Below are 72,089 nucleotides of genomic sequence, written 5' to 3'. Positions count from 1 at the left end.
CCTTCTTTCCACATCCAAGCTCTTGGAAATACCGGGGATTCCTGAGGCTGTTCAGATGTTAAGAGCAACCTTCCATGTCCTGGGCTCCCTCAGCCAGGCCGACCGGCTCTCTCCTTGTTCTGCCTCCTAGTGCTCTGTGTCTCCTTGGGGGTCTATTTCATTTTGTTCTGGGTTATAGGTTTGCCCCTTTTTCTTTAGCACAGGGAGCTCCCTCGCGGGTAGAGGCCTGCGCCGGCCTTCTCTGAAACCCGAGTGCCCAGCACGCTGCACTCACTGAAGAAACACTGGCTGGGGTAGAGTCTCCCAGCCTGGCGAGGGCGTTCGTGAGCCCATCCCTGTTGAAGCGCCCCAGCCTGATGCTGACCGCCTCTCCCGCGGGAGTCCTCTTTCTTAGGAGCACAGCGTAGTTGAGACAAACTCTCCCGAGAATGCTAATGGTTTTGGCTCAGTTAGCCTAGTGCAATCGATATTTTTGAAACCCATCAAACCCTGGAAAGTACAGAATGTTGAAATTAGGTGATTTAATTAGCCTTCCTAGGCTAATAAAATACATTCTGGTGACACGTAGTTTATCTTTTGGACAGGTGGCTGGGCCAGGAAATGGAAGGCGGTGAGAGGAGACTTATGCCGGAAGCCTAGGTGCTTGTAGGGCTGTATTATGTACATTAGAGGAGAAAACAGGGACCTATTTCATGCTGCCTTCTGCATCTGAGCCAGAATTGGGCTGAGAGCAGATATATTTGCCTTAAAATTAAGCCATGGGTGGCTGAAACCAGAGGCTTGATTTCCCTGAAATGTGTTGGAGCGGCACCCCTTATTTGTGGGGCTTTCAAGGGGATGGGGAGTGGCAGGCACGTGTCTCAGCCACCAGGGCTGTGCTGAGGGCTCCCTGCTCCCTACTGGAGACCACTCACACTCCCAACTATTCTAGACCTCTGCACACGGAGGCAGGCATTGTGAGCACACATCTCATCACTGCCAAAGGGAGTATCAGTGGGACACATTTCCTGGTCTACTGCACACATCTTTGTTACCTAGATGAAAGCTGGGCGCCAGAGTGTGAGAGACGCTCTGCACTCATATCCATCCCTCTTGCCTCCTTCCCCAAAGCCTACCCTATACCCTAATCAAGCCTCCTGTTCTCCAGGGGTGTTGGTTTGCAGGGGAGGAAAGAATCTGTGTTTTTTCTTCCCTTGTTGGGGCTCCTGACGGGTTCTGGCCCTGGAAAGAGAAGTAGACACATGGGGGAGGCAGGCATAGGGGTAAATAATGTCATCAGGGGCGGGGGGCGGGGGTGGTCAGTGAACCTGCAGGTGGGAAGAAAGAATGAAGAACTAGACTGCAGCGAGGACACACGCGAGAGGTTACCCGCTAGGTTGTTTCTAACTTGGCAAAGTCAAGGACCTGGAGCTTCAAGATGCCAGTGTTCCTGTTTTTCATAATTACACAGAAAAATTTCCACTTGAAATAAAATTTGCCAGGACATGAACCTCTTTTGGTCCTGCAAATGCCCCCTCCTTCTTGATGGTCAAGGAAATTCCACAAGGTCCCTTTGAGGATTGAGGGTTGAGTGGGATGGAAAAGGAAGTTTTCGATTTTTTCTTCCATAGAAGTACAATAGTTTAACTTTCTTAATTATTCCAGGTTTGCTCCAAAAGGGCACCTTCCCACCAGCTTTATTTCCTTTTATGACACAAACCTACTTCCAGCCTCTGCTCAGATGGGAACCCTGAAAATTGAAACTTGTAAATCATCATGTGGGAGCCCAGTCAGCTCCAACAACATGGGGGCTGTGTAATCTTGTTACCGGGCTCAAATGTGGAAGAATGAGCAATTTCCTCCCATTAAAGTTGAGGCAAGAGGGTTTATATTAGAGCAAGAAGGGTCCATGTAAGATATTTGGAATTTAAATTCAACCTGTTTTATAAAATAGTGTCCAGAAAACCCAATTAGAAACTCAGGAAACTGCTAATAGGCAAATCCAACCTTTTCTGTGTAAGGTTTATAACAAAAAGAGGCAGCTCCGTATCTCACTTGTTTCTTCATTAGTTCTCTACTGGTTTCACACCCCAGCTATTTTCATATTTCTAATTACCGTGCATATATACAATTATTTTTAATTTTTCAATGTTAGATATTATCAATTGACTTTCTACTAATGAAGATAGTGACTTTCTATCTTACCATGAGGTTTTCCCTCTACTTTGTTTCTCAGTAGTTACATTTTTTTTTTTTTTTGTTAATTCAGTATCCAGTGTTTTCCTTATTGTAAATATATGCGTTTAGTCCAAACTGGTAAGTCACATGTGCACACATACATGTGTACAGCTTCTGTGGTTCTGAAATCTCTTTTACCGTTTTAGTGATTTCCTTTTCCTGCCTTCCATATTGGATCCCCCATTTCTTAACTGCCATGTCTTTGCATTTGTTAATTTTTTTAAATCCTCACCCCAGGATATGGTTACTGATTTTAGAGAGAGATAAATATTGATCAGTTGCCTGTCACATGCGCCCTGACCAGAGATTGAACTCGCAACCTAAGTATGTGCCCCGATTTGGAATTGAACCCACAGACTTTTGGTGTACAGGACGACACTCCAACTAAGCCACATGGCCAGGTCCCCATTTGTTAATTTTTTTAGAAATCTGGATGAGGATCTTTTTCCTGTTGCTTAGTGACAAAGGGTGCATGGTAAATGTACCTTTGAGAAAAAATGTGTGACTAAAAGTATATTATTCTAGCCTCACATTTGGTCAATAACTTGACTTGGTATAGAATTGTGAGTAGTAAATAATTTCTTTCAGGATTCTGAAGACATTTCCTCTTTTCCTCCTTATCCCCTTCATTGCCACCATTGAGACATGATTCAATTCTAATTCCCAATCCTGTGATTGACCTGCATTTCCTCTCCGGAAGTACTCGATTCACAGTGTTGGAAAACATCATGATGATGTGCCTTGGTATGAGTCATTTTTTATCTTTGTATTGTACCTTGTGGGCTTTTTAAATCTGGAACTCAAACCTTTGGTTTTGAAACATATCTTTTATTAATTTTTTGGTAATTTCCTCTTCCCGTCTTGTTGCTTTCTGTTTCTGGTTTTCTTGGATCTATGTGCTGATTTTCTTATCTTTATTTTCTCTCTTATTTACCACCTCTTTAAGCCTCATTTTATGGGAGATTTTATTACCTTTATTTTCCAGTCCCTCACTGAGTTTTCATTTCTGTTAACATATTTTAAAATTTTCAATAATTTTTCATATCTGCAGGCTTCTTTTAAAAAAATAACATCATGTTCTTGTTTCATGGTTGCAAAGGCTTTTCTTATCACTCAGAATATTAACTGTAGCTTACGTTCTTTGGATTTTTTTTCTCTGCTCCCCAGACACTGTTTTCTCAGAGTTTCTTTTCCTGTTTACTATTTTGATTTCTATCTTTCACAGTACTTTTCTCAGATGTTGAGGGCCCTTGGCTCTCTAGAGCAACCAAAAGCTGTGTGCATTGGTAGGGCTTGCCAATGGTGGCCTTCACTTCGGGGGACCCTGGAAGTCTGTTTTAATGAGGAACTTCTAACTGTTCCAACATCCTTAGGTTGTTTTTCTTGGGCTTTTGATTTTTTTCCCCCCAGAGAAAAATTTCCCTATTTTTTGCATGGAGGTTGTAAAGTGGACTACGTATCTAGGGAGTGAATTGTGGACGAGAGGGCTGAGACAGTCACCTGTGCATGTAGACTTTCACCTAGGGCCCCTGTCTCCAGTATTGCACACAGTCAGCCACAGAGGGTGCCAGGGGTCCCTGAGTTTGGAGTCTCTTTGGTCCTAACCACCTAATTTCCCAGTCTTCTGCTGGAGTGGAGTAAAGGAATTTGCTTGCCAGAGTGGACTAGAGTGGGGTGGAGACTTGTGAGCCTAATTATTCCTTAGACCTTTCAGTCTCTCCAGTCCCACCTGTGTCCTCATGATCAGAGGAACTTTGGGTCTCCAATTGCGGAGCCTTCCTGATCATCTACAGAACAAACAGGCTTAGATTTTGGCCTCTTCCACCTCTTGATTAGCTTGTAGGGTTTTTGTTTTGTTTTTTTTTTTTTGTTTTGTTTTTTGTTTTTTTCCTGTCCACAAGTGTATTACCATAATTCCATTTTGTTGCTCTTCTCTTCTCTCCCATCTCTTTGTCTTAATTGGGTTATTGACCTCTCTTTTTGATGTATCCACTAAAACTTTAGAGGACTTTTTAAAAACAAAGCATGTGTTTGGTCTGCCATGTTTAACAGAAGCCTCCTACTCTCTTTCATTTTACAGCTGGGAAAAGATCCCCAGAGAGACTAGAGGGTTTGCTTAAGGTTATGTATTTATTTACAGGAAAAGTCCTCATTACAAGTCTTTTGGCTTAATTCAGGACTATTTTAACTTACCTCTTATGTTTGAGAACTTTTCCCTAAGTGGCATTGAAACTGAGTCCTGTTTTAAAAGCCTTAGTGGAGACATCACCAGAATTGCCATCAACAAAATGTTTCTTGATTTCTTCTATTTAACAAGGTTGTATTAAACACTATAATGGGCCAATGAAATGATACATAGTACAACATATGGACTCCCACAAAAGAAAGCCCAAAAGACACTCTTCTTTCCCTTATACAGGTTATTATGTAGTGGGAAGACAGATGTTTGTCAAATAATCCTTCTCAGTGAAATTTCACCTTGCAGCTATGTGGCCACATACATGTTACTAAATCTCTCCAAGTTCAAGTTCATTGTCTATGAAAAGAATGTGAGAATTAAATAAGATGATTCATGGAAGGGACTTAATATAATGAGTGAGCCACTGTTAAGTTTTTAAGTTTCACTGGTAGTATTCTCATTATTACTAGCTAGGAAGGAAAAAATGGATAGCGTCATTAGAGATTATAAAGAGCACCCATTTGTGCACAGGGGTGGGCATATGTGGGTCTATGCTCATGCGTGTGGTAAGATTGTTCTAGGCTAGGAATCATCCATTCTTTGTAGGGTTCTATTAGTTGCTGTAGGCACTTGGTCAAATGTTTACAAAACCCTTCAGTATAAAACTTCCCCCAAGAGAGTAAGTGCCTTTGATTTATTGTTTGTGTAAATTGATTTATCATGGAATATATTTGTTTCTATCTGTATTTGGAAGTTGAGCAAGTGCCTCTAATGACCACGAGAAATTTGGAATGTCAAAAGATATGTTGTCAAGAGAGATGTAGACCGATAAAATTCTGTTGGTTGGAGCAGTGAGGCTATTAGGAAAAACATATTGAGATGAAGGAAGAGGAAAAATGGAAGTTGTGGAGATGTTGTGTGTAGCATTTGACATTAGACTTCTATGTAAAATGTTATAAATTGATTTGGGGCAGGAGGAAAGGAGAAGTATTTGTTCTATAGAAGGGAAGGGTTTATCTGATTTCTGAGTCTGCTACAATGAAATAAAAAACTTGAGGCTCTTGAGGAAGATCATGAGAGAGTAGGCCAACCAAGGACACGAATAAAGAAAAGATCATAGAGAATCAGTCAGGATCTTGGGGAATGAGGACTTTGTGGGCCTCAGAAGAGTTGGGTCAGAGCCATCATGAAAAGGGAAGGGTGAGATAAAGGAAACATAAAGGATGCATGTATGACAATCATACACTTCACAACGTGCTTCCCCTGATAAGTCTAGTACCCACCTGGCACCCACTATATGTTGTTCTTACAATATTGACTATATTCCCTATGCTTTCTGACCAATGTGCTATATACCCAAAACTGATACAAAATAATATGGAATGTAAACTGTAATAAAAAATTGTTAATGAAAAAATAAAGCTCTTAGAACGTGGGAAAAAAAAAGAATGGACATCTGAACCCTGTTTCATCTGGAAGATATAAAGAATTTTAAATTTGTAGAAAGGTTTCTGGCTTGTTAGGGGAAGAATTGTAAATATGTAAACATGGAAAAGTTTTTTGAATATAAACAGGTAACCCTGAGAGATAGGTGTCTTGTCTTTGCATTTCCCTAGAAGGAGAAATACGTGAGGCAATAAAAGATCAGAAGGAACTTGCTAGAAGAGAAGCAAGAAGTGAGGCATCACCAATTCCCACTGTCCACCCTCCTCCTTGGTGTAACCGGAAAGTGTCTGGGTGATTATTTCATATATGGGGTAGGCAAAAGTCGGTTTACAGTTGTGAGCACATGAAACACAGAGTATATTCTTATATTATTATAATCATAACCTGCATGTCTCTTTCCATACGAACAGCTGTGCAGCTACTTTTGCCCACCCCTTTATATTTTAACCAGGTCTGTAGTGGTCACTCCTCTTAAACCATCTACCTGGGCCACAGATCCTTGTGCAGAAACTTTGCCAAGGCATCAATCTATGAGAAAAATGAATTTCTTGGCACCTAGAAGTGCTGAAACTTAAAAAGAAAAGCGCAGGAAAAATTTGCTCACAATTCAGGACCCGGGCTCCTTCTGAGGATGGAGGGAAGGCAGGAGGGAGAGAAAGGGGAGTAAGTTTCGGGCCAGGAGCAGACAGATCGGGCTCTACAGAGATCTCTTGGCACCCTCCTGGCAAAGCTTTATTCTTTGAGGAGCTATTTTCTACTTATTGTTGAAAATGCCTTGATTTCCTTCAAAACTCATACTGATGGACCACTGATGTGCTTTCCCAAGCAAGGCATTGTTTATTTATGTGTTGCCAATCTTGCCTCACATATAGTAATTAGAGCTATCAAAGCCCAGATCTGGACCTTAGGCCTCCAGCTCTAGATCTCATAGGTGATGCTCCAGTGCCTGGAATGTGTCTGGGGTGAAACTGGGAAGTCTCAGGTTCCAGTTCCCTTGTCTCCCAGCAACAAGGATGACCATAGGCAAGACCAGGGGCTTTGGAGTCAGAGAGTTTGGGGTTCAAATACCAGCTGAGCTACTTCCTGAATCGTCACTGGGACAACTAATCTCTCGGATTTTGATTTATCTCATCGATACAGTAGGCACATTAACGTCTAGCCTGGAGGGGTGTTCTGAGAATGAGAGATAGGTGGTGCCCAACTGTTGTTAAGAGTAAGAATCATAACTAGTTCTGATATCTGGCTTTGCTTGAGAAGCAGTAACTATCATAAAATAATCGATTCCTGATAAGACTCATCATGATTTAGTGAACAGAGCTGCTATTGTGCGAAGCAGCTCATTTATACAGCACCATCTGCAATTTCTACCAATTTCTACAGTTAGGGTATCCACCCATGTGACCTTTATTTCGGGTATTTCTCTTTCCACTGAAACCTAATACCTATGGCTTCTATTTCTTGATGAATGGTCTGCATCTCTATTTCAGCTGTGAAATTCAGAGTGAATTTCATTTATAGGTAATAGCCTGTGTTTTAAGTCAGATTGTTCCAAGCACATCCTACAAATTTGTGGAAAATTAGTCCAGTGATTTTTCATTTGATGCAATAACAGCTATAGATAGAAACCTGGTTTTATTCCTCTGGATGATATAGATTTTAACAATAACATCTGCATTCATCTGTGTCATTCTCAGGACTTGGAGAGTCCCTTAATGTCAGGGGATTCTGTCTTACACATTTTCGGTTTCCCCTGTCAGCATGGAGGTGCCCTGACTTGAATTATGTAGTCATTTTCCACAAGAAGTATTCAGGGATATTCAATGTGAGGTATGTACGGGTTGCTGGAATCTGGCCCCGAAAAAGACAGATGATCAAAGGAGAGACAGACATTAAACAATTGTACAAGTAATCAATTACTAATATAAAGTGATGGAAAAGGAAACATATACCTTGGAAAAGGAAATTACTAATATATTACTAATTACTAATATAAAGTGATGGAAAAGGAAACAATACCTTGGAAACATAGAATGAACACCTGAATATGGCAGGGTATGTCTGGACCAGGGGTTTGGAGGCTGGAAGTGCTGCCAGGTGAGCCTGACCACAGTGTGTCCCCTGCCCTGAGCTGGATTTACAGGGTCTCTTGTTACCTCCCTGGTCTAGACACCTGAAGACCTGAATTTTAGCAAATGTCCATATGCAACAGGGATGGCCAAACTTTTGACACCTCTGGGCCACACTGAAAGAAGAAGAGTTGTCTTGGACCACACATTACTTTGTGAGACATAATCACTAAAAAATCTCAATTTTTTTTCTGGCTGGTGTGGCTCAGTGGATTGAGTGCCGGTTTGCAAACCAGAGGGTTTCTGGTTCAATTCCCAGTCAGGGCACATGCCTGGATTGCAAGCCAGGCCCCAGCAGGGGGTGCATTAGAGGCAACCACACATTGATGTTTCTCTCCCTCCATATCTCCCTCCCTTCTCATCTCTAAAAGTAAATAAATAAAATCTTAAAAAAAAGAACTCAATGTTTTAAGTAAATTTATGATTTTGTGTCGGACTGCATTCATAGCCATCCTGGACTACATGTGGCCTGTGGGCTGCAGGTTTGACACCCTTGCAGAGATGATCATGAGCTTGCTCTTTGTCTCCTGTAATATATTTTAAGTACCTTCTCTATGCCTTGGGCTTTCATATGTGTTGTCTTGTTTAGTCTTCACAATAACCCAGTGGGTTTGGTGTAAGCCATATTTCTACCTCAAGGTTTGGAACAATTACAGAGCATTTAGTTTCTCACAGGCAATAACTGGCTGAGCCTGGAAAAGACCTTGTCTTCTGAGTCCAAGTCATCTTTTGTAGGCTCTTCTTTTCTTTTAAACGTATTTTTAGTAGCAGGACTCTTTTTTTCTCAGGCAAAGCCCAATATATAAAGCTTTCTGAAGAGAGCCGCCCTGGTTGATTTAGGAAGGGAGGATCATATCACCACTTGCTAGCCTACCCTTTGTCCCCCAGGCAGCCTCCAAACTGCCTCAAGAGGACCTAAGAATTGTATGAGGCTTGGTTTGGAAACCATTACTCTACATTGTATTGCACTTGTCAGTGCACACAACTGTGCAGCTTAGTTACTACTGGATGAGCACAATTAAATGCCAGCAGTTATTAGAGTTCTGTGATTGCAAGGGAGACCTTGCTAAAGCCAGTGGATGAGCCCTCCCTGCTAAATATTCATGAGTATTAATATTGGCCAAGTCTTCCTAATCTCAGGCTCATTTGGATTTTCACCTGTGATGCTTTTATGTAAATGAGGAGACTGAGAAGGTCAGGGAGCAGGGCTTTGCCTCCAAGCAGGTGCACAGTAAGTATTTATTGATTGGATTTCCTAGGTTAGCACTGGAGGAGGAAATATTTGAGTGCCTACGATGTGGACCAGGCTCTTCCCTCTGGGACTGGCAAAGATGTAAACTACCTGGGCGATAGCCCTGAAGCCTTCACAGTCCACTTGCAGATGGAACATATGTGCTGAAGCAATTAGACAGCCCTGTACATTGGCAAGTCATCAAGCGCTAAATCATGTATCATATTAGCTGCTGGTGCTATGAGAGGTCAGAGAAGAAAGAGATTAATGAGAGGAAAATGGGATAATGAAGGTTCACTGTAGAGCCAAGTGGTCCTTTTGCTGGGTCTTGATAAATTGGTAGAAATTAGACAGAGTGAAAGGAGAGGGCATTTAAGGCAAGGACAGTTGCAGAAGTCAAGACACAGGGGCAGGGATTGGCATGGCTGCACAGAGGAGAAAGGAAAGGGATTTGAGTGATCGGAGAACATGCTGGGAGCGGGGTAATGGGAAATGACATTGGGGTGTCAGTTGGGGAAATGGTAAATAAGATATATCCCTTAATGTAGGACACAGTTACAGGAACACAAAAGAACAAATGGAATCAGAGCTCTAGTGACTTGGCCCTCGCTCCTGTAAGTATTCATAGTGGATGGGGTAGAACCAAGGTATATAAAAAGGAGCTGTTTCTTGGGCTTATGGACAATAGGGAGCCATTGTAGGCTTCTGTGAGAAGGAGTCGTATTTTGGAAACATCGTTCTTCCAGAATTCTTTTGAAAGATCTGCTACCCCCCATTTGCAAACATTCCAGTCTCGAGTTTTGTAATGCTTGCGAGCTCCCAATGATGACCCAGCTTGGGGTTGGTTTTGTAAGATTCTTGATAATTGCTTCTAGTTTCACATAAACTATAAATGTTAATCAATCCAAATGCTCTTGTGAACAATAATTTGGTAAACAGATACAGTTAATTAAGAGCTAACGATGAAACCTGAAGGGCTTTACTTGGGTAAACTATAAGATAATGTAATGTCCCTCTGACAATATTGCTGCATTGACATTTTGCAAACACAGAAAATGCAGTCGATAGATAAGACTGTTATATCATACAAGTGCCAAGACTAATCTTTATAATGATGATGTCATTTGTGTGTTGATTTCTGTGAGTCAAGTACTAAAGTACTGCCTCTCTCTTTAAACTTACTTTATGACCTGAATACTGGGTCTCCACAATTCAGCTGGAAGACAAGATTGGGTCTCTTAAAGTGCAGAGAATGATTGATTGGAAACTAGACAGTTATTTAGTGCTTCAGTGTTAACCAATCGCTGTGTTTTAGTGATGATGATATATACACACCATTTATCAAATACGCAGATTTCAATGAATGAAAACATGTTATATTATTTATTAAATCTTCAAAATTCTTCATTCATGTATGCCTTTTGGTCACCTCTATTTTCTAGGAGTGACAACCATGCCTTAGAAATTAAGCAACTCACTAGTACACAGAGAGGCAATGGTGGAGCTTGGGATATGAATATACATCTTCCTGACTAGATTCAACTTTTTTAAACTACCTCATTATTCTCTTTTTCTGTGATGATGATGAAGATGGAGATTATAATTAGATTATAATTTTTGTGGAAGACATTTTAGTTGCCTTCCCAACAATTAATTTCATTTTCTTCATTACCCATAGATGTTTGAGTAGGCAATTTACCCAGATAAAAGACTTACTGAGGCTCCCTTGTACCTAAGAGTTGCCATGTGATATAATTCTGACCAATGAGAGATGACTTGAAGGTTCTTGCTGATTTCCCAAAATAGGCACAGATCCTTAGGTAACTCCCTTACTTGGATACCTGTCTTGAAAGTGGACACAGTAACTTGAGCTGTAACAGCTATCTCACAACCACCTGGGCAAAAGCCAGATGCTAAGGTAGTCAAGCAGGAATATAGAGACAACTGAGTCTTTGATGAGTCTCTTGAGCAGCTGCATGGCTGGAAGCACCTGCTTACATCCTAACTACTTATTGTGTGATAAAAACAAATGTTTTATTATTTAATCTGCTACTATTACTTGCAGCTTAATGCAACCCTAACCAATAAAATCATTATGTCTTTATAGCCCTTGACCTACATCAGGGTTTTTCAATTGTGATACCTATTGACATTTTGGGGCTGAATAATTCTTCATGGTTGGGTCTGTTCTGTGCCTTGTAGGATGTTTAGCAGCATTCTTGACCTCTCCATCCACCAGTAGTGACAACCGGAACTGCCTCCAGATATTGCTTAATGTCCCCTGATGGACGAAGTAGCCAAGTTGAGAAATTTTTTCATATATCACTTTATTTGACCTTGTCAATGTTTTTTGACATATATAGAAATATTTAAGTAATTTAAAAGATGAGGCAACTAGACTCTAAGACATTAAGTGACCTGTCAAAGGTTACAACATCAATCAGTGGAATGGAACTCAGGACTTTTGGCTCCAGGTATTGTGAATTTTCCATTGCAGTGTTTTGAGTTATTTATTTTGTTTAAGGCCACTGATCTAATGAGTTGAATGGACTTTAGATGTGGCCTGATTGTTGTAAAGAAGTATTGCAGCTGGATAAGGCAGAATGTTCCAAGAGAAGAGGACAATAAGTATAGTTTCCCCTCTTGATCTCTTGAACAGAAATGTGTTACTTAGTGTTTCAAAAGGGAACCCAGAAATCCAGGGCTTCCTAAGAATGCTAATATCATTGTCCTGGCTGCATTGATTTGCCTTCTCTTATTCCTCCCCACCTCCACCCCAAATACTAGTATGAGCAAACAGATTCTAAAATTTTCCCTATCCTTTTTAATACCCCAGAAATACCTTGTTTTCAGCCAACTTTTTGGGAAGTGAAAAAAAAAGTTGAAAAGATTTTTTTTTTATATGAATCTGTCTGTGGTCTCCTTCATTTGCTATGAAAGCCATCTGTAGTGAACACCAGCCACGCACATACTCAGGCCTGTCTTTGACTCAGAAGCCTCATCTGGCTTCTCTAATGTTTCCGGATTTCTCATCTGGGATTGCCCACAGGGGTGTGATCTGAGTAGCATCATCATGAGTTCCAGTTCTGGGCCCATAAGCAAAGGAACACAGACTCTCTAAATCCATTAATAACTGCCAAGTCATCTGTTCTTTCGTGGAAAATAAGGAACAGAGTGCCTCTTGAGGGAAGAGAGTATCTGCAAGGGAACAGAGCTTTAATCGACCCATGCAGCTTTGACCTTTGGCTTCTCCTCCTTCTCTTCTTCTTCTCCTTCTCCTTCTTCTTCTTCTTTAATGCTTTCAGACTAAAAGCTGGTTTATTTTTAAGTACATGTCTGGCTGGTGTCTTCAGAGAATCCCTGTGAAGTCTGCTAGACTTGTTAATAGCTACCAAGGCTGAATCATGTTACCTTACTTACTACCAGCCTCTGCCAACATTGTCTGAGCTTATTATGAGAAGTTATTGGGTTGTTTATGAATAAATTGTGAAGTGTTCTTCTTGAAAAGTTGTTTGCCATGCTATCTTGATACTGAAGTAGAGAGATGAGCACTACCCATAAGAATATTAAGCAAAGTAAAAAAAAAAAAATTATTGGTGGCTTTGCCTCTTTTTTCTTACTTAATTTTAATAGGTTTTTATTTTACTATATGGTACGCTCTCTTAAATTCTTTTTCTCTTTTGAGGGAGAGCATAATTAAATAAATAGCAAATGTATGAACCCAGTTTTGTGAAACAGGAACACATCACATCAATTGGGAATTAAAAAATGACTTAAGGAGCCCTGGCTAGGCTGCTCAGTTAGTTGGATTGTTGTCCCATGCACCAAAACGTTGTGGGTTCGATTCCTGGTCAGGGCACATACCTAGGTTGCAGATTTGATCCCTGGTCGGGGCACATGAGGGAGGGAACTGACGGATGTTTCTCTGTAGCATTGATGTTTTTCTCTCCCTTTCCTAAAATCAATAAACATATCCTCATAGGAGGATTAGAGACATTTTGAAAAAATGATTTAAGGATGCAGTTATGGATCTAGTTTAACTGGTTGGCAGATAGGTGCACAGAAAATATGGGAAAAATGCAAAATGATGCTTCAGTATGAATATGCTTTGTAACTGGAAATTATCCATTCCATGGAATGTTGCTGTTCATGTACTGGTTGGATCCATTCATTTATTGACTGAACAGGTATTTATTTCATGCCTACTATGTGATAAGACAATATAATGTAAAACTGTAGGATGCAATGGGAATGGTAATAAAAGATGATATAAAATGACAACTTAATCATTTGTATGGCGCTTCCATCTTATAATATCTTTATTGTGAGGAACTCTGATTTACTCTACTCATGGTTCTACCAGAGGGGGAGTCTTCCCCCTTCACTATCCTGAGGGAAAATGAGTGTCTGGTTGGTTGCAAAGAGCCCGATTCCCATTGGGTCAAAATTTTCCCTCAGAGTTTCTAATCACGGCATTGAAATGTAACAAAGCTCCACCTCTAATTCTCTCAGAGTCTCATTCTTCTGCTGTCTGGGTTTTAGAGAAAGGCTGATATGACCTTTGACATGAAGTATATTTGTAGAGTTTGCCATGGGCAGATCCTTAGCCTAGATCTAGGGAGAGGCATTAGTACAAACCCCCATTTGGGCCTTGAGTCCAATAACATGGGGCAATGCCTCTTTACTAGGGGACCCTAGTTATCAGATGATGTTTGACAAAGCTGACTCATTGATCTCCATTTGGTTGTGATATTCATCTTTACTGGTTAGAACTCAAAAGGCAGAGATGAGTTATCAGCATCCCTTATATTCAACGGACTTGATAATTATAGCAACCTTGTAAGAGGGTTGTATGGGGATTATTTTTCTTGTTTTGCATGTGAAGAAGTAGGCAGAGATTGAGGTTATGTGGAATAATAGATGGCTAGCATCTATTGAACACACAGACATGGGTTAAAATCCTGGTGCTGCCACTTATGAATATCCCACCTGGGGGAAATTCCTTGATTTGATGAGCCTCAGTTTCTCCCTCTATAAAATGGAGATAGCATCATTGCCTTTGTAAGCTGTTGTAAAAACTAGACATTGTGTATATAAGACACTAAGCACAATGCCTGATGCATAACAGGTACTCAGTTGATATTTGACCTGAGCTGATGTTGAATTATGAAGTCAAAGCAGAGAACTGCAGGATCCAGGAAAGCTGAGACCGGGAATTAACTGAATGAACAAATACAAGGTCATCTGAAGGAATTCCAAAATGGAGTACAAATATCTATAGCAACCTTATGGGGGTAGCAACATTATCTAATGTAGGAATATTAATTTCATTTATAAAAGCTGAGAGACATCTACTTTCTCAGCAGAGGTTCTAATTTTTTTTTTTCTTTTGGTAGTGGGAACCATTAGTTGGGTGGTGAATCATGTGGTGCAGATACAATGTGCTCCAGGAGAGAAGGGACCAGCCTGTCTCGATCTCCATGGTATCTTCACTGCTTAGAACTGAGCTGTACACATCTCATTTCTCAATAAGTATTTCATGAACCAGTGAATAAATGAACTTAGAGGTAGAAGAGTGCTGTGAGTTTAAATCAATGGAGAAGGCTTCTTATGAAAACTGGCACTTGAGAAACACCTGCAAGAATGAGTAGACTTTGTAGGGAAAGGGGAAGTGAACACGGTAGAAGGGTTAACACCTTTAGAAAACATTTCTGTTGTTATACTGAAGGACAAGGAAAGAGCTGAGAATTCACATGGGCAATCTTATGGACTACTATGAATTACAACATGACATAGTCAGCTCTGGCATTTCTATCTCTTAGGAAAGTGGTGAAGATAACTGATGGATCGACAATTTGTTGATTGGCCATATAAACTCATGCTTTATATTTGGGATTTTCCAGGTTGCTGAGGTCAGTATTTCTTTAAAGCATGTTCAGAATTATTTCATCCTTCCTGGGGAAGGATGGTGGGTGTGAGTGGGAGGGAAAATGACAAAATAAAAGACACTGGATGCATACAACCCCTTCTACAAATACATCCGAGTCATAATTGAGCAGTCATGACACTCTCCATTAATTTAATGAAATTAATTTTTTTCTTACACCCCTTCCAATGTACAAAGTACTTTGCAGTGAGAGGCAAAACGAGATAATGAGATAATGTTTTATGGAACCATGGAGCAGCAAGTTTCCTATCATTAGCAAGACAGAAGAATATATTAAAAATGGCATGGATAGAAGAAAACTCCAAAACGGCAACCAGGAAAGAAAGGGCAGAGGCGATATGTGGCTCACAAAGCTCTTAATCCTTGACTGTAAAAATAGCTCAGTGTATGGGCAGGATTCAGAGTGAGCCCAGAGCAAGTGAGCCCTGGGGCTGAGCACTCTCTCTTTCTGTAGCAGTTATCTGAAGAAAATGTATTCGTCACTCCTAGTTGCTCATTTATGACAGGCTGATGTAGTAGAAAGAGTATGATCTTTGGAGTCAATCAAACCATCCTGCTTTGGCTGCTGTATGACTCAGTTTTGTCATCTATAAAATGGGTATAAACTCCATCTCATAGGGTTTCATGAAAATTAGGCTTGTAAATTGCTTTAGTATACAGGTCAGCACATAGCAGATGTTCAACAGATACCACTTTCATCTCTGTTTTTGTTAGTAACAATAATACTAGTGCAGACTATCACAGGATTTGGATAGTTCTTATAGTAGCTGTGCGTGTGTGTGTGTGTGTGTGTGTGTGTGTGTGTGTGTGTGTGTTGGTAGACGTGGGGATTGTTCATCAGATGATGTATATTGCTCGTCCAACACCTATTGTTTCCATGGTTCATATTGGCAGACCTCTGGTTTTATTCCATCCTCCCTCAAGTGATTTGGACAAATTTGGATTGGTCTAAGCCAATAATAATGGTCTCATTTTCTTGACAATTATTGGTTCAAGTTCTGGTCAATGAAACAAAAGCATAATTTTGCTGGGAAAATTTTGGGGAAATTTACTTGCTCTTCAAAAGAGATGTGTACAGAAGCGGTCCTTTTTCTTCTCTTGGTTGTTGTCACATCTACACAAGTTATATGGAACTACAGCTGCCATCTTGGATCATGAATAAAATTTGTCCCAAGTCTTATTCCAGGAGAGCTTGCTAGTGAAAGAGACAAGAAATCTCAGTGTTGCATTGTGATGTTATCTGCTAAATTAGCCACTCTCTGGTGGCCTTACTACTAGACATTTATTGGGGAGTTAATACATCCCTATATCATGTTAGCAATGTTCATGTGGGTTTTCTGTTATTTGTAGCTGAAGGCATCCTCTCTGATACAAGAGACTGTTGGGTGGGGATCTAGAGTTTAAACCTAAGTTTAATTTCTCTTTAAGTATAAAGGAAAATCCTTATGTTCTTGAGACAGGATAGTAACAAGCTAGGAAAATTCCCTGGCGAGTGGAATAGGGAAACTGAGACAGAAAGCTGAATACAATGGCCGAGCAATTTACAGCCAGTTACAAAAGGTCACCTCCCTAGAGATAACATCTAGGCCTCAGTTGTGTTTCAGCTCCAGTCCCAGAAAAGCAACAAAACCAAGTGGGCCGCCCAGAACCAAGTGCAATGACTGAAGACCCTCTGCCCTGTCAGTGACCCTGAAGGGGTGCACCTGGAGAACCGATGAATAGTCTACTGAACCCTCCCCCTGAGCCTTCCCCTAAGATTCCTGCCTGCAAGAAAGAGAAAAACGCTTCAAGACAAAGGACCCTGTGGCCACACTCTCCCTCTGAAGAGCCCCCGGCGCCCTTTCTTTTTCCTTCTTCTCCCTCTCCCCCTCTTTCTCCACAGGCACAGGGCTCCTAAACTGTAAGGCAACGGACAGCTGGCAGCTTGTCCCAGGCTAATCCCCTGAACCTGTCCCCAAAGCCCACCTTTTTTTCTGACTTCCTAGTGAACTAAGGCTGCCTAGCTCAGGCCCTCCTGTTGCTTCTTCTATGCTATGCCCTTCCTTGTTTTGCTGTCCCCAGCTTGAATAAATGTGTCCTCACAGTCACCTGGACACGCGTTGTGACACCTTTCCTACACGAAGCCAAGAACACACACACTATTGCCCTCTTTAGGCAGCCGCACTCAGAGCCAGGCCCTGATAATGTCTGATAACATTCTCACTGGTGATAGTTGAAGTGGAATAAAGAAATAGGTCTCCACGTCAGCCTGGCTTAAGCCACTGTCTGGAGAAATGCTGTGAAGGCTACATTCGTCCTGTCTGTGCACAGAGACATATTTGACTGGGTCCAGTAGGATCGTGAACTGTTCAGCCTAGAGAAGAAAAAGAGTAGCTATATACTCATTCTATATGCTACATTCTATATATTCATTCTTCTATATGCTTCGCATTCCCCTAAACTACCACAGTGAGAGTTTAAAAGGATGTAGTTGTGTTATCATCATTTAAAGATGGGGAAATTGATGCTTAGGAAGGTTGAACGATATGCCAAGATCTGTCTGCTATTAAGTGGTAGAAGCCAGGTGTTGTTTTCTAGATGAAGAGATGGAAGTCCAAAGAAGTCAAATAATTTATATGCAAGCAAGTTAATTGCCAAGACTGGATCCAGGTTTCTTGATGTCTTATCTTGAATTTCTTAAATGACTATCCCTAACCAAGGGTTTCTGCTGCCAGCAATGAGGAGATTATCAGAGATTTGCCTCTCGAGTTTATTCAGAAAGTATTTATTGTGTACCTACTAAATACCCAGCACTGTGCTGGGTGCTGGGTATACAGTGGTACAGAAGGGCTGGGTCCCTGCTGCTCACTGCCTTAGTTGGCACTGCTCCTCTGGGTATGTCACCAGTGGGACTGAGATGGTTGGTGAGTGGCTCAAAGGAGCCAGAGCCCGCTTTGCAGGGCGTACCGAGAAGATCAGGACTTGGCAGGAAAACCAGAACTTGGCTTGTGGCATGGGGCCTGCGAGACACTCACTGGTGGGTGAGAGTGATGTCTTGGGACCTCAGAACATGCTGCCTCTGTACGAGCCAACACTTGTGCTTCAGGGCAGAGTGGGGACATGGGACGGGCAAGGGCTGAAGATGAGAAAACTCCGGTTCCCGGGAGTAGGGTGCTGGCCGGGCCCGTTTGATACCGAATCCTCCAGAGAGCATTCAGGTATGCCCTGGCGTTTAGATAGCCTTGTGTCTCAACTAGTGGGAAGCTTTGTGGAAGGTGGCAACTTCTTTCCTTTCACTGAGAATGTGCTTTGGCGATGCCCCCAGGCGCAGACGTTTCCCAAGGCAAGCCACAGACAGACTGAGGAAGAGGCAGTGGTGTGCTGCTAAAGCCTTAACCACTGGCTCCCTGGAGGAGCGGGTCCTGATTTCTTGTATTTGCTACTTTCTTTGTAAATATTCTCTCCCTCCCATCCATGGTTGATTTTGAGCTACCGCTATGATGTTAATCAATTCTCAAAATTCCTAAAAATTGCACAGTAGACATTTGGGAACCAGTATGAGGTAGCTGCTGGACACCGTGGCTCTAGCATAGCCCTGGAACAAGGCAAGCTGGACCACCCAGAGGGCTGTCAGCTCCCTGATTTACATGGATGGGAGGGTCCGGGGACCACAGGTGATTTCTGGGTGATAGGACCGGTGTCAGCATAAATGCTTCCCACTAACCTCTGAGATGTCTTTCTCTACCTTTGAGATGTAGGCCGATTTCTGGCCATTTGCCCGTATCATACACTCCCCCTTTGTAGGTTTTTTTTTTTTTTAATCTCTTATGTCTGATTTTTCAAAAAAAAATTAAGAAACAATGTAGAACAACAATTTTGCTTTCTGTTTAAACAGGAGATACTTTTCAGCCTTGTTATTTCCATAATGCATCAAGTTAGAAAGAAGAAGTTGGTTTATTTCTCCTGCAAGGAAAAACAGAAGTCTTATGGGCTTTTCCTAATGGTGCAAAGCCATGCCTTTGGAAGTGCATTCAGAATATAATACTGTATACTGTCTCTATGTAAATAAAAAAATAAAAAGAAGTGAAATGTCGTGTGCCAGCAGGGCGGGGCCGCTTGATGAAGGTCTCCTATTCCAACAGACTCTAATTTTCAGAGCTGCTCCTGTCCTCACCATGATCTAGAATTTTATTTGTTTGGCCTGTAAAGTAGAGCTGAGGATATTACGAACTTGAGATGTAAATCCTATTAATGAAACAGCATTTAGAAATGAGAGCATCGCTGCTTCTGCTGTTACATTGTCTGTAGATTAGTTGCGATGTTCTGAGGACCCTGTCTGATCAGAAGCTTATTTTAAATAGCAGATTTCATTGAACAAGAGAAAGCAGTTATTGGGTGCTATCTTAAAAGGACAGTTACGGGGCAGATTAAAAAATGAATATTTTTTAAAGCAATTAAATGAGCGGGAGACAAATTCTGAAGATAGAAGGAGGCAAAGAAAAAAAATAATGAACTGAAATAGAATGGGATTGAAGATTGATTACAAAAGCAAATGAGTGTGTCATTGCTGAGGAGAAAAGACCCTGATGGTGAGGTGGTTACCGGGGCTGAACTTCTGAGTTTGAAGGCCATGTGTTATAGATGGGTGTCTATTTTTTAAATTTTTTCATCTGGTCTGAATACATGGGAGACACTGATTGGAAATCAGAACAGTGAAGGGTAAGAAGCTGCCTCCTTACTTCCTTGGTGCCAGAAATCTTTGCTGACAACCACATTTGATTAAAAGATGTTGGCAAAAAACATCTTGAGAAGAATGGCAAGGACAAGGTGCTTTTCAGAATGAACAGGAAAGGGGGGAGGGGACAGGCGAGGGAGAAGGCAGGTGGGGAAATATTCATCTCCAGACAAAAGCTCTCCTGTGGGCACAGCACAGGGACCCCAGGCCTGGAGTCGACATACCTGGACGTAAATCCTGTCCCTGCCCCACCTTCACTGAGTGACTGTGGGCAAAACTCTTAACCTCTCTGAGCTGTAAATTCCCTATCTGAACAATGGGACAAGTGCACCAGGATTGTGATGAGAACAAAATAAGAAAGTAATAGAACACATGGTAGATATTCAATAAATGTCTTGCCCCTACTGGGAATATGGCATTTTCCAACACAGCCTGATAGGATTCTGTGGGTCAAGACTAACAACATTTGGGTGGACAAGTGGGCCTCAAAGGCTGCCCCGGGTTCCTGATGCAGGTGAGGAGAGGCAGACCCACAGTTGCCAGAAATCCTGTCTGTGGACAGCGGCTGGGCGGTGGGGAGCAAGGATCAGATTTACGATGAATCCTGGCTGCCAACTGTCCTCAGCCTGAGCTAGTCCCAACCTGCCAACAGGTGTTGGGGACAAGGGATGGCAAAGATCATTACTTTTTGATAGAGTTATCATTTAATTAATTTTCTCTATTAACATGGTACTGACTCAGTCCAGGAAAAAAAAATATAAAAAGATCAGCTAATACAGAGGAGCCCAAAGAGGAAACTATAAAATACCCATAATTATTCCACCCACATTAAGACAGTATAGTGCTTGTCAAACTTTTTATTCTTACTGAATGAATTCGTTCCTTTAGAATGAGTTGCACTTGTAATAAACTCACATTTTGTCAATGTAAGCATTATGCTGTAAGTCAAATTACTTAATGTTCCCCGCTCCCAGGTCCTTGAGTAAAGCTGGCTGCTGGGGGGGCGCCAAGGGTGCTCCTGTGGCAGTGTCCACCGGGAGAGCACTGGCGTGTGCCCGTGTTTGGGGCATGTTCTTCTGTCTTCATCCTTGCTGCCCGTGTGCATGGGAATGCTGGCAGCTCTTTGCTCTGGATAGTTAAAATCATGGGTACTTTAAACATTGAATATTTTGCCTATTTTTGCTTACTTTTTTGTAGTGAATTTATATTGCTTTTAAAAGAAGTAGTTTGCTTTTAAATAAAACCTGACAGAAAATATATATTGAAACCAGCCTGCAAATTGGGTACTGTCTATACTAGAAATGTATTAAAGATTATCTGTTTATGTATGCATGTATGTATGTATGTATCTATAGAGAGATTGCTATATTATATATGCTATGTTATATAGTATAGCTCTATATTTAGCTGAATAAATGCATGTTTTAAAATCCTATATAGTTATATATATATTTATAAATATATATGGTTTTGTATGCCAATATATTATGGACATATTTTCATATCCAATACAATTTACTACATAATTTTATTGGTTGCATAGTAATCAATAGTATAGCTACAACTAGCTCTACAATATATAATAACTATATATGTATAAAACACAGCTACTCTATGACATAACTTAATGAAGCCTATATTGTTCCTATATTGTTGAGGACTTAGTTTTTTCCTAATCTTTTACCATTACAAATTATGATGTTAAATATCTTCCTATGTATCATTAATTATTTGATATGTTGTAAGCTTACACTAATGACAGTGCATTCCAAGTTTCAATGCCATGCACAGAGAGGGGTTCGGTTCCCAGGCTAGCCCCGACAGCTCAGGTACCGTGCAGTGTAGCCATACTAAGATTTTGGCAGTTATGCTGGAGTAGGCTGAATCGCGTTTCCCTCTTCTCCCACCTAATTGTTCAGGTACTAAATCCTGACACCTGTTAATGTGATTTTATTTGGACAAGGGTTTTTGCCAGTGTAATCAAACTAAGATAAGCCATACTCGGTTAGGGGGAGCCCTAAATTCACTGGTATCTTTACAAGAGAACGGAGGGAGGATTCGTATACAGAGACAGAGGGAAGGAGGTCATGTGAAAATGGTGGTAGACATTTAAGTTACTCGTACATTGTCACGAGACAAGGAAATCTAGGAGTTGCCAGAAACCAAAGAGGCAAGAAAGGATCCTCCCCTCGAGCCTCATGAGGGAGCTGGCCCTGCTGACACTCCAGTTTCAGAATTCTGGCTTCCAGAATTGTGAGAGAATAAAGTAGTTTTTTAAAGCCACTTCGTCTGTGGTATTTTGTTGCTGCAGCTCTGGGAAACTAATACATATATCCGATCACCTTTTGGAATTTGTGTCTCCGTAGAAGTTGTGTTAGTTACATAGGGTGGTTAGGTTTCAGGTCTAGCTCACAAAATTATTTAAATGATAATATAGTCAAAACATAGTGCAATCCCATTTTACGTCATTTAAACCTATCCTCCCACGAGAAAGCCCAGCCTACACAACAGGCAGGTGGAAGTCTGCCTTCTGGTGCCCCACAGGCTGACATGAGACAGTGCCCTCCTCTGTTACTTTTGGCAGGGAGTTCCTAAATGGGTGATCATACAATAAGTCAGCCACCACTTAATGAGCACTTACTGTGCTGGTATATAATGCTGAACTGGGCAAGTCCAGTCCTGCAGGGGATTCACAGCTCAGTGGGGACTGGGGAGACAGGGGCTTTGGGAGAATGTTGAAAGTGAAATACGAGGAGTCTGTTGGTGAGGTGGGGGGTCTGGCATTAGAGGAAAGATGCTAGGGCTGGGGAGGTTTGCGGAGGTCAGCCTTCATGGGAAAAACCAGCCACATGGAGCCTCCATTGAAAGGAAGTGGGGATACTGGAGAGATAGGAAGACGAGGGTAAGGATGGAATTATCTGTTAGATGGAGATTTGGAGAGTCAGGTTGTAGTCTGAGGAACTGTGTACTCACAAGAGAAAAAGTCTCCTAAGGAGGAAGTTAGGATGTCTCTTTCAGATTTATTTGAGATTCTAGCCACTTCCTTATCATCTTTTAGGACATTTCCTTCCTATTTCTTATCCATTTCAGGCCAAGAAACCCAATCTGTGACTTCAATTTGATTACCATAGATTTATAGGCTTGGTAGGATTGTGTTCTTGAATCTGTTTAATTGGCCTAATCCATTCAAACGGAGTCACTGAACACAAGCATAAATGAGTCCCAAGCGAATGGCAAAAGCTTGCTTTCTGGAAGGAAGATTGATTGAATGTGGTGAATCGATGTTTTCGAGTCATCAGTTAATTTCCTTTTATGTCCCACATGTTAATTACCAGAGGAAACAATTTCATACCTAACTGAAAAGGATGAAACAAGATGTTTATTCTCATGTCAAATTACTTGGAACGAGAAAATCTGGAAAGCCACAGATGGGCACTGCCCACGTGTGGTCCAGGAGCAGTGACTTGAATACTTCCATTTAGCAATAAGGCAGATGTATGTCTGCTGAGTGTCTCCGACAGGAGGATATTGATGTTCCAAAGCTAACATTGGTTCATACGACGTAGACATTTCCAAGGCAACAACGAGAACAGTCACAGCTGCTGTGTTGTATGGTTGACCTGAAACACTAAATTTCTCAAGCCTGATGACTTCCAATGCTGACTTACTTATTTTCATTACAAAGTTAGTTAAATACATGTAAACACAAAACATTGTATAAACCCTTTCATAAATGATTTAAATGATTGCATTTTATTTTATTTGAATTTTATCGAGTTTGCAGTTTTATTTGTATTTAATACGTTGGGTGATGTTGCTTAGTTGAAATGGAATCATCACTCTCAACATGAATTTAGTTGTTTTGGGTTCTCCATGCCATGGCTACAGTGTCTCTTTGTTCTCTTCACATCCTGTTACAAACATTTTCTCATTCATTTATCAGTCTTTGTTTTTCATTTTTTAACCTTTGAAAGCATACCTTGTGGTGGCTCTAGGATACTATTATTAGGATCTTATATTGCTTGCATGTAACAGAAGCAGTGTTCAAACTCGAAACTAAAACTTGCAAATATCCATGAAGACATAAGCAAAATGCCTCGCTCCAAATTTGGAAAACTTCAGGTTCTTGAAGAACCTGTAACTGAGAGTGGTGTTTGAAGTCAAACCTGCTAGGGGCCCTTAACCCTTTACAGATGCCAGTAACCTTAGCTAGACACAGTATTAGTTTGCAGAAGCGCCTCCTACTGGCAGAGCAGGTGATAACGACAGGGTGTGAGAGAGCTAAGGATGGAAAGGAGGGAAGGCAAGGGGCTAGAGAGGAAGGGCTGTCACCTCTGCGTGCCCCTCCCCACCAAGGTATGAGCCATACCATGACTATAACTTTGACCCTGCCAGCATGGCTGCCAGTCCAGTAAGGGATAGAATATTTTCTAGGTCAAGGTAACTGTGAAACAGCTTGGGTCTAAGTCCTACCTTCTCTGCTTCTGGCTGAGTGACCTGTGGCACAGTTTTGAAAACACAGGCTACGCTGCTTGTCCCAAATACCATGGCTTTAATAAAGTGGACATTATAACTGTTTTTCACGTGACACTCTGGGTGGGAGGTGGTCCAGGTATGGCGACTTGACAGGATTAGAGAATGAGCTTGTGTACCTTGTTCCTCCGTCAACTTTGCCTTCGTCTGCATGGGCAAAGATGGCCAGCCACTGGGTTTGCATTTCAGCCACAGGTAAAGGGACAGAGGAGGAAGAGGGCACCCTTCCTTCATTCCCTGGAAGTCACACCCATCACTTCCGCTCACACGTCATCATGTGTGAGCAGAATCTACTACTCACATGGCTGTGAGCGGTGCAATAGAGACCATGTATCCATTCAAACAAATATCCCTAGAGAAGAAGAAAAGAAAAATATTTGGGGTGTGTGTGTTGGTTGGGGGATGGGAGAGCTTCTTGCAGTCTCTGCTCCAGCTCCTTAAATCCCAGTTTCCTCATCTTTCAAATAGGGGTAATGCTGGTCTACCTCACAGGGTGCTGATCTCACATTGGAGTTTCCACAAGGAGTTCTTGGTATACCACTTGATATTTCGCAAATGCTAAGTAAGATGAGCTGCTGGCCACAGGCTTGAGCAATCTCACCCATGGCAGGGACTTTCTGTCGCATCAAATAACGTAAAGCGTTCTCCACCTTCAAATCAGGATGGTAACCGTGTCGGTTGGAAGGGATGCCCCTCTGAAGCCATGCCTTTCAGAATGCTCTCTGGTCCACCCCTGGTTCTCACAGGCAGCACTACCAAGGGGTTAGTGAGTGACCTCGGAGCCAGACGGCCTGGTTTAGAAGCCCGCCTGCTCCTGAGAGCAGTGCCCTTTGGGGTGAGTCATTTCATTGCTCAGAACCTTGGTTGCCTCATCTGTGAAAGGAAGATAACAGCATCTGCCTCACAGGTTGTTACAATAATGAAATGGATTATTATTTGTGAAATGCTTAGTATACAACATAGAGCACACAGAAATTGCTATATACAGTAGTGGGTATTAAATAAAGAAAACGGTTGCAGGGGTGCTGTTTAGTCTTGATGTTATGAACTAGGCCCATCTAAAAGGGGGTCGATTCCTTATTTGCTCCATAGAATAGGAGCCCCATTGAGAGCGGAATTTGTCTTTCTTTCTGTTGGAAGCCCAGGGCCTGGAAAAATATGTGGCCCTTGGTAAGCACTTAATGGATAACTAAATCCAAGAAGCTTCCTGCTCTTCAGGGAAATAACATATGTCTAAACTGACCTGACATCCTCGTTTCTTAGGGTTCCACCTGGCAGAAAGGAGAGAATTTGCTTAAAAAGGGACAAATCACTACCTTCAGGGAAATCCTGGATGCCACACCTCTGGGTACGGAGCAGTGGAAAGAACACCGATGCTGGGGTATAAAGCCTGCATTCAAGATTTGGTTCTGCCCCTAATTATCTGTAAGATGCAATGCAGAGGGGAGTATCAAAGCCTCATCTTCTTCATCTGTAAAATGTGAATCATATTTACCTCATTGGGCATTTTGAGAAATACATGTGTCAATTCATTAAAAACATGAGGTGTGTCTTATGTGCCTGACACAGTGAATGTAATATGTTCATCTACTGCGCAGGGGCCTGGCTAGATGTGGAGGACTCAAAATGGCAGAAATATAAAAAAATGAAAGCAGAGGAAGGCACTGAGTCAGGCATTTTATGTGGGGGCATCTAAAACTCTGTTAACTAGTTTCCAGTGAGAGGAAGGCTGCATTCTGTGACATGAAATCATTTCAGTCTTTAGGCATAGCATTTGCTTTCACTTGAAGTGGATTTTTCCAATATGGAAAGATTCTGTGCACAGTTCTGAGAAGCCCGGCAGACCCTTTGCAAAGGGACTGTGCGTGGTTCACTGCAGACGTCAGAGGGCAGGTAGCTGTGCCGTTGTGCGGCAGGCAGTTTGATTTCCAACTTTGGAGGCAAGTGAAGGAACCCTGGGAAACATGGATAAGAGATCTGAACAAAGATGGAAATGAAAAATGGGGGATGGGAATGGGCTCAAGAAGGGGGCACAGAGGGCAAGCAAGAGGGCTGGCTTTTTCAACCTTCCATTCACCTTGTGAGCTTGATGGGACCTTCACTGAGTGTTGTTTCGGTGAGATTTGCCTCGCCTTGGGGACACAAAACCAGAAGGTGTCCTTGATAATCTTGGCGGTTGCACATGGCAGGAGGAACAGCAAACACTTGGGGGTCTTTAGAAGGAACTCGGCAGAGATTGTTCCCGGTGGGGGTTATAAACTACAAGGAGCAAAGGGAAAAACTCTATTTCTGCAGGTCGGGGAGCCCTAGGCACAGAGAACTGTTTTATAAGGCGTAATCTGAGGTTCATGACCTGACAAAATGCTCCTGGGTCAGGGTCAGGCTCACTTCCAGGACAGAGGTCCTGTTCCTCCCTCTTGGGGCCCACCATTTGTCCACCGTGGGTCTCTGTTGGCCAAGGTCTACGAACTAATCTGCACATTTAATTCATGCTAAGCAGGGGTGACGTTCATGCAAGGGACTCCTGGGCTTACCATCGGAAGAGTGGCCCTGAAACTCTCACAGTGGAAATTCTTATGTCTGTTCCAGCTTGGTTGGAAGTTGGGTCCTGGTGTCTGGGCGGGATGGGGTGAGAAGTGGGTACTCTGGGGAAAACCTAGCCTTGAACCATCTCTATAACTGTCCTAGGCAGGCAAATGATGAATTTCTCATCAGCAGGGTATCGCTTTGCCAGGGAACCCTTTGACAGTCACGGTGAAATGTAAAGACATTGCACGCGCGCGCGCACACACACACACACACACACACACACACACACAAATGACCTTGGAAGGAAAACAAAACTCCCTAAATCTGGGAGACAGGCGGGGGCACAGCAGTGTCGGGCTGGCACAGTGGAATCTGTTCAGACGCTTTTGTTGATGTATATTTACAGAATTATGTAAAGAATAGACAGTCATTTATTCATACATAAAACATTTGCTGAGTCCCTTCTAAGTGCCAAGAACCATGCTAGGGCCTGGGATTTCAAAGTTGTACCTTACACATAGTTCCTGCTACTGGGAACTTTAGCTCAAGGGGAAACAGACATGCAAACAAATATTTGCTGTAAAATAATGGGTGTATGTACCAGAGAGAAGGAATAAGTCTTCTGGGAAAATGGGAGGGGGTTTTAAAGAAGCCTCCTGGAGGAGGGACCTTGTTTCTGCTTCCTCTTTGGAATAAGCATAATAGTGTCATTCTCACAAAATGAGAGGAATACTCACACACACACGTAGTTCTACTTATAAATGTCAGGTGGTTGAAGGAGGCAACAGTCTGGGTTCTAGAATTCTCTTAATTCTTGGGGCAAATAACAAGCCATTTAGGAAATGCTTCTGAAAATGATGAGAATGAGTCACTGAGATGGGAAGGATTTATTTATTCTAAGAAAAACAATGAAGACACTCTCTTTCCTGTGGAAAGTTTGGAAGATGGGATAGAGGAGATGAAGAGGATTTAAGGCAGTGGAAACAGATAAAATATTTAATAAGCTTATAAAAGAGGGGGTGGAAAGAGGCGTTGTTCGGGGAGTCAGTGGAAATTTTTATTCCTTCAGTCTTTTCTAACCCCTGCATCTGGTCTTCGCGGTCAGCTCTGCGTGTTTTTTCTGGTCCCACTGGCCCATGAGGTCCAGCTTCTTGTTTGCAATCCCCTGAGCCCTGGCCTCAGCCTTTGTACCTGACTGATATGTACCGAGAGGGCAGATTGGCTCAGAGGAAGGAGCTTCTGCAGTGACAGGGGAAGCAGATGTGACAGCCTGCGGCTGGTTTGAGGCAATGCTAGAGTGTAGGCACAGGCGGCATGTGGGAAGCGCGGGCTGTGGAATGCAGGGCTCTGTCTCCCCTTTCCAGAGGAAGGCACCCCGAACAGGCAACACAGAGACAGAGGACTCTCTGCAGCATGGGCAAGGGCACCCCTGTCAGCCCCTGTCCATCCCGATTGGCTGTGGAGCCTTTTGTCTGGGTCCATGTGGGGAGATGCCTTCCTCACAGGTCTGCTGTGAGCATTACTGAGTTAACACATGAAAAGCTCAGTCCTGGCTGGTGTGGCTCAGTGGATTGAGTGCTGGATTGTGAAGCAAATGGTCTCTGGTTCAATTCCCAGGCAAGGCACATGCCTGGGTTGCTGGCCAAGTCCCCAGTGGGGGGCATGTGAAATGCAACCACACATTGATGTTTCTCTCTCTTTCTCCCTCCCTTCCCCTCTGTCAAAAAATAAGTCAACAAAATCTTTTAAAAAATCATTAAAAAAATATGAAAAGCTCATAGAACAGTGCTCAATGACGCATAGAAAGTGCTAGTAAGTGTCACCATTATCTCAGAGGTTGAGAAGCTTCACATGTATGCAAAGGAGATAAAACCTTAAGAACTTCAAAAGTATATGAATTTTAAATGCAAAACCCAGTCCCAAAGGGCAGGGTGTGTGCACGCAGGTGCATACATTTGCATTTGAGTTGGAAAGGTTTGATCAAAGAAGAATTTAGCGGCCTCCTTCATTTGCTTTCTAGACTAATTACTAAGTAATTGAAATCACAACAGAGCACCTCCTCCCATCTACAGACAAAACATTTCAATTTTTGGTGTATATACATTGAGGCCATAGTCCTGGGATGTTAAAGCTGGAATGAACTTCAGGTGTCTCCCACCAATTTGGGGTTTTTATTGATGAGAAAACACTCGGAAAGCAAGGCTCACCCATGACCATGTGGCCTGGAAGAGGCAGAGGTGGATTACAGATTCTGTGGGCGTGACAGGAAGTGGGACGAGGGGGACTGTGAGTTCCCTTCAAGCCCACTCGCTCCACAGGCAACAGATAACCCTTTGGATAATGTCAGGACAAGGGCTGGCCAAGCACATGTCAGCTCCGAGTAGGGGTAAGAGAACCATGAGCAGAGAGAAGCAGACGGGGAGATGCTCCTGAGCTGCCTTCTGCTTCCATTGTCTTACCTTTGTTCTGGTTGTCATCTCTGCTAACCGCACAGTGGACAGCTTGGGCTGGTGCCTCTGATCAGAGTGATATACGCTCAGGAGCCCTGGCTGGGCTGTGGTCCAGTAAGGGATAAACTGGTGGGCTGGTGTGTGTGTGTGACACAGAGAGAGAGAGAGAGAGAGAGAGAGAGAGAGACAGAGAGACAGAGAGACAGAGACAGAGACAGACAGAGACAGAGACAGAGACAGAGAGAGAAACAGAGAGAGGGAGAAAGTCAGAGAGAGGGACAGAGACAGAGACAGACAAAGAGGGAGGGACAGGGAGTTCCCGGGAAGTCTCAGATGGGTTTGGGAGAAAATTTTTGGAACTATAGTAACTATTCTCATTGTTTCATTTCTTATTAGCAGTCTCTCCTGGCCTGATCCAAACTCTGTGTCAAGCTAAAAAACAAACAAACAAACAAATCCAAATGAAACCGCACTCTTAAAACAAACTTTTATACAGGGTGTCTTACAAGTCTAAATGCTGGCTTTAAACGGCTGAGGCAGAAAGTCTTGGCAATCTGCTCCCCAAACAGGAGTGGGGTGTCCACACTGGGGCCTTGGTGGCGAGGAGGGGCATTGGTGGGCAGGGGGCCGAGGAAAGCGGGAACCTCACACACTATGCGTTAAAGCGATTAGACTCAGAGATGTTCAAGAGGACATTGTTGTGGGAATCCGTAGGGATCAGAAAGAAGATGCAAGGTGTTGGCAGAGGAGCAGAGATGGAGAGACTGTGAGGAAATGAGGCTGGGCATTCACAGGAAGGGGGTGGTGACTCTCTTTTTGACTCTCATGCTCAGGAAGCAGAGTTCGAGGTAAGTTCAGCTTGATTGTTGACGGACCAGGAGCTGCAGCTGATATGTGGGTTACATAAATAATTCAGGTATTAGCTGTCTAGGAATCTACGTCCTGAGAACTGAGGGGGTCATCCTGTCATTTGATCTTTAAAAGCAAATTTTAAAAAAAGACTTGCTCTCCCAGACTCACACATAGTGAAAACCCAGGTCCAATCTTAATCTTTTTTTTACGAACATTGGGAGGCTTACAGTTTCTTTCTCCTTTCTTTCTCCAACTTACTGTTGTCAGATCACTAATTCTTGATCTTGACCTAGGTTCACCTCCTTCGGCTGTTCTTTCTAACATACCCTATGCTCACCTGCATGTGCCACAAACACTTTTAAACCTCTAAAGCATCCCCAACTCAAGACAGTAGATGTAGTAGATTTTTACTGAGAAGGAGTCACCACACAGCCCAGCCAGACAACTTGAATAATTTATTAGATGTTTTTGGTTTGTAAATTTCCCCTGGCCTTTTCCCACTGCCGGAAACGTCTCCTGGGCTGTCTTCTGCTCAGGCTGTAGTCTCCCTCCATTTTGCCAGGACTTCTTCCCTTTGTCCAGGACCAGTTCATGCCAGTTTCTACCAGAATACTTTCTCCTTTCTCTGGAATGTTAAATAACCTTTGTTGATCTACCTACTTTTTACCTCTTCCATCTTCCATATCATGGCAGAAACCCATCTTTTCACAACCACGATGGCCCTTCAAGGTGTTTTTCTAAATAACGGTGCTTAAAAAAAAAGAATTGCCACTAACTTTTAAAATAACACATCCCGCCCCAACTTCATGAAAGCATTCTGATTTCTTAATTTAAAGAGGAAAAAGGGAAGAGATGAATATTTTTTGAGGCCTAATTAAAATCTAACCCTGGGCTAATGTTTTTTAATGCATCATTTTATTTAATGCCCACAGAAGGCCCGTGGGAGAAGGGGTCACCGCTCTGGTTTACAGACGGGGACAGTGAGGTCAGGAGTGGGAGGAGGCTGTCAGTGACATCACATGGCGAATGGTGGACTGCGAGTTCACGCCAGCGTCTTTGGACTTCAGAATGCACACCAGGTCCATCGTTCATCTTGACTTTGAAGAGAGGGCCTGACCACAGAAATCTCATCTGTAGACACTTTCCTTCCTTGATGGACTCCTCGTCTCCTGCAGTCCAGGCTTTCCCTCCTGCCAGGGCAGGTCTGGTTCTCTTTTCCCCCTTTCTTCCTGCGCCCTCCCAGGGTCCTTGGTCTTTGGTTCTGTCAATTCCAACTCTAGCCTGGCTCTTCATCCTGGTCTTTCCTGCTCTAATTTGAGCCCTAAGTCCTGCCCAGAGGCCCCTGGAGTAGAATCCACAGACCTCCTCCCCCTCAGCACCTTCTCCCCATCCACCCTGTGCTTCTGGCTGATAGACTTGTGCCAGTGCCCAGTGATGGGCATGCGGTTAATAACGTGGGCTGGGGGCAGAGGGATGTGGGTCCAAGCTGCAGCCTCGTCTTTAATCAGTTGTGTGACCTTAGGCAAATTAAACAATTTGCTTTAGGTTTTACTTCTTTAAAATGGGGAAAATGAGAGCACCCAACTCAGGATGTTGCTGTAGGGTTCATGACATGATACAGCTAAAGAGCTAAAGAGATCAACTTTTTTGGCGTGGTTACTGGCATGGCGACCCTGCTACCACTCTCCTTCACAGCCACCCATTGCTGGCCAGCCCATACTCTTTGGCCTGGCGCTCAAGTCCTCCGCCTGAGGCTATAATCTAGCCTCATAGATTGTGCTTATTAATGGTGAGCCACACACCCTGCCCAAGATGCAGCCCTTGGTTTTTAGCCTGGGATAGCCACCTCTACCGCGAGAGTCTAACCATGTTTCCAGGCCTGGTTCAATCATTTCCTCGGAACAATTTTTGGCCCACCGCCCCTGCCTTGGGAGGTGAGCTGACTCTAGCCTTCATTTGGTCGTGTAGTCTTTACAAAAGACCCCTTTTTACATTTCTATTTATGTCAAAGGCATAAATTCTATACTTACCACTTTAAAAAGAATCTTTATTGAAAAGTATACAAATAAACTAGAATTATCCTAGAAGATTCAGGGCTGTGCACTTGCTAAGGCTCTGTTATGAGTATATTGCTAGAGAATAAAAGGGTGTTTTCTGACACTGGGTTTGAGAGTGCTGGGCTCCATCCTTGCTTTCACTGGAGTCCCTTGCTGTCTACACATTGCTGTAGGGGGCAAATCGTAATTTAAAACCCTGACAATATTCCCTCATTCCCTGTTTGCCCCCAGGGTGTCTAAGTTCATCATTACAGTGAATCAAGAGCTTAACACAGAAGTCAGGAACTGGCTCTACAACCTTGCTTTATACTCAAATTCAAAGAAAATGAAGATTTTCTTCTTGCTGTTTTCATAGAGGGAGTTTCATTGGGGAACTCAGAATACCGTTGGAAAGAAAATGCCTTGCCCTGGCGGGGTGGCTCAGTTGGTTCGAACATTGTCCTGTGAACCTAAAGGTTGTCAGTTCAACCCCCAGTTGGGACGTGTACGGGAGATAACTGATCGATGTTTCTCTGACACGTTGATGCTTCTCCCTTTCTCTCCCCCTTCCTCCCTACCTAAAATCAATCAAAATATATCCTCAAATGAGGAAAAAAGTAAATAAAAAGGAAAGGTTCTTTGCCAGCAACTTTGACCATCAACTTAGATAAGGTTTTGTTTTGAAATATAAAAAGGCTTGTTTTGGTTTCAGGAATGAGAGAATGCTTTGTTTCCTTTCATCTCAGGCCAGCTTCTGTAGAGCCAGTCATTGACCCAACATTTCCAATGAGCTATGATATAGGGTTTGTTCCCTTTGAAGGTTAAAGCTTGGCCCAACTTCGCAGAGAACTATGATTTTCTGACTTCAGCATTTTCTACTGAGTTTGTCTTCTGCTCAAATGCTTTAGGTCAAGGATGGTTGTGGTTCAAGGGGAGGGTGGGAATGCTGTCATCTCTGACTTCAGGAATCTTTGTTATATTCTCTGGTGAAAGGATCTTTGCCCAAATTCTAGTGCTTCCCAGTTCTACCACTTCCTTTCATGGTAGCAATTCAGTGCTCTATTGGCTGAGGAACTGGTTCTTTCCACAGGGGCTTCATTCATACTTACAAGTATACATCCCCCCCCAATTTCTGATGATCCTAGCAGCTCTTCCCAGTATTGCCATCTCATTCATCCACTGTTTGGAAACCAGATCTCCTATCCTAAACACAGGGCATGGAATGTATTAGAAAATGTCACCTTAAGGTTTAGATGGTCCTGGTTTAACAATAGTAACAGAGGCCTACATTAACTAGACACAATACTGACAGGCACTCTGCTAAGCATTTCATGTTTATGAACTTGTTTACAATCCTACAAGATAGACAATTACGATCCCTATTCTATATGTTAAAGAACTGAGCTTAAGCAACATTCTCAAGGCCAAAGACCTTGAAAATACTGGAGTCAAAATTCAAGTGCTGCCAGATACCAAATCTGCACTCTTTGCCTTCTCTATATATCTCTGGCTTTGTTCGAAAGGTCCTCATTTTGCCACTGCCCAGCTATTGGCAGTGTGTTTGTTAAAAACAAAGCCCTAAATCTTATTTCAGCCCATCTAGCATGCCTTCCCTTGAGCATTTTGTTTTGAGGCCGAAAATCTGAACACGAGCATCTCAATTAAAGTGCCTTTGAAAAGATTTATTAGCTGATTGCTTTCATCTTGATCATAACTAATCCTAGAAAAGGGAAAACAAGACAAGTGGCCAGAAGTACTCTTTGAAACACTGTATTTGGTGGAACGGGCACTGAGTAGCTTTTAAGGATACATTCAGTTCTCACAAGCCTGCCTGGGGTCGAAGTGAAATAGGATTTGCAGCCCAGTCAAGAAGATATCTGTAAAAGAATCCTATCATACAAGGAGAAGAGGGTGGGGGAACTGCCTGATGAAAGTCACCACATTCTGTGGTCGACTGTCTAGAAATACATGCAGTCCACTGCTGTGGAACCTAGGGTGGTGGTCTCACGTTCAAAACTGCCTCCCTCCTTCCTTCCTTCTCTTCCTGATTTAAATGTGTATTGAGCTCATTCCACATGCTAATCACTAGGTGCTGAGGGTTCAAAAGTGAACACACAGACCCCCTGTCCACCTGAAGCTTATGGCAGGGGGGAGAGACAATAACAAAATCAATCATTACATATATTGTAGGTCAAGTAGTGATAATAACTGTGATGAAAAGGTAACACGAGGTTAAGCAGCTGAAGGGCGATGACACATCCCCTTTGGCATAGAGGATACCAAGAAGGCTCCTCCGATGAGGTAATATTTGAGCCGACACCTGAAAGAGTTAATGGATTAAACCCCCTGGATTTGCCAAGAAAGGGTGCTCCACAGAAGGGCCCCTGCAAGTGTAAAAGCCCTGAGGCAGGAGCATGCTTGTCATTTTAAGCACCTGCAAAGGGACCGGTGCAGCCAGAGCAGGGCGAGTGATGGGGAGACTGGAGGAAATGAGGGAGTGAGGCGCTGGCCAGGGTGACATCAGGGCCAGGCTCAGGACGGAATGACCCAGTCAGTCCCCACACGGCTGACCCTGCCCATGGGTCATTCACACATGTTCTTTGACTAGTCCCTCCCCCTTCTTTCCACCATTATTGCCCTCCGCCCGCCCCTCTGGCCACTGCTAATCTATTCCCTGTTTCCATGCATCTGGTTCTATTTTGCTTGTTCGTTTATTTTGTTCATTAGATTCCTTTTGAAAGTGAGACCATATGGTATTTATCTTTCACCCACTGGAACTAGAGAATATTATGCTAAGGAGTGCTTAAAAAAAAATTAACCGACTCAGTGGGGAAAGTAGAAACAAAGCAGGAGAAGAGAGACCAGGAGAGAGGTTGCTGCCGTCATCTTGACAAGAATGAGGGTGACCCAGGAGCTTGCCCACCACTGGGACCCTCCTGTGTTAGCGGGGTAGTACTGACCCATTCTATGTGCTGAATATTTTGCCTCTATTAACTCTTTTTAACGTATCGGCCAGGTGCCTACCCTTAAAAGACGGCTGCCAGGAACTCCGCCCCCTTTCTTACGCACATGTGGCTCCATCCCATCAAAGGGTCTGTGTGCCCCTCTCTTGAGCCTGTGGTGGCCTCATGACTTGTTGGACTAAGAGAATGTGGCAGAAACAATGTCATGCCATTTCCAGGCCTGCTCTGTAAGGAGCCAGCAGCTTCCGTGTTCTCTCTGGGGAAGCCAGTCCCATGTCAGGAAGCTCAGGCTGGACTGGTGTGTGATGAGATACCAGTGAAGGGAGAGACTGGTCACACGGAGGCACTGGATAAAGGGGAGAAGCTTTCTTCGATTTCCATCTCAGTCTAACTGCTGACTGAATGCAGCTGAGGGAGTGAGCTCCGTGGATGCCCCCGGACCCTGCCCACCGGGACCCTGCCTGAATTTCTGACTCACAGACTTGTGAGAAATAATTTATATTATTTTAAGCCATTCGGTTTTGCAGTGTTTTTCTGAAACAGCAATAGATAACCAGAATTGTTAATATCATTATCTCTGTTTTATAAATCAGAGGTGGGTCAACTAGAACCATTGGGCCAAATCCAGCCTGTCATCTCCTTTAGTAAATAAAGTTTTATTGAAACACAGTCAAGCGTATTTGTTTACATATTGTCTACCACTGCTTTCAGGCTATACAGCTAAGTTGAGTAGTGGTGGGTGGCAACAGAGATCCTATGGCCTGTAAAGCGTAAAATATTTATTATCTAGCCCTTTACAGAAATTTTGCTGACTCCTGTTATAGCTGATGTCTCATGGGGTTGAGTAAACTCGGCCGAGATCACTGGCCAAGCCAGTAAGTGGTGGGGGCTGGGACTCAAAGCAAAGCCAGGTCTGTCTAATTCCCATGTGCTTAGAATTCTGCCACAGTGATTCTTAGATCAGTTTTAATTTCAAAGGTACAGACCCAGGGAAATTAAAAAATAAATGCTCTTTCTGTGTGCTAAGTTACAGAAAGTCAAGTGAGCATGATGTCATGCCATCTCTTTTAGGGGGGGAGATTTATCTTCTATTCTTTTCCTCTTATATTTTTTATGGTATATTATGGAGCTGCTTACAAATGGTAGAACTATACTGAGATGAGAACACTGGGTTTCCCGTTAAAGACCTGCTTTCAGACCCTGGCACTGCCGACTTGCACCTGTGTGAGCCCATTGCTCAACCCCTATGACACACCAGCTAAAACAGTACTTGTTTGTTTCTCGTTATTTCCACCTGAGGAGCCTTTTAGATATCTTTTTTTTATAACTATGCCCCCTGCATGCAATTTTAATACCACAGATACACTTTACATTTATTTAAAAGAGGAAGATTTTCACCCCGCCCCCGAACTGTTTTTCACCCCCTTGGGGGGTGATTTCATTCCTTTTAAGGATTCCTGATCTAAAAATACAGGTGAAATGGCACTGGATGCTCATTCCCCAAAGGGTCAGACCTTGTCGATGCTGGCAATTTGCTTAGCAACATAGGGGAGTCACCTACCCAGGGCAAAGCATCATTCTAGAAGCCTGGTAAGTATGACCCCATTCACTCTCAGCAAGGCTGTGGGGTGGACATTCTTACTGTATATTTCCTGAAGAGAAACTGGAGGCTCAGAGAAGTAACTTGTCCGAGGTCATGCAGCTAGGAAATGGCAGTGACAGGATTTGATTCTTTGCCACTCCAACCTCAAAATCATTTCTCTTTTTTAATTTAAATTTTATTTTCCAACAGTTCACATTCAATATTATTTTGTATTAGTTTGAAGCCATCACTCTTAACAATGAGTAAAACGCCACTCTGAGAAGGCAGGGCATTTTGAATCTGAAGTTCCTTTCCTGCTTTTCTCCCAAGACTGAACTAGTAATTGCGCTACAGAATAGTGATTCTCAAGGACCAGCACCATCTCGCTCACTTGTTACGCATGCTTACAAATTCTTGGGCCCCACCCCAGAACCCCTGAAACAGAAACGCCTGAGGCTCTTCAGCGATCTGGGTTTTTGACCAATCCTCAGGTGACTGTGAGCCTGAGAGCCCACGCTGTGAGGTTTTCTTTTGGAAAAGACTTTGCAAAAGTGGTACGGTTAGGTCCAGCACAGAGGGAAGAAGTAGGGGAATGTGTTCTTCATGGCTCTGAAATGCACCAGTGGATCCTAAGGGGATTTAACGACCTGTCTTCAACTGTTAGGACAGGTCTGAATTCTTCTTTCAAAATACCTCTCTATTTCCTCCCCGTATCTCATCAACATCCCCAAGCTGCTTCTGCTTTGACTAGGTCCCTTGGTTTCAAAAACAGTTATTTCAAAGACATTTTACCGTGATTTAAGTTACCATGATAAGTTTTGTCACCACCTGTGACTTGTTTCTCAGGTGTTCTATTCTAACAGGCTTATTGTTGCCTTATTGGCCAGTCCAGGGTAGGCTAAGGTAACAAAAAATCCCCACACTTTAGCGGCTTAAAACAGAACTAGCCATGTGCATGCACACACATGCACGCACACGCACACGCACATGCACACGCACGGTAACTATGTGAGATGATGGATATGTTAATTAATTGTGGTAATCCTCTCACATTGTACACATATATTAAATCATCACGTTCACCTCAACAGTGTACAATGTTTGTCAATTGTACCTTGGTAAAACTGGAAAACATAAAAGACATTCTCTACTTAAAAAGTTATTGCTGTAAGCTTCGTGCAGTGGCAGTATCGTAGCCAATGAGGTTTATCCAAGGCGCGATTATTGCTAATTGAAAAATTTATTGCTATAAAAACAGGAACAGAAGTAGGCAAGCTATGGCCCAGTGTCCGAACTGGCCCGCTGCCTGTGTTTATAAATAAAGCTGAACTGGACCACAGCCATGCCCACGCATTTTCATCCCACCTAGGGCTGCTTTCCCACTACATGTGGCAGAGCGGAGCGGTTCCACTAGAAATCACATGACCTGCAAAGCTGAAAATATTTATTATCCAGCTGTTTACAAAAAAAGTGTGCTGACTTTAAACAACAGTGGATTATCTTCCCCTGTTCCAGGAGGCGGGGCCACGGCATCCCCATGCAAGGACTCTGATGAATGGTGGCTCCCTCTGGAGCGTGGAGGCTTTGCGGTCCAGGGGAGGGAGCGTGGGAGAACCTCACACTGGCAATTAAACCTCCCCTTGGAAGGACACATGCTCCTCCCTCTCTCATTTCCTTGATCAAAGCAAATGATATGGCCCCACCTGACCTCGAGCAGTCAGAGAAGTGCCATCCTCTCCTGTGCCTGAGAGGAGAGTGAGTGGAACTGATTGGGTGACAGTCACTGCCAGTGGAAAAGGAGAGGACCAGAGAAGGCTTCAGGAATGGAGCAGGAGGGTTTCGAGCTCTGTATCTACAGATATTCCTCGCTTTCCGAATATTCCCACAGGACCGCTCTGTGTTTACAAAAGATCTATATTAGTATGGTAGTAGGTTTTTGTTGTTTTTTTTTTTGTAAAGGTAAAAATCTCCTTTGGATTTCTATCAGTTAATGAAAGAGGTACAATAAGCCCTCGAATGATGTTTTGTTCAATGTCATTTCATAATAGCATTGGTAGGAAGCCATAGGAACCTAACTATTCTTATATCAATTAGCCAGTCCTAAAATTGGTTTCATTACATTGTTTTACTTAAAGTCACAGAATCTATAAATGATGTTAAGGAAGAACTTAACTGTGTAGTGATGTAATGGAAACTTTTGGAAAGTGGGTGATAGTCTGTGCTTTTTGCTATTTTGGCTTACAAAAGTTTTCATAGTTTCCCCACTATTTTTGGATAGTGGGGAAAACCTGTATTTTCTTTATAGACCTCAAAGCTTAGGACATATATTCAGAGAACCCCAGTATGGGAAAAGCTCTAAAGAGTGAGAAAGTTAGCATATTTAGCCACGTAGTCAATTTAGGGACAACTTGCTGATCTCAGCATACTTGGTTATTTTGGATGTTATCAAATTGTCATTAGTGTGGCATAAGGAGTTGCTTCTGAGCTAAGAAAACAAACTAATTATAAGAGTTCCTGGAATGTTTTTGCATCTATAATTAGGTATTTTGCTCCAAATGCAAATAAACAAATAAATAAAAATAAAACAAGTTCTAAACTTCAAAGAAGTCAAATTTTCCGTAGTAAATACATTTTCGCAGCATGGACTGGGCATGCTGATGCAATGTGGCTGGGAGACAGATAGGAGCTGCGCAGCCGTGGGAGCAATCCGAGAGCAGTCTCCGACGAGGCCGGCCAGGACTCAGGAAAGATTTGGAAGAAACATTGCTCCTCGGAGCCTCTTATGGGAGTGGAAAGATGAATCCTTCCCTTATTTCCCTCTGCTGTCTCCAAATGCTCATAACTGTAAGCAGTATCCACATTTCAGATCCCTACTAGGCAAAACACTTTGTCCCAATCCCCTTGGTGAATAAGTGTCAAAGCCTGAATTTGAAAGAGGTGATCTGATTGCAGAGCTATGCACTTCTCCATTGTAACCTGGGGACACTCAATTATGCCTGATTAGTTTATAGTGAAATATGTGTCATCCTATAATACTGTTTAGGTACATGATGTTTTAGGGCTATGCCATTCAATGTCACTGAATATACACCCATTCCTTAATGGCTGCAGAGCATAGATGTATCAGTTCATATTGAGTCTTATGTTTCTCCTCATTTTGCACTGTTGTAGATTATCTGTGCTGAGAACTTTAGTTTTTACACATATTCTTAATCATTTACTTAGAAAAAGTTCTTATGAGTGGAATATCTGGGTCAAAGTGTGTGCATCTGGGGTCACTGCGGATAGCCGCGCTAACCTCACTTCTATGTCAACTCTATGTAAATTGTATCCCCTGAGATGGTGTAAATCTTTCAGTCTTGTAGCATTGTTTTTATATTTTAAAATCTGTGCCTCCCTGTCTTCCGTGAAGTTTATACTAATTAATGCTCCCATGAGCAGTGTGCAAAAATATACAGGGTCCACAACCCTCTCCCACAACTCAGGAGTCTTTTTCTCAAGGACCTGAAAGCCATTTCTTTGACCTGTAATCATCAGAGAGGATTGGGCCTCTGTCTCCCAGCCTCTGTGGGAGGCCAGAACCCTAAGCTAATTGCCAGCCAGCAGACACAACTGGCCTAACTGCTCGTACACTGACCAACCCCATGGAATTGTTCACTTCCCTGACTCTACTTAAGCCCCCACTTGCTCCTATTCTCTCTTTAAAATGCCCAGTCACCTCTGCACTAATCAAAATGGAGCTCAGCTCTTTCCCCTATTCAGGAGCTACTAAATAAGATCTATTTTCATGGCTTTATCTAACGTCTGCCTTTGTTTACCCTTGAGTGTGGTACAGTGGGCTTACTAAGGTAGATGATATCAACAGCAGATTTGGGGACCGTTGGTCCTGTCCAAAGTGTCAACTGAGATGTTTGGTCCATGCCAAAAGTCCTATCAAAAACATCCACAGAGACATTCGGCCCATCGTTACTGTAAATCCCATTCTTCTACATGATTCGAACTCTGACCATCTAATAACTGGTATTCCATTACCAGCTAGTCTACCAAGGCAAGAAGGATTATTATTGACCATACAGTCACAACACGATTATTGATCCAATAAAACATGATAGTATTTTTTGTGTATTAATTCTTTAAACAAAAAGTAGCAATAAATGTTAAGGGCTTTTTGAACATAGGGAAATTTTCTAAGCATGGAGGTTTTGACCAGGGCCAAATATCAAGGGCTTTTTGATGTGGCCACCTACCCTTGGATGTTCTGGACAGGACCAAATAAATACCTGCAAGTTTTCTGGGGCATAAGTGACAGTTTCCGTAGTCCGAAGCGATGCTCTAGAGCAGTGGGTCTCTTTGTGCAGTCTCTCTCCAGCATTACCCAAGACAGCTTGTTAGAAATACAAACTTCTGATCTACTGAATCAAACCTTCTGGCATTGTTACCGGCGGTCTTGGGCTTACCCTCCTGTCCAGGTGATTCTGATGCTCGCTGAAGTGTGAGACATAACTGCGGGGAATGCCAAGAATTTCAAAGGCAGCTGTGAAGGCAAAACCATGTATCCTCTTTTTAGGGACTTGCCGGTGACCTTGGGTTTAAGCAGAGGCAATGACTCTCCTGCCAGGCCTGCCTCACTCTCCTCCTGAACTACTAGACTCTCAGCCAGGGCAGGGCCACCTCCCCCTGCAAGCCGCCCCCCGGCCCCAGGAGAAAACATACACGTGCTTCTCAGAGCCCAGCGTCCCCAGAGCAAAGCATGAGCTGCCCCACCTTAGTCCTACTTGTAATGGAAATGCCAGCCCTTCTTTGGCTAACTGTCTCACCAGAAGAACTTAATCAAAAAGTATTCAGAATCTCATTGAAATTATGTTGAGGAAAGCAATCAGACACAAGAGCATACATATTGCATGAGTTGATTTATATCAAGTTCAGGATGAGGCAAAACATCAAAGTGACAAAATAGTGGTAGCTTCAAGGGAATGGGTATAGACTGGGAAGTGATATCATGGAACCTTCTGGAAATAGCACCATGTGATTAAAAGTTGTGGGCATATAGATCTGTTCAATCTCATTGAAGTGTGCATTAAAACGAATGCTTGTCAGCAAAATTTAGTTATAAACCTTCTAATATACATGTAAAAACAGACATAAATACCTAATAAACCAAACTGGGTTAAACCATGTAACTGTGACCAATCTGCCACGGTTGGCCCTGCTTCTCTGACCAGAGGCAGGCTCATACCTGGTTTCAAAAGAACAGATGTGAACAATTACGTGAGAAAGGCTGAAGCCTTTTAGTATGAGGAAGCATCAGCATTCCTGACTGTACCCTGGCTCATATGCAAATGTGCGTACAGATACATTTCTCAGCATTAGACCTTAAGTACTTTCCAGGGAATAATTTCCAAGGCAATTACTTCCTGCTGTTAATAGCCAATTAACAAGTAGGAGATAATCACTGCTCAGCTGTACTGTGGGTAGGTAAAGCCACGTAAAGCAACTAATTAACACCCAGTCTTTTAATTTACTAATTAATCTAGCTGGGCAAGAGCAGTTTATTTAGAAAATGTTGAAGGCATCAAATTCCCCAAATTTTGTTTCTCACCATGCCGATAAATAATTGAAACCCGCAGCTTTCATCGGTCCTCTTCATCCCTCTCCTTTGATGCCACTCAGCTTTGAAGTATCATCTCTAATAGGAGATAGCTGTTTATCTATTTCTTTAATAGCCTCATGAATATTTCTTCCCTGCTTTTCCTTGCTAGCTCTTGCTGGTCCTCAAGTTTTCTCTCCTCAGTCCCATTTTCTTTAGCCTCCTCCTTCACTTGGTGGTCACCATAATTATACAAGCTACTAAGGATTTTCTTAGGACTAGTAATGACTCTAGCTTAATGTTTTCTGAACTTAACTCTTCTTTAAAATGACGTAGAGAAGCGTGTTATAAAATGCAGAGCCCTGCGCCTCGCCTCTTGTCCTCCCCTCTCCCCCTCCCCCAGAAATCCCAGTTCTGAATCCTGGGGTGAGCCCAGAACCTGCATTGTAAATAGTTCCCTCCCTGCCACATTCCCAGAGACCTGGAGGCAGATGCCCCCACTGGCAGGAATCCTGCTTGGGTGGTCCGCTGAAGTCTTTGGTAGTTTTTCCTTCTTGAGAAGTAATCTTCTAGGAAATAGTAAGATTATCTTTTTAACTGTGAGCCGCCTACTTGGGTCTCTGACCTTCGCTGTCTGAGCTGTGAATAAATTGGAAATAAACTAAGGGAATAGCAGATGGTGGCTGAAATATCCTCCTCATTACTGAAAAGGGCTAATTGGTAGAATAAAGTTCAGTGTCAGAGCCACACAGGCTACAGAGTAACCCCCGTAAAGAGGCAGCGTGTGCGCGGTCACTGCGGACTGAGGCAGGCCTCTCCACACTGCGTGGAGCAAAGGAAAAGAGCTCGTTTTCTCAGGCAACTTGTGTGAGGAAGAAGCCGAGAGGAGCTTCCTAAAAGTACTAAACTGATAAATGACTTCCTCTTCCTGAGAGTAAAATAAACACACAGGTAGAAAGAACCATGGGGGCCCCCTTACTTGTCAGGAACTAGTGGGAATAGAGGAAGAAGCTTTCTTTACCTCCACCTCTGCCTTCCAGTACTGGCTCCAAATGAAAAAGTTTGACATCCCACTGAGTTTTCTGGTCCCTAAGGAAACAGGTTCTCGGGTGGGAATGCCAGTTGGTGCAACTTTCATGAGGTCAATGCCCCAAAATACTTCCAGATCAGATATGTACGTATCCTTGGCCTTCTAGAAAGAGCCTACAGATGTACTTAGAGGTGTGCAATGATGAATGAATAGGGGCAAAGATGGTAGCACTGCTATTCATAGCTAAAGATTGAGATTCCCAATAACAGGACACTTACATAAACCATGTTATGTCTGTATAATGGAATACTATGAGAGCATAGAAAATCTGAGAATGTTTAGAATTCTGATACAGAACAATCAAGATACATTTTTAAATGAAAAAAAGCTAGGTCAGACTTATCTATTTAATATTGTATGCTACCATTAATATAAACCAAAGAGGAGAAGGTAAAGAGAATATTGTTGGCTTAGATGATATAGAGTGTCTATGAAAGGAGAGAACAAGGAAAGGGAGGAGAAATAGGAGTAGATGGGGGAGAAAGTAGGGAAGTTTTAAAATTGTACATAATTTTGTATATTTTCACATTTTAACCATATGAACATTATCTATTCAAAAATTAAATGGTAACAGCAAAGCCAGCCATCGTGACAACTACTCTCACATCAGTCGGTATCTTTGTATCTAACTCTAGCCTTTCAAATTCTCTCTTATGGATGGTCCCAGAGGGTCTACATGTCTCCCAAATCTGCCAACATCTCCCAGCCTGGGCCCCTTCTTCATCCAGGTCTCACTGTCCTCCCAGGCTGAGGTCCATGACCTTCACAGCAACACTCGCCCGTGTTTCAGGCGAACTTGTCTCTGCCTTGTCGCCCAAATCCACCCACCCCTGCTGGCACCAGGTCCCAGAAGGCTTGGTTTCTCCCTGGAGAACCAACAGTTGCAAGTGCTTCCTTTCCTTCTCTCTTTTTTTAAAAATTATATTTTATTATTTATGCTATTGTAGTTATCCCAATTTTCCCCCCTTTGCTTGCCTCTACCAGCCCCGCCCCCCCAGGCAATCCCCACGCTGTTGTCCGTGGCCATGGGTCATGCATATATGTTCTTTGGCTGATCCCTTTACCTTCTTTCATCCAGGCCCCGCACCCCTCCAACAGCTGTCAGTCTGTTCCATGTTTCTATGCCTCTATTTCTATTTTGCTCGTTACTTTATTTTGTCTATTAGATTCCACATATAAGTGAGATCTTACAGTATCTGAATATCAGCAACGGCTGTTCCCTGTGCCACTCGTCCAGCACTTAATTGGCTGCCCAAGATGGATAACTTTCCAAATTTACAGTCAGTACACTGAGATGTACAAAGGAAACGGGGTCTCTTTGTGCCATCTGTGGGTGGTCTGGTTGCCTTCTGAGTTCCCACAAACAAAGCAAAAGAGAGCAAAATATCTGGCAATCATTGTCCCTTCAAGAATCAATCAATCTCTTTCTCTCTCACTTTTAGTGAGAAGGATAATGGTTAATGTTTTTTAGCTTTATCAAAGAATTCACTATAAGATTATTTAAACAGAAAGTTTCTGTTAAATATAGTTATTTCCTTCTGAACAAAAAGCTTTTAATTAAGGTAACTATAATTTCTCTTCTAAACTGACATATTTTTGAGAATGAAATGGAGTACTAACTGGATGAAAGATGAGGATCTTATAATACCTCTAGATTCTCCCAAGGAAACTTGAATGTGTGGTTACCCCAGTTTTCACATATATTGATTCAGAGACTCTTCATCATAAGGGACACCTACCATGGTCTCCCCCTCATTCTTGACATTTAAAGATCCTTCCTCATGTGTCAGATCTTAACCGGCCTCTCTTCTGGGCAGTGCACCCCACACCTAGCTCCCACCGGGGGCGGGGGCGGGGGTGGGCACCATGAAGGGTTTGCTGGTTTTCAGCTTGTGCCCTACAATGGAAATGCTATATATTCAAGTTTCATCTAATTTAATGTGTCCAACCCTCAGAGTATTTCATCCACTTGAAAATAAAGGCTTTACAAAAATAGAAACATCAAAGAGGTTAGGTAGCTTGATAATATAATACAGGACACAAATGTGTATTTGTAATTTGCTTTGATATTTATAAAACACTTTCATTTACCGTGTCTGATGGGACCGTCCAACCACCACTGAAGTCACATCGCCTTTCTCAGGCTGACAGGTGGTCTCTCTCCTTGGACGACTCAGCTAAATACATCTGTCTTTAGAGTTCCACGCTCCCCTGCTCTCCTCTTTTCCAACATTGTGGCAAAGAATGCAGGGGAAGGAGACATGGTTTATGTGACCTTAGGAGACAGGTGTGAAAAAGAGCTCTTCAGCTTTGGGCAAACCTTTTGGGTTCACGGGTCCGGTGCCCCACCTGGCCATTTTGCTCTGGGCCACCCTAAGGACCGCTGCTGTTGCTGCTGCTGCTGAATCAACGTCTAATCTTTTTCATCTTGCCCTGGGTCTTGGCTTCTTTCCCGGCTGCCTTAGCTTTCCCTTGGCATCTCAGGATGGGAGCTCCCTCTGAAATGGCCATATCCTTTAACTTGCCCCTAGTCTGGGTATTGCCTTCCCCCACACCTAGCCCTGACCTTGGCGGGTTCCATGGCTGCTCTGTTAGCCCCCAGTTTAGCATTTTCCCTACCTTGCAAACCATGGAGACCCAGGACAACAAACTTGGCCTTATCTTTGCCCAGCACTCCCAGTTCATCTTTCTTGCTGTGTTGGGGCTCACTGTATTGGTACAGTGTGATCTCTCAGGTCCCAAATTGAGAGCTGGGTAAGAGGCCATCTGCCAATAATAAGACCACTGGCTGCTTCTCCTCTAGGGCTTTGTGGTTCAGGACACAACACATGTTCGATCCTGCAAATTTACCCCTCGCCTTCTCCCCACATTCCACTGGGCCCAGGGGGACAGGTTGAGTTTTCTGAAAAGCACATGCTAAGATACAGATTAATTTGAGGGGGTGTCTTGGGAGTCCTGTATGGGTCATCACTGATGGAAGGCAGGAGCCCCAGCTGGGTAGAGGGAGAAGCTGGGCGCTGACAGAGTCTTAGTGGCCCCAGCCAACCCCATGGGAAGCTGGAAATGGCCGTACAGACCTGTCCTGAGTTGAGGCAAGTGGATCAAGACTTTGCTACCCTGCATTTGCTAGGTATTGAATGGGAACCTCTCTGCAAAGGGGACATAGCCTGGGCAAGGTGGCTCTTTTGCAGGGGCATTTTATGAAGAAAGCTGACACCCCAAGGAGGTCTGTGGGACCACAGTGTCCATGGCAGGTTGGATTTTACTCCTCCTAGGTCCTGTCTTCCTTCTGTTCCTTTTGTCCATTCATAGATAGAGGGCTATAGTCTCTTCATTGTGGAGAAAGTCTGGTTTAATATGCCAGGGCTAGCTCTTGATATGTTAAATGGAAGCTAAAAAAAAATTTAGAAAATGTTTCATTCTCAACAACGTCTGGCTTATAACCAATTATCTTGTAAGAAAATGCTATTTTGAATTTAAGAAGCTTAATTATAACCTTTTCTTTTTCTTTGTAGCTCTTTTGTAATAATTCTAATGCCCCAAAAGCATCTGGTCAGAGAATTTGGGCTAACTAGGGAAAAGATGCTGTATACCGAAAAACGCAAGAGAAAATCACAGAAGTATTTTTGAAAATGTTTGTGACCTGCATACATGTTTTTCTTTTTCTTTCTATTTCAAAGTTACTTGAGGGCTGGGGATGTGTTATATTTGTGCTTTTGAATTTCTCTCATGGTATTTAGCATAGGATTTTGTATATGTAGTATATACTAGGAAACCAATTCTGTATCTCTATAATTTTTTAAAAGATTTTATTTATTTATTTTTAGAGAGAGGGGAAGGGAGTAAGAAAGAGAGGGGGAGAAACATTCATGTGTGGTTGCCTCTCATGCGCCCCCACCCGGGGGTCTGGCCTGCAGCCCAGGCGTGTGCCCTGACTGGGAATCGAATGGGCGACCCTTTGGTTCACAGGCTGGCACTCAATTCACTGAGTTACACCAGCCAGGGCTATATCTTTATCATTTTTATTTGAGCTTATGTACATTGGTGTATTAGTTAGGTATGTAATCATTTATCCGCAAATTTAGCAGCTTAACAAAAAACATGTCACAGCTGGTGAAGAGCGGGAGTCTGGGAGAAGCTTAGTTGGTTGGCTCTGTCTCAGGGTCTTTTCTGAGGTTGCAGTCACACTGTCCTCCAGGCCGGCAGCCACGTCAAGGATTCTCTGGGGCTGGAGATTCCGCTTCCAGGCCCGTTCACGGGGCTGCTGGCACACGCCCACGCCTCGCTGGCCGGCGGCCGCGGGCTTCAGCTCCTCACCAGCGGGCTTCTTTGTGGGGTTGCGGACAGCATGGCCGTTGCTTCCCCAAGAGCAAAAGGAGAGAGAGAGTCAGAGAGAGAGAGAAGCTAAGGGGAAAGCCATAGCCCTTTATAACCTAATCTCTCTTTCTAAACAATGTTAATCTTCACCGTATTTTTTCCCTGTTACCATTTAGTCTCCTTGTATCTGTGCCCCCCGCCAGCAATCATCACACTGTGGCCCATGTCCCTGAGTCCTTTTTCCTTTTTGCTCCACCCCTTTACCCCTCGGCCCCTCCCCGCACCGCCCGTTGCCGTCCTGCTCTCCATCTATGAGTCTGTCCCTATTTTCCTTGTTAGTTTAGTTTGTCCGTTCAGTTCTACGTACGAGTGACATCCTATGGTATTTGTCTTTCTCTTAGCATAACGTTCACTTCGCATATTTCACTTAGCATAATGTTCCCCTGGTCTATCCATACCATCGCAAAGGGTAAAACGTCCTTATTTTTAACCTAATCTCGAAGGCGATATACTGTCACTTGTGCCACACGTGATTGGTCATAGAGATCAGACCTGGTGTAGTGTGAGAGGAGACTAGGCAAGGGTGTGAATGCGGGACATGGGGGTGACTGGGGCCATCTTGGGCACTGGCTACTGTAATTATCCATTGGAAGCTTGGCACATTAGAACAAACCCTGGGTTTAGGACTCAGGTATGGATTGAGAAAAACTCTCCTGCCATTCACTACTTGTGTGACCTTGGGAACATCACTTTAGTCTAGCTTTTGTTTTCTTATGAGTAAAGTGGAGATAAGTAATACCTTCCTCACAACAGTGTTGTGAGCAAAGAATGAGGCAAAATATGCAGAAAGCCTAGCCTAGGAGGAGCCCCAACACACAGACATAATAAATAGTAGCTGCTGTTATTAATATCATCAATATTCTTTTCCCGCTAATATATTGTATCGTGTTATCTGACCAAAGAATGTCACCACCCCTAGGACCCCAATGGACATTTCAGGGGTAGATTTGCAGCACTGGGGAGGGGCCTATCCAAGCCAAGCGCTGTATATTCGGGCCCTTGCATGTCCCTGCTTCCCCTGAAAACAACCCTCCAGGTTCAGGTAATTCGAGGTACCTTTGCCTCCTCCAATTTTTCTTGCTCTGCGTCAAGACAGATTAATTGTTGCAATTCATTTCTTGAGCTGAGTTGGAGTTTGTCTTGGACCCAGAAGAACCCCAGAAGAGGAGGCCAAGGATGTGATTCTAATTTGCTGCAATCACAGTTGATATTATCATTCTTTTGAAGCATTTGTATTTTCCCTGACAAAATGTCAAATACACAAGGAGAATTATATTCTGAATTCTAGATAAAATATTTTAAAAACACATGAGTGGTCTGAAAATAATTACCCTTTTGAAGCTATCTGGAACTCAGATAACTCCTAACAGTGCCAATTGGCTTACAGATGCCATCAATTAAACTAAGGGGCAAAATCCAGTTTTAAATTATTATATGCTGAAAATTCTTAGTATGGGAAACAGAAATAAATATTGCTTATCTCTGTTAAGATGGGGTATAGGTTTTGTTTTAGTTCTACTCAGATTGTTCTAACCAGTCAAATAACCTTTGCTCTTAAATTGAAAATTATAAGCTTCATTATAAGTAATAGATTTTGTCAAGGGTTTGTGTGCATATTGTCCAAACATGTCCCTTTGGAAGAAAGCAAATATGAAAAACATTGAAGCTTGCCAGATGGATAACTCAGTGGATGTTTCTTTTTCATATTATCCAAAGATTCTTGGTTTCCCAAAGGATTCACTGTTGCATGAACTCCCAAGTGAATTTCAAGTATCATTTGATTTGCATACATCTTTCCAGGAACACATGTACCCCATATAAGAGAGCTCTGGTTGTAGGACTAAGGTCAGCATTGTATCTGACTACCTTTCCACATGTGTTAACATGCACGCTGAACAAGGGTGTTTTGAAACCTACAATGTAATTCTAAGTGGAAATGTGCTGCAGAAATTAGCTCACTTTAGGCATTTTTTTGATGCATAGCACAAGTTTAGAAGGTGCTGCAGGAATGCCGATAAATAATTTATTCTTCTTTTTAGCTCTTTGTGCCATTTTTCCCTTTAGCTAAGTTTCCTGAAAAAGCATCTTTCATTAAGAACTTGAAAGACATTCTCTTTCTTTTACTCAGATTCATAAATATTTCCTTTTTTATTATCACCGATAGTTAAAATATGTTTAAATAAGAGGTTTGCCTTATTATAAATAAGATGAAATGAAATTATGACCTACTATGCTTTGAAATTTATGATTCAGGTCCACCTATTAAAATGAATACTTCACTGCTTTTTAGAGAGATCACTTTATTTTTTTGAAACTAGTACCTTGAAATCTCAGAATGTAAGAAGAATCTCAATCTTTGTTTTGTATTTAAATAGTTGAAAGGTTTTTCATTAAAATAGTGCATGTTCATTAAAGAAATTTTGGAAAATACAGAAACATGAAAAATAAATGCATGTCCTCCTCATCTCTTTACTCAAAGAGGAACACATGGACATTTTTGTGTATTTTCTTCTTTTTTCCACATTTGTAAAAGTATTTAATTTCATTTATGATTCTGATGAAAAGCCTGCCTGAGGGGAGGTCTTTTCCAAAGCATTACCTCCTGCCTAATCATAAAGCTTTTCTTGTCACAATATAAGAAATATTTTCCCTATTAGGTTTCATCCTGATATCATTATAATTGAACATAATCGCTTTTCACGTTTTTTCCCAGACCCATTAGTGTTGCCCATAGAATCAAGTGTGATTTCTCTGCAGGATTCTTGTGGTAAATTGGGTATGAGGCTTGTTGGGAGTCCCACTGGCCTGTAGATGAGGGCATTTATACCTTGGCTGATAACATTATTCTTAACTATTTGAATTTGGATTTAACCCTTGGTTGTCCAAAGTACAGCTTCAAGCAGTCTTTTAAACAAAGGTAAATGGCTGGTATACTTTTAGAACTTTTACGTAACTATTCCCCCTCTCCCTCCCCACTCCATCAGCTTTATGTGTGAAATGATGGGGATAAAATTGTATGGTCATATTTTACAATTTTCCTTCTCAAAACTATAATTATTGCTCTTTTTTGTCTTTATTATTTCTTGTTGCAGAGTAAATTTTCGAGGCCAGAGGACATTTGTATAGTCCTATGTATTTTTTGTCTTAAGCTGGGTACATAAAGGAATCTTCTTTATATCATAAAGCTTTGCCAGGATGCCATGTGTCTCTTGAGGGAGTTTTGCCTGAAGTAAAGTAAGGTCTTTAATTTAGCCACTCTGTTTCTCGGTTCAAACTACTTGCTCTCTTTGAACCTTAGCTTTCTCCTTCCCTTCCTCCCTTCCTTCCTTCTTCCCTTTTTATTCTTGCAAAGTGAGAAGAATAATATTTTATCAGACTGTCGTAAGGACTAAATTGAGACACTGCATGCTGAGGGTTTACCTAGTAAATATGATCCTGCTCAGTTAAAAGCAATAGTTGTTGTTTTAATTATTGGTCAAATCCTGCTTCAACAAAATACCTTACAGTTGGAAAAATAAATAACTATCTATGGCCCCAATATTTAATATAACAAATACATTCCAACTCTTCATTCAAGTCTTTTGTAATAGGATTGACATTATTTATGTATCTACTTATATATATATTTTTTCAAGTATGTGACATTGTCCTCTGAACACAGAAGGTTGGAAAGATGAAATTTTTTGGAAACTTCTCAGGATTTCCCTTTGAGTTACCCTCAAAGATGTATTGAATGTGAGTGTTGGGGTCGAATAGGGGAGAGGAGGGGGGAGGGTTAGGCATTTTGATTGATTGATTGATTGATTGAGGTCATCAGGAGAAGAATCACCATAGCTCTGAGTGCAGGGCAGCAGTGGGCGCCAAGCAGGTTGTGGCTGCTCCACCAGCCTCCTGATCCAGCTGGAAGCATGGCTATTTTGACTAGATTTAAGGTGCATCTCTCCTTTGCACATATGAAGTTGGTTCTGAATTGTGCATGGGAAAATGTGTCTATAAGCTGGGACCTCAGTATGATATGGGCTTCCTCTGAGGAGTAAATATTTAAAGAATCTTTTCTTTTCTTTCCTCCTGTCCCCTTTTCTCTTCACTGCTCCTGCTTGCTTTTCCTCCCTCTCTCCTCAACATGTGTCTCCACTGTAGAATTTGCACTTATTAGAGGAAAGAGTTTGACTTGCAAGGGTGTTAGAGAAAGTCATCCAGGGGACACGACTTCTAATTGACCACCAGCTGGACCCACGCAATGGGAGGCTCTTCAGCTTGTCCCCTTGTCTTTGGAATATACCATCTGCCTGCAATTCCTGTGCTAGCAGCCATTTTTAAGGACTCAGGCTTGAGAGAGTATGTGTGGTTGAGACCTGGTGGACTGTGTATGTAACTGAACCCAGCAACATAGTTAGGGCCTCTATATAGACTTCTAAGACTCTGGAGAGTGAGTGTGGAGATCTGTTCGTCTTGCAGCTGCCCAGGACAAGCCATGTATGTAACATCATTGCTTATTAAACCTGCCACCTACTCACCTGGAATGGCCTGCCTCTTTCCTACGTCCCTCTCTGCTGGCCATGCATAGGGGCCAGTCTGTTACCCAATGGAGGGCAGAGTAGCAGCCCAAGGATTTCTCCCCCTTTTACAACCAACATGTCTTTTTTGACTACAGCCCAGAATTTTTGATATTCAGTTTTTTCCCTTGGGGATTACTGTTCTATCTTCTGACTATATTCTCCAGCCAAGAAGACTTTACTTTCTATGGTTTGCATTACAAAAAGAAAAAGTTGGTTCTTTCATTTTATCAAATATGAAATTATGTTATGTTATGATAACATGAATATATGCTTTTTCAAACTTGAGAAATTCCCCAGACTTGGGTCTTACTCTTGGAGACAGGCTCCTTACCTACTCTGTCCATCGAAGCCCACCTAGGTGGGTGGGAAATGCAGGCTTTGAAAATGGAGTGAACCCTCATTCACAAACCAGTTCTACGAAACTCTTCAGCATCCTGGGCCACTGCACATTGGGTGAGGGTGTACCCACTTCTGGGTGTTCTGTGAACTTCCAGATGATCGTTAACCACTCATTGTCAGGAGACACTGCCTTTCTATGATTTTTTATTTCTAAATGATGTGGTTCCATGTGTATCCACACAGTCTTAGTGACTCAATAATGTTTAAGAGTTCAATGTTGAAGTTAGACATCCCTGGATTCCAATAGTGGCTCTTTCTACTTCACTCGCCTCCCTGAACCTCGGCTTCCTCATCTGTAAAGTGAGGAAAATGGCATTTGTCTTACTGGCTTTGTAAGGATGAAATAATGTAATATAGCAAAATACCTGAAGAGTGTCCAACATGTAGTAAATCCTCATTAAATATAGTTAACATTCATCTCATATAAAGCAATATTTTCCTATTTTCTTTTCCTCTATCCCCAACAAAGGCCACCTAACTTCAACGGATTTCCAGGAGAGCCAACCATTATCTGATTCAGCAAATGTGATTTTATAGCCTAATTATGGATCTGGACCACACTGTGGAGAAGGGGAGGTATCTTTATTTTTCATTTAAATAGGGTGTCCGTGAATGTCTTAGCTTCTTGTGTGTCCTTTTTCAAGTCAGGAATGGGAGGGGGGAACACATGAATTATTTCTTCCTTTTTATAAATAGAATCATTAAAATTTCCTAAACCAAAAACCTTCATGATTCACTAATGATGTTAACACCCTAGGACATTCCAGGACATTTTCTTTTTGCAAAGCTCCTATTGAATGGCTTGTTTTGTATTTTCCTCCTTGCGACACATATCTGACTGCAAGAGGCTATGTCTGGGAGAAAACAGGCTCTAGGCTTCCTCTGTCAGGACAGACAGCTCTGAAATGAAATAGAATTAGTGTTGACGTAAACTTTGCCTCAGCAGTCCAGAAAGAGAAGGCTTGCTTCTTGCAAATATCTGTGCATGACATTTAAAGATATCTTGCTTAAATCTGAATTGGAAAATGACTGTAGGAATAAGACAGGGCATCTGCCTGCATGGGTTAGGAATACGACAGGGGGTAAAAAGAAGGCACACAAGCCTGCAGTGAGCTACGAAGGGTTATCTGTACTAGGATTTCTCAATCTCGGCACCAGGGCCCTTCCAGGCTAGCCAATTCTTTCTTGTAGGGCACTGATTTTCAACCGGTGTACTGCAAGACTTTTTAAAACATGCAATACCTAGCTATTTAGGCAGTGGCAGTGACCTCTTTTCCTTTAGATTGTCAAATAAAAAAATAACAACAGCCAAAACAATAATAGCCGACTGATGTAAATACTCTGTCTTGAACCGTAAGTATATAAGTTGTATAATGGAGTTGCATCTTATTGGTGATGTGGCATGATAAGGTTGTGTCTGATTTGTTAATTTTTGTTACCAGCAATTCTTACATGCAAGTATAGACACTTGCTTTTCAGAAAGTCACTTCGGAGCAAAAAGGGAGCAAAAATTAAAAAAATTATTTATTTTAATTAAATAATAATTAAATAATCTTTTCTTTTCCCTCATGTTATCTCAGATATTCAAACTTGCTGAGCATGTCTGTGGAATGCTGGTGCCAGGAATGCTCGAATGAGCACCAATCCACTTATCTCCTTAGGGACCCTTGCAATTCTGGACTTCTTGCCATTCTTTCTCTTCTTTCTTTTTCTCTTCTGTTCTCTTAGTCTCCTCCTCCTCTTCTTCCCCTCTGATTTTACAATCTTGGCAACCATCTTTAAAACAATACATGCTCTTTTTTTTGTTTGTTTGTTTTTGGCTGAAGAAGGATATATATTGTGTCAAGGTTTTGAAGGTTTTGGAGAAACAATAGGCCAAGTCTTCTTTCATGAAAATCCCGTGTCCCAGCTGTAAAGTGGCAGGGCCAAAGCTCTTGGTCTGATTTCAAAGCCCAGGTTCTCAGTGGCCATGAACTCTGCCACCACTCGTACTTGTGTTATTCACAGCAACACACCATCGTCAGGGGGCATCATAAACGCAGAGATCACTTCAGGTGACCATAGAGGACTCACATAGGAGTGACATTTTCTTCTGGGAGTCTTGCGTTTCTGGTCTTTCTTTGTATTACACTATTGTGAAATTGAGTGGGTTGATTTTCTACCTGCACATCAGAGAGACTAATAGCTGTTCCATCTTTAAAGGAGTGGCCACAATCAAGCTTCCCCGATAATTTTTCCTCCTTGTCTTTAATAGCTTTCCTATCAGAGCCGCCCTCTTTATACCAAGCCCCGCATCCTTCCTTGTGCTCAGTGCTCCAGGCTTTGTTCTTTTGCTGGAGGTGTCTCGATTGCTCTTTGGCCTCAGCTAATTGGCCTTCATTTTCTGAAAGATTTTTTTCCTGTGGGGCTCAAAGACAGTTGGGTGCTTCAGCTTCACTAAAACCAGGGTTCAATAAAACTGTTCTTGGAAGCATCTTCAGTGAACATGTATCTCCAATTCAGTTCATTTCAAGATAAAATGGCCACATACAAGAGGGAGCCTCTTAAATGTCATTTGTAATCAAGGCAGTCCTCTGTGTTTCCCAATCAGCCAACAAGGACAGATTATTTTTTCTCTTGAGTTGCTTGTTTTATTTTTTGAAAAACGAATCTCTACCTCTTTATGAAGGTCGGGGGGATGGAGTTCTGGACTTTGATGAAAATGTATATGTAACTTCCATGTCTGGAAAATAGGCTCTGAAAATGTATGGTATCCAGAGATTAACCCATTACCCCATTTATTAACACCCTTGAGAAAGAAATGTGAACATTTTGGTTTCTGTGGAAAATGAAGGAGGAATCAAAGAAATGAAGAAAAAAATTAACTATGGATCCTTTACCATTGTGTACAGTTTATCCAATCATATAAATGGTACTGATTATGAGTCTTACTTTTTTTGTTTTTATCTTTCTTTGTGGCAATTTTCACCTCTTTCCATAGCCTAAGGAGGCTGAAACCTCAGCTACAACAGCCTCTGATTTAGAGTAGCATTTGGGGATTTATGAGGTCCTCTTGGAAGGTAACAGAATATAGTGGAAAGCAGTTAGGTTTGGAGATTCGTAACTGTAAGACAGAATTTAACTCAATCTCAGTAGTTGTGTGATAGTAGGCTCTTTGCTGAACCTCTCTGAGCCTCAGCTTTCCACTTGGTAAAGAAGGTTCAACAGCTAAGGTGTCAGGTCTTCAGTGATAACTTCCTGAGCATGTGCCCTAAGCAGTGCCTCCCTTCACTGTCTCTCTTCTCATCCTGTTTATTTCTGTGCACAATTGTTTCTTTATCTATTTGCTATCTGTATCTCCAGACTAGAATTACACTCCTTGAGGGAAAGAACTTCATTTGTATGTCCCAGCGTTCTATTCCTAGCATCTCAGATGGTGCTTTGCACATGGCCAGCCCACTATAAATCTCTGTTAAATGAATGGATGAATGAATGACTGAATACCTACTTCATAGGGTTAACTCTGATTAATTAATTCAACCAGTGTTTGTAAAGCATCCAGTATGAGTTTTAATATTCAGTAAAATTTTGTGTATACCACTGGAACACTCACTGCAACGGAGAGGGGGTTATGATCACGTGAGTTCTATGGGATAGATTCTATAGGGCTGAGGCAGTGCTCTAAACTCAAGGTTCTTAAATCATTCTCCACATTTCAGAAAGACATGGTAAGCATCCTGCATTTGGCCTCCTTGCAACAGCATGTGCTAGAAACCTCAAAATTGTATATTTTAGGCTGTAGTTAAACCAAACTCAGCGTGGTGATTTTGTAACCCTGGGTATCTTGTGCTGCTCCAACATGCTGCTTGGTGGGTATCTGTTTTGCCTAATTAGTAGTGGAAAATGAACTAGTTAGATGTAATCAGTGTTGCTTTTGAAATAAACACAATCTTTGAAATCTTGTATGCAAGGCAAACAAGAATGAGAAACCTCCATGGTGGTAGATAGATCGGAGACCACTGAACTCAGAGGAGACCCAAGTGTCAGGTTGGCCTGCGAGAGCTTTGAGATCATTCGAAGCTGATGAACAGAGACTATTCTTTGGAAGAATGGGCTCTGGAGGAATAATTTAGCCAGGAGAACAAACCTCTCTTTCTTTTGTCCAGGTTTTTGAAAAGACTTCCGTGACTCAGTGAACATTACCTCGGTTCTTCATCTTTTTGTGAAAATTCCCATTCTGGTTGGCATTGTGTTGTTTGGTGAGGTCTGATGTTGGGGAAGGGGTAAGCGGAGGGACACCTGGTACAGTTAGTTCTTTTCTGTTCTCCAGCAGAAGTTGGCAACTATTCTTGACTCTTTTTTTTATAGCAAAGAAATAGCAAATAAAAGCAATGTTAGAATTGCAATCTTGGTTCAGGACAGTATGACTCTTCCCTACGGGAGTTCAGGCAAATTCCTTCTTAGGAAATAAAAAGCTCAGAGGATCATAGCTGGGATTGTTGACTCTCCTTCGCTTACACAAGTATGTAAACCAGAGCAAATTGCTTATTTGATGCTGGATTTTCCCTTCATTATGAAAAGCACAGCTATAATGCCACACTTATGAAATTCATAAAACAAGGTTAATCCTTAGGTGGAAATTCACACGGATAACAATGATTCTCATTGTCTGCATCAAAAACAACCTGTGAAGCAACATCTTATTTAAATATAATGCCATTCAAGCTGTGTTTTATTTATTTATTTTTTGTGTAACCCAGTTGGCCCTGCTTGATGAGGTTTCAAATATTCCATAATAATCAAAGACACTTAGGCATTTTTTTCTTCCAGTAAGTAATTTTAGCTAAAAAAATCAACCAGAGCTAACTATTACCTTTGGGAAAGAAACTAAAGTACTTTAGGGTTTATTTGTTAAATGCTAATATCCCACGGAGAAAAACCTACTTTCAGGCAAGGAACAAAGAAACAATAGATGTTTGTGAAAATGTAATTTCAGAGCAGCATTTTACCACCAAAGTTTCAGGTTCTTTTCATATGTTGCTAGTAACAAACTTGGAAGAATCTTTTTATTAGATGTGTTCAAAAGTGTTTGCTTCTTTTAATCTACAGTTTTAAAAGTAAATTCTGAGTAATTGCTACATGTCCTAATATGAGCTAAAAAGAGAAAGTGGATTGAATCTTGACCTTGAAAATTTTATTGTCTTACTTGGCAGGTGGGACGGGCATGAGGGGAGAAAAGAAAATAGCCCAAGCCCCAGACCTGATGTCTTGATAATGCAGCTGGTTCCGGAATGAAGGTGTAGAGGATTAGGTATGTGGCTGTAGTTTTTCTGATGCATGTACTGTGTCTTTTAGCTCACCATTTCCTGGAACATGCTTTGATCTTTCCTAAACATCCTTCACCTAAGGAATGTGATCTGCTAGGAGCTCTATTAACCCTTTCACAAACCCTAGGCCAACCCTTCCTTCTGAAGGTATCCTTACATCTTATCAGTCTGACGAAAGCGCATCACATTTTGCATGTACTATCTGTCTCAGTTGAAATTTTTTTGAAAAATTTTTTTTTATCATTTTTGCTTTTAAAATAATTTGACTACTAGTAATCCCATTGACTATTGTTAATAATTTATCAGCAATCATTGCAAGAATTCCTGGGTATGTATTCATACTCACATAATCAGAAAAATTGAATCACAGGACTGGAATGAGGCTTGACCAGCTGAGATGGTCCTGCTTGCTCAGAGTCAGCCTCCTTACTTTACATGAACTTGGTCATGATCTCCAGCCACAAGTCAGTCCCCCATGCAAAGTTCCCTGGAAAACACACCCCTCATACTGACAGCCTGGCTTGGTCCACAGGATTCAATTAGAGTTGACCTTCGGCTCTCCAATTGCTGCCTGCAAGCCTTGCTCATTCCAGGCCAGTTCGTGCTGTCCTTTCCCTATCACTTGATATTCAATTCTCCTTCCTTCTTTCCATCCCCAATCTTGGACCAAGGTAATTTTCCCATCCCATATGATATATCCCAATTTAGGTGCTCAGATTTAGAATCCCAATGGGATAAATACAGCCAAATAGAGCCAAATTTTTTAGCTAATTGCCATAGCATACTTTTCTGCTGCAAGAAAGATGTCTAGGGACTCAAGCTGTAGACAGCCCTCCCCCACCCTGACACAGAGAATTATGCCTGCAAAGCAGTCACTTGACAAGGAAAGGTGCTTAATACAGTGGTTGATGAGGAGTGACCCCAAGGAAGAGTGAAGAGGAGGGAAGAGAAGACCATGGGGAGAAAGTGCTCAGCGCAATTCTGAGCTTTGCCGGAGCAGTACCTTTAAACACAAGTCTAAGAAGACCCCCTGAGTCTTACCAACTTTCACCTCATCACCCTCTCCATCTCTTCTTCCTCTCTTGACCTAAGAAAGAGCAATAATTGGAATTGTGCACTTAAAGGGATGAAGAAAATGGAGACACCTGTTTCTCAGGAAGACAGAACAACACCTGTCATCGTTTACATGCGACACCGAGTGTGTATCTTTAATACAGTCATAGGTATTGCATGGTGTGGAGTGTAAGTGACCACTGCAGTTGTGCCATGGTGGCTGGACAGTTTTAGTAATTTGAGATAGCGAGTCATTGGGTCATTGGGCCTTTTTGTTATTTATTAATTTTTAGGATCAGCAGCAATTTCTGTTCTTTCTGAAAGATTTTTTTCTTTGTCATTGCAGGCCTCCCTTGGGCTGCCCCTCTCTTGTTTCTCTGAGACCATGACAGTTTTTCTTTACCCTCATTTGCATAAGGAGAAGTTGACCCATACTTACTAAGCTCTTGAGGCTGTGTGACCTTGGGCAGGTAACCTGACCACGCTTGCCTCAGTTGCTTTATTTATGGCATGGGAAAGTAATGGCGCCCACGCCACAGGACTGCTGTGACGATCAAGAGAGATAATAAAAATAAGTGCATGGCACTGTGCTTGGCACTAGAAAAGGCTGGTTCTTCCTAATAAAGCTAAAACTGTGAGTCAAGGGGATTTTAGGTGAGGAAGCAGAAGTTCAGATGAGGTAAGCTGAGAAGGTTCTGGAAACTAGACCTGAGAGTGCAGGGGAGAGTAGTTGACCATCGTCTGCTCTATCACGCCTGTTCCCTGATCTGTGTCTTGGTTAGTTCTTGCTTTGTGGGACTTTTCCTCTGGCTGCTCTCTCCAGCAATGACAGTCGTAGACACCATGAGGACAAGAGCCTTGGGTCTAATGCCTGTTTGGGTTCCCCAAGGCCCCTAGCACAATGGCTTGCACATGGTGAGTGCTGGTGATTGACACCTGGAGTGCTGGTGTGTGGGGCAGAGAGTATTCCAAGCAGGTGATAGACACCTGAGGTGGTAATTTACATCAATTTCATCCTCTCAGAGACAATTCTCCTTAGTCTCGCTGGCTCTCATTTTCTGGTGATCAAAATTCAATTCACCAGGAGTCACCTCCTTTACATGCTTAGATTTTTGGCAACTCATCAGTGATTAAGAAGCCAGATCCCATGCTTGAAGGTGTGGCATTTCATTCACTCCAGGACTTAGCCCAGGTAGGGCCCTGGCCAGGAGTAAAAAGATGGGACGGAATGAACTGAGAGGGCACCCAAGCAGTCCAAGCCTGTGCTTTGGTTTTCCTTGTCTTCATCCTTTTCCTTTTATGAATACATTATTTTTAGTTAAGTCATGCATGCATATGGTTGTAATTGTGAAAATATTCAAGTAAACAGATAAAAATAAAAGTTCCACTTCTCTCTCCAAACATCACTGTTGTTATCAGCTTAAGTGTTTATCTATCAAGATACTTCTAATCATTTAAATATATATTTATATACACACGTATTCATGAATATTCTATACATTGTATATATTTGTAAAAATATGCCTTTATCCTTTATATGCATTTCATTTAATAAATAAGATCATTCTGTATTTATTGTTTTGTAATTTTCTTTTTTTTCTTAACTGTATGTATTATAGGTTGTTCCATGTCAACACTCACTCTTTCTCTAAGTATTATTGTTCCATAGTTTATTTAATCAATTCATCTTCTAGTAGAGACTTAGTTGTTAATTTTTTAAATTACAGTAATCATCATAAAACATGTATTGTTATACACAGATACTTGTTTTTCTCTACTACAAATATCTTGCAATAGAATTGCTGGGACTTTTACCAAGTCTTATTCTGTACCTTTAAGTAAAGTTTTTTATTTCCTTCATAAAAGTCTTCAAAATTTTTGTATTATTCTTAGTTTCATAATTTTATTTCTATTGTGAACAGAATCTTCTATTATATTGTATAATGGGTTAGCTGTGGTGTGTAGAAAAGCTATTGATTTTTTTAATTGCTGGCATTTCTTTTTTTACCACTTTTTTGGAACTACTTATGAATCCTAAAATCCTCTTACATTTCCTACTTAAATTATCATGCAATCTGTAAAAAATAATAGCTTTATTTTTTTCTTTCTACTGTTGATAATGCATTTATTTTTCTTACTCCATTCTTAATATTATTTACCTGATTTTGACTAACTCTTTACCCTCTTTTTATCAGGGGTGAGATATCTCAAGAATGGTCAGCAGGATATAGATTTACTACTATTTTATGCTGCTTCTCAGGAGTAGCTATCTCTGCCATGAAAAGTTGTTTAGTGATTAGAGGAAAGCAAACAAGGCCAGATTCCAAGTGAGACGTAATAGAAATACAAGATTGAAATATTCTTCAAATGGAGGAGCAATCTAAAGGTTATATCAATAGTACCCACTAACCAAAAAATTAGGCAGCACTCATAAATGTGAACGTAGGCTTTCTAAAAGCTTTTGTCCTATGGCAAAGGCTTACGTTAGACTTGTGATTAGAAGGGAGGTTTCCAGACCTACATCTGGATCACACCCAGATATACCCAACCCAACTCTTTCATTTGTAACTGTGAAGATGACAACATGCCATACTCCTGAGATGACATGGCAAGTCATACGTCTTTGCTGTATTGAGGACCATATCTACCGATCTGTCTGCCCTCTTTGCCTCCCATTGTAGTCAACAGACTATATTGTAAAGTAATGTGGAGGACTGACAGTCTTAGCAATGGAACCAGATAAACTGATTGGATCTAACGCTAATCTACAAACTTTGGCCTCTTTAGCACAAATCTCTGACTTATGGACTTAACCAGGCTAATGGTATAGAGGTAGAAGTGAACAATGACCAATGGGGAATTGTTTGAGACGTATTATAGAAATCAATGTAATGAGGGCTGGAAATTCTCCGGTGTGGATGTTACCACATTCAGTGCCTGTTCTCATGGGACCTCTGAGGGACACTGCACATCACACCTCCTTGCAGGTCGGTGGTCACTACCTACCGTCTGCAAGATGCTTCAAATCCCTGTTCTCTTTGGAAAGAGATTTTGAAGTTACTGTCTTAACAGAAGTAGGATTCTAATTTAGTGCTTCCATTTTCATTGTTAGAGTCTCCCCCTCCCCCTTTTTAAAAAGTTTTATTATTTCACATGAGGACTCTCCCCCCAGAGTTCAGGGATAGGAAGAAGTTGCCAAACTTCAAGTGAAAACCTTAGATTTTAATGAAGTAGATTTTCTCATCTTCTTCTTCCCTCAAGAAAACTTCAAATTTTGGAACTCAGAATGCTACTGAAGGACCTTGAGTAAGTATGCACAAAGATGAAATGACAATGTAGGCAGCCTGGCTCTGGAACAAACAATCCTAATGATATTGCTTCTGTGGGTTTTTCCCTCTCTCCCTCATGTTCATTTCTTTCTGAATAATGTTTTGAACCCAGTGGAAAAGTGCATGATGTTTTCTGGTAGCTGGAATGAGGTTAAAGTAATGAAATTCTGCCAACTAAAGTTAGAAGGATAATGCTCAGTTGCTGCTGGGACACAGCCAGTTCCTGGGGAAGCAGCTGTGTAACCAGCAAAGGAACTTAGTAGCTTGCACAGCAGTGGGCGGTTCTTGAGTGGAGGTCCCAGGACTTCCGTGGGCCACAACAAGATTCCTGTGTGAAGACTGGAAAATGAATTTCCACTAAACTGTAAGCTCCAGGTGGGTAGAGCTGGTGTCCTGTTTTGGCCAGGTCATTCCTAATGCCTAGGCCAAAATCAGTGCTTGGAAAAATCAGTTGAATGGCTCCAAAGGGGAGAATCTGGGCAATATGTTCCATGGCTCTTAGATCCATGTGTCACATCCCCTCCCCTGCCTGTGAACCTGCTGCAGTTGCATGGGAAGTTCTAGACTCACCCTGTGCCACACGATGTGCAAGGCTGCATGTCCATCTTCCTGTGTTCTGCCTCGGGTCCTCTCTGTGCTCACTGGAGTTTGTATGGCCATGCAGGGCAGACAAGAAGTAGGGGAATGTTAACACTCCTAGGAGGATCTCTCAGCCAGCGAAGGCTGGGAGCTAGTGGATAAATGTTGGTGGGGAGAGTCTCCTGTCTTTTAGGTGGACAACTATGGGAGGCATCCTGTGTGAATGAAAGTGACTCCCTGTTACTCATGGCAGGACCTTGGTAATGCACCCTCACATTGTTATTTTCTTCTTCTCTGTCCAGTTTTTCTCTGCCCTCACTCCTGCTTCCTGAGAGTATCCACCAAATAAAATACTGGCACCCTAGTCCTTGGCTCTCAGCTACTTTGGAGGAAACTCAAACTAAAAGAAGTGTGTAGGAAGGGTATGGGCACAAGCTTTTGTCTTTCCAAATGTGTCCTCCTGTGATCTCAGGCTTGTTCATGTGCCACCATGAGCCACACCATTGGCATCTTAACTATTAGGGATTTAGAGCACTGGCCCCCGGTCTGGTTGCTTGGGCTCACTACTTATTAGCTGTGTTCCCCGGGCATGGTTCTCAATCTTTTTGTGCTTCATTTTCTTCTGTAAAATGAACATGAGAACAGCACGTACCTACTCGGCTAAGTATTACAACTCAATGAGAGCTTTTCTCTAAAGCTCTTGGCCTCTGTGGGACCATGTGAAGTGCTCAATCCACGCTAGCTGTTGTTTGCTTCTCATGTGAGGCTACTCTCAATCTTCTGCAAACTCCGGCTCTCTGTGTATATCTGCTATCCCTCCAACAAGACTTTAACTAAGCTTCTTAAGCCGGGACCCTGTGGCTTTTCCATCTTTGTGTACCCTGCTGCACCCAGCATTGTAACTTTCACAGAGTAGGCACCTAACCACGTGACATAAATGAAAGAGTGTCCTTGGTTTTATTGGCAGCAATTTGAATAGCCACTGCCTATTCTCAGAACCTGGATATCTAGAATTACTGTACTGTCCCTCAGGAGCAAAGACTGACCTCTGGCCCCCAGCCCCAACATGGAGTTTTGAGTACATTTTCTAGAAATAACATCATTATCAGGTTGCGTTTGTAGTTGATTAGGAATCACTAAGAATAGGAATTAATTTTTTCCCTCTTTACTAGTGCTATTCAATAGAACTTTCTACATTTTTGGAAATGTTTCCTCTGCTGTCCCATATAATAGCCAGTAGCTGCACGTGGCTCTGGAATATTTGAAATGTGGTAAGTGCAAATGAAGAACTGAATTTTTTATTTAATTTTATATTAAATCATTTAAATTTGAAGAGCCACACATGCCTAGTGTCCAGAGTACTGAATATGGCAGTGCTCTATCGTTCTAGCACCTGGCCCACTGCCTGGCACTGGTGCCAATAAAAGTCTGTTGAACGAAAGAGTGAGTAGATGTTAAACACTTGACATCTTTGCATATCTGGCCTCTGCTTTGCTCTTCACAACTACCCCTTGAGGAATAACTGCAGAGCAATTCTTATTTTGTAGACAGAGCTGATGATGATATGCCTATACTCCCACTATGACTGCTAACAGTACCAGTAGTAACAACGGACAGGGATGGAGAGTTACTGTAGGCATGTGCTCAGTATGTTAGATACATAGTCTTATTTATTCTTCATAATAACTTCATGAGGGCATACCTTATCTTGGACTTCCCCTGTGTTGGCTTCAACAACAGATATTTATTTTCTCACAGTTCTGGAGCATGTAAGTCCAAGCCCAAGGTGTTGGCAGGATTGGTTTCTCCTAATACCTTTCTCCTTGGCGTGCACATGACTGCCTTCTCACTGTGTCTGCATGTGGCCTTTCCTTTGTGTGCAGGCATCTCTAGTGCCTTTATTTATGTAAATGTCCTCTTATAAGGACACTAGTCCGATTGGATTAGAGTCCACTTGATCACCTCTTTAAAGGCCCTATCTCCAAATACAGTCACCTTCTGACATCCTGGGGGTTAGGGTTTCAACATATGAATTTTAGGAAGGCAGAATCCAGCCCATAACACCCATGAAAAAGACTTTGAGACAAGGGGTAGGGTGCAGGTAATTTGGGAATAACACTTGAGTTTATTTAGGGGAAAGGGAGACATGCGGAAAAGCCAGTAAAGGGTTTGCTAATGAGTAGGTTCCTGGACCTCGGTCCTGCTGGGGACACATGTCAGAAGTGCCCGAGCAGAGCCTGGGAGTCTGGGGCATTTATCCCTTGACTCCACACTGGGCATAACTCCCCCTACTTTGGGATTGCCTCTGGGGAGCAGGCTCTTTTGGTGAAAGAGAAAGCCCTCCAGGAGAGAAGAAAAAGATAAAGGTGTTCAAGGTGGGAAGCTGCCAGTCTCAGCTGGAAACTCACCTGTATCAAGAGGAAATAGGAGGATCTGAGAGAGACGAGCAGGACACTGGAAGGACTTGCTACAGAAAGGTGATGTTCTTACTCCTGGTTTCCAGATCAGAAAACAGGCAGAGAGAAGTTGAGTAACTAATAGCAAATGATGGAATTCGAATTTAGTTTATTTGCTTGGAAAACTCACAGTCTCATCTACCACCTTAATGAAACTCATTCATTAGTTGAATAAACATTTTTTATATGCTAGATATGCTGCAGCTAGGGACACAGAGATGCACAAGACACAGATCTGCTCTCAGCAGCTCATGTCCACTAATGACTAATCCAGAATTGGTTGCTGGCAGACTGGAATGATAACCCAGGTTTTCAGACTGCTGGCACACTGCTCTCTGCTCTCCCCAAGCCAAGTTATGGCCATACAGGTGAGTGTTAAATACTCTCAAGACTGTTCTCATTCCTCTTTGAGGTCGGCCCCTTTGTTGGCATGAAACATCTAGTTCTTCCTCTTTGTTCCAAAAAGAGATTCCCTGGGAGATGAAGCAAAAGATGCAGGTGGGGTTTGTTTTCTCCTGCTCCTTCACTTTTGTTCTCTTTCCCTCACAAATTTCCTGCCTATGCGGGGGTTGCCAGGTGCCGAGGCCTCTGCTCTCTGGGGCCTGTGACGGGGCCCAGGTGAACACGGCCAGGATGCCTATTATGCACTGTGGGATGTCAACGCCACCTGTGACCCATAAAAAAGGATCCCATGGCTCAAGCGAGGAGGAGTGACTGAACCCAGCAGTGTCTGTGGCAGGAAAAGAAAGCATCTCCTGCCAGGTTTGAGTTGCTTTTAATCACATTTATTCACTGTGGAGTGGCAAGAATATGAAGTCGATATTACGTGTGTTTTTGTGTAGCTATTGAGTCAGTACATCTAACAAAGATCAATATATGGTGCCTGCGTTGACATTTCTGGATCTTTAACAGACAAATTCTTACTTTCTCCCCTTCAAATGTGCATTCACTTACAATACCCCATTGGAGTCTCATAAAAGCTTTATGAAGTGGTTAGAACTGACATTGTCATTTTACAGTGTGGAAACTGAGGTGCAGAGGGATGGACACAGGATTTGGGGGAAGAATAAACAAAGTTCTAAATATGGGAGGTTGTTTGTCGAAGGTAAAGCGTTATGCAGTTATTATTGTTCCCAAAGTCACACATGCCTTTCATGACAGCTAGAATCAGACTGTGCTTTCTAGAACAGCACGGTGACTCTGCTGCTGTGGGTGATTGCTTTTCCCGAGGCCTCTTAGAATAGCAAAGGAATCTAATTTCCTCACAGGTTAACCTTGAAAATCTTGGTGTTAACCAAGTCTATGATTTACTGTTCCTAGGTGTTCTGGTCATTTCTGCTGGCAGAACAAACCACTCCAAATTTAGAAGAGTGAAACAACAACCTTGGTGTTAAGCATATAGAATCTGTGGGTTAGAAATCCCCGCAGGGCACACAATGGGGATGACTTGAACCTGCTCCATGATGCCTGGGGCCTCAAAGTGGGAAGCAGGAATGTTGGGTAGGGCTCTCCTGCTGGAGGCTGGGATGACCGGAAGATGTGGTTGTGCATCTGATGCTTGGACTGGGAAGAAGACCCAGACAGATGGTCTTATCCGTGGCTTCTCCTTGTGGCTGGGACTCCCTCCCAGCATGGTTGCCTCAGGGGAGTTTCCTCCACAGCAGCGGAGGGCTCCAGTGAGCGCCTTTCACTGGCTAAGGCAGAGGCTGAGTTGTCTTTTCACTCTGCCACATGCCGTGGATTACAGGAAGCCCACCCAGCAAGGAAAAGGGGACCCAGACCCTACCTTCTAATGGGAGAAATGTCGAGGTCACATTGTAGAAGAGTTTGTGAGAAGGGAGATATCCCTGCACCCATTTTTGCACAATGCAATTTGCCACACGTGGTTTCACCTTAGCATCTTATTTTTTGCCCTTTAAGTTCTTTTTAACAAGTTGTAAAATCATATGTTTATGTAAAATGATCACACATGTATTTGAAATCCATGTAGAAGTACAAAAGATAAACACGTAAGTATTAACCTTATGAACAAAAGAGAAAATAGGATAATTCACATTTTGTCTGACTCCACAAGTATGGTTTTTTCTATGAACCTCTGAGGAATAAATTAGCCATTGAGTAAAAAAAGAAGCCATTCCACCTGTTGCTGGTAGCACTTCTTAACGAGGCAATTCTTGATAGCTTTAAATGGTGTCTAGGCTACAGCTGTGATATAGGTACATGTTCAGCTATATACGTGTTAAATGTGGACCTGTCTACCCCTCTCCTTGAGTTAATAATAAGTCAATACAGGCATATCTCTCTTTCTTGCACCTCACAGATGTTACATTTTTACAAAATGAAGGCAAGACCCTTCACCAGCAAAAAAGAAAGATTACACCCGTCTTTTATTGCTGTGGTCTAGAACCGAACCCACAGGGTCTCTGAGGTATGCTTGCAATGTGTACAGCAGGCTGGTAGAAAACTATGCTACCGTAGCCACAGTAGACAATGCTGTAGGGCGGAGGGATGCGAGGGGCAGCGAGGGCTTCAGAGTGTCAGGATGAAAGCAGCCAGTGTGTGGGGCTACGGATAAAAGCAACCACGTCAGCTCTTGTCAAAGCTTTGTTACTGACCTGCCTGTGTGCCGAGGAGCCAGACAACAAACAGATTTCCCAAGAATCTTTGAAAAGTGGTCTTATATGGGAAAAATCAAAGTAATATAAGGTGGTTATCTGAAGTCCAGGGTGGTGCTTTCAAAGAAAGTGCTGAGAAGGTTTTGCCAGAGTGGCGCTGGCCTTTGTATTCTGATTTTGAAGGCATCACTGATGTTCGGAATAATGTGTCCTCGCATGTGTGTGCATACAAACACCTTGCTCCGGACTAGGATGGTTAGAGTCAGATTAGGTTTGTGCCTAAGTATGGTTTCAGTGTGCAGATTCTCAGGAATTATAGCAGGATCCCTGCCAAACTCATTAAAAAACTTTTTATAGCAGCTACTGGGTACCTGCTCTATTCAAGGCTCAGAAAGGTACATGAAGACATTTGAGCCTTGAATCCAGCATTCTAGTCGGGAGGACAAGATGTGAAGTGCAGTTTGTATTAACTGGAGTTGTGTTTAAGAGACACACTGAGTGAGTGTTGTTGACACAGTTTAAGTTGGGAGGAGGTTGCATTCCCCGGGATGAGACATCAGGTAAGCGCTCGCAGAGGAAATGGGGCCCGAAATGAATGTGGTGAGTGGATAGGATTCAAAAGATGAGTGGACAGGGCATGCCCAGCCCAGTCTGAGGAAGCAGGAAAAGGAGAACGGGGTGTATACAAAGATGTGGAGGCAGGAATGGTGTGTGTGGGCTCCCCTACCCCCAATCCCCGGGAGTAATAACAACTGAACTTGACAACTATATTGGGGTCATTTTAAGAGGGCAGCTGGCTTTTGGCTGGCAGCAGAGGGAATATATCTTTGTTTTCAAAAGAGGCCAAGGTGAGTCTACAGCCTCTGCAACTAACAGCAGCCGGAGCTGAGAGCCCCACACCTGGGCAATCACAGCAACCTCTGAGGCCTGCCTTTGATTTTATGACTTCTTACCAAGTGACAGTGCTGATAAGGACACTTGGGCCACCGTATGAATTATTCAGATCAAATTAAAGTCATCCATCTCCAGGACATGCCCACAGAGGATGGGCCTGCCTCTGAGTTTGAATTAGAGCAACTGAAGTATCGATAATGAGACCACTGCTTGGGGAGCTGCTGGGCTCCACGGGCCTGGGGCTCCAGTGAGTTCTGTGCTTCTCATAGCCCACGGGGGAAAGAGACAGAGCCTGTCTGCTCCTCGCCCACTGCCGCCTGGCTGCGCATTGGCCGCACAGGGGATGCTCTGATCCTGTGTTACTCTGGTGGACTCAGGCTGAGGCATGCTGCGACAATGCTGGAAGCAAACAGGAGGGGTTGGGTTGGGTTGGGAGAGGGAGAGAGCCCGTGCGGGGTGACTTCAGGTGACATCCTGCCTGCCTCTCTCCTGCTTCCCTGCTTGTTATGGATGCTCAGGGATGCTTGTTAAAGAATTGGAAAACCACAGGGACATTAGCACAGACTTAGCGTTGGCAATTCGAACACTATAAAACTTTTGTTCCTTTGAACAAACAGCACAGAAGTGATGGGGAGCAAAATGTATGATATTTTTAAGAAGCAACTGTATTTAAGTTTTCTCCAGCACAGCAAGGGAAGTTATAATTTATTGCTTTCACAAACATTGCTGAGCACCTACTATGTGGCAGAACTAGGTAACAAGGATGCAGTGGAGAAGCAGACAGCATCCTGTGTCACAGAACTTTGATTAAGGTGCAAAGTGCTTTGGGTTTCCGTTTGTCTTCTCGGTGAATACTCAAATGAAGATGGTGATAAAAACTTCAAACAATATTTCACCTTACGGAGTAATCAAAGAAGTGGCTATGTTTCTAAATGACATTGTTATCATCATCATTATTTCACCGAAGAAATAACTCAAAAGAATGATCATGTTTGGCTCTGACAATGAAAAGTACTGATAAGATATTCAATATTCACTCGTGATCATGGTGTCATAAATTGGCCCCAACCTTTTGGAAAGCAGTTTAGAAATAATTTTCAAGAGCCATAAAAATGTTTATACCCTTTGGGTCAATTAACCCCACTTCCAGGAATCGATCTTTAAGAAAATATTCATTGCGTGGAGCGAAGACACTCTGCTCCCAAAGTGTAGATGAAGTGTGCTACCTGACGATGCACCCCGCTCAGCTGCTCTCGGGCTTTCCCCAGCTCACTGGTTCTCCAAGTGTGGTCCCCAAACCAACAGCAACAGCAGCACCTAGGACCCTAACAGAAATGCAAATTCCTGTGCTTCAGTCTGGACCAGCCAATTCAGGACCTCTGGAGGTGGAGCCCAGTGATTTTGGGTTGTAGTATACTCCGCCAAGGATTCTCTTGCCTGCTTAATTTTGCAAATCTCTGGCCTAACTCCGTAGAGCATCTGGAGGCTTGACCAGAGCAGCTGAGGAGGGGTGCATCGCGACTCTGCCTGCTTAGTCTGGGGTCCCACTGCTCCCCAACTCATCACTGGCACACAATTCGTTAGGCATACTTGATTTCTGTGGCCAATCTTCAGAGGTTTCTAGCTGGTGCAGATCTATATAATATCTATAGGGAATGCTAGAATGGGCAGAACAGAGAGGGAAGAAACAGGAGAAACTTACTTCCTCTTTGAGTTGCAAGCAGGGAGTGCAAAACCGTAAGGATCATTCCTTGTCACCCTAAAAACTGTTTCGATAAACCAGGTAACAAAGCTGTTGTGTCTAAAGTGCCCTGAAAAGACAATCTCACTTGCCCCTCATGCAGCCCTGGGTGGGGAGAGGGAAATTCTGCTGCAGGACAAATCTGTCCTTCGGTCAAGCCTGACACAAGGGTGGCTCATGTGAGGGTCCTGCTCATTGGTTCGTAGAATCTGCCAGGTTTTCATCTCCTGTGACTACTGTGGCTGCTTATGTACAGTAAATTAGATGTGGCTGCTATGCTGACAGCGACAAATTGGCCATTACAGCAGAACTAATCCTGGGTAGACTTTTGTTCCTGAGCCCGTGCCTATCAGAGATTTCCTGGGCAGGCCACCTTTGTCCGAGGCAGGTGTTGCACATGAGATCTCGGTGAACCTCTCCTTCCCTTTCTCCCAGGAAGAGAGCAGCGTGGGCAGTTTACCAGTTTACCTTCTGGGACTCACTCACCCTCAGCCAGCTCAGCAGGCAGAGCTGCCCTCGCCCAGGACCCACAGCAGCAGCGTCTGGCTGGGCGTGGCTTCATCCAGACTGAGCGGGGCTGAGGATAACGTCCCACAAATTAATCAACTTATTCAGGGCTCTTTTAGCTTTCATGGTTACCAAGTGGAAATGTCAGAATGAGCATATGGTGTCTGTAAGTGCCGAATAGCTGGGGTGGCAGGCTGGATCTTCCGGTAGTCATTAAACATTAAAAAAAAAAAAGACTTCTTTTTGACGGTGTATGTGGACTTAGTTATCTACTGGGAAGCTTATGGTTCTTTTCCCGACCCAGTTCTACGGAACTGACCTTGATGCCCACAAACAAATGGAGAGATTAAAGTCAGTAGAACTGAGCTTTTCCAACTGCAATATGCAGGCACGTTACATGGAGATTTGTTAAGGTGCAGATTTTAATTCAGTTCCTGGAAACATCCCGAGATTCTGCATTTCTAAGTAGGTCCCCGGTTAGGCTGAAGCTGCTGGTGCAGATGGCTGTTTGAGTAGCAAGACTATAGAGCAGAGGTCTCCAAGCTCACCTGTAACTGGAATAACCTGGGCAGCTTAAATATTGACATGTATCCCACACCCCAGAAATTGTGATAATGGGGCTGGGGTGTGGCTTAGACTTTGAAATTTTCAAGACTCCAGGTGATTCTAATGTGCCCACAAGTTGGGACCCACGGCCCTAGAGGGACATGTAGAATAAATAGCTGATACTTAATAGACTCATGAACAGCCCAGTTAGCTTGGGAGCCAGGCTGAGGGAGAGCGCAGCATCCT

The 72,089-nt window shown here is 42.6% G+C and overlaps 1 pseudogene; it reads left to right on the top strand.

Annotated features, from left to right (window-relative positions):
* Positions 1–37,975: 37,975 nt before the first annotated feature.
* LOC129077366 (uncharacterized) lies at positions 37,976–38,101 on the top strand (annotated as a pseudogene).
* The last annotated feature ends 33,988 nt before the right edge of the window (positions 38,102–72,089 follow it).

Source organism: Pteronotus mesoamericanus, unplaced genomic scaffold, assembly GCF_021234165.1.
Source record: "Pteronotus mesoamericanus isolate MK-2021 breed Mesoamerican mustached bat unplaced genomic scaffold, CSHL_Meso_final contig_657, whole genome shotgun sequence".
NCBI lineage: Eukaryota > Metazoa > Chordata > Mammalia > Chiroptera > Mormoopidae > Pteronotus > Pteronotus mesoamericanus.
The sequence above is the reverse complement of the archived record's forward strand: the minus strand, read 5'-3'. Positions and strand labels throughout refer to the sequence as shown.